The following is a 72,089-nucleotide window of genomic DNA, read 5'->3' as shown; positions in this document are numbered from 1 at the left end:
AGCCCATAGAGAGGAGTCACAAAAATCCCTGAAAGAAATCCAGGAAAACACAATCAAACAGTTGAAGGAATTAAAAATGGAAATAAAAACAATCAAGAAAGAACACATGGAAACAACCCCGGATATAGAAAACCAAAGGAAGAGACAAGCAGCCGTAGATACAAGCTTCACCAACAGAATACAAGAGATGGAAGAGAGAATCTCAGGAGCAGAAGATTCCATAGAAATCATTGACTCAACTGTCAAAGATAATGTAAAGCGGAAAAAGCTACTGGTCCAAAACATACAGGAAATCCAGGACTCAATGAGAAGATCAAACCTAAGAATAATAGGTATAGAAGAGAGTGAAGACTCCCAGCTCAAAGGACCAGTAAATATCTTCAACAAAATCATAGAAGAAAACTTCCCTAACCTAAAAAAAGAGATACCCATAGGCATACAAAAAGCCTACAGAACTCCAAATAGATTGGACCAGAAAAGAAACACCTCCCGTCACATAATAGTCAAAACACCAAACGCACAAAATAAAGAAAGGATATTAAAAGCAGTAAGGGAAAAAGGTCAAGTAACATATAAAGGCAGACCTATCAGAATTACACCAGACTTTTCGCCAGAAACTATGAAACCCAGAAGATCCTGGACACATATCATACAGACCCTAAGAGAACACAAAGGCCAGCCCAGGTTACTGTATCCTGCAAAACTCTCAATTAACATAGATGGAGAAACCAAGATATTCCATGACAAAACCAAATTTACACAATATCTTTCTACAAATCCAGCACTACAAAGGATAATAAATGGTAAAGCCCAACATAAGGAGGCAAGCTATACCCTAGAAGAAGCAAGAAACTAATCGTCTTGGCAACAAAACAAAGAGAAGAAAAGCACAAAAACATAACCTCACATCCACATATGAATGTAACAGGAAGCAATAATCACTATTCCTTAATATCTCTCAACATCAATGGCCTCAACTCCCCAATAAAAAGACATAGATTAACAAACTGGATACGCAACGAGGACCCTGCATTCTGCTGCCTAGAGGAAACACACCTCAGAGACAAAGACAGACACTACCTCAGAGTGAAAGGCTGGAAAACAATTTTCCCAGCAAATGGTCGGAAGAAGCAAGCTGGAGTAGCCATTCTAATATCAAATAAAATCAATTTTCAATTAAAATTCATCAAAAAAGATAAGGAAGGACACTTCATATTCATCAAAGGAAAATCACCAAGATGAACTCTCAATCATAAATATCTATGCCCCAAATGCAAGGGCACCTACATACATAAAAGAAACCTTACTGAAGCTCAAAACACACATTGCACTTCACACAATAATAGTAGGAGACCTCAACACTCCGCTCTCATCAATGGACAGGTCATGGAAACAGAAATTAAACAAAGATGTAGACAGACTAAGAGAAGTCATGAGCCAAATGGAGTTAACAGATATTTACAGAACATTCTATCCTAAAGCACAAGGATATACCTTCTTCTCAGCTCCTCATGGTACTTTCTCAAAATTGACAATATAATTGGTCAAAAAACGGGCCAGAACAGGTACAGATAGAAATAATCCCATGCGTGCTATCGGAGCACCACGGCCTAAAACTGGTCTTCAATATCAATAAGGGAAGAATGCCCACATATATATGGAAATTGAACAGTGCTCTACTCAATGATAACTTGGCCAAGGAAGAAATAAAGAAAAAAATTAAAGACTTCTTAGAATTTAATGAAAATGAAGGTACAACATACCCAAACTTATGGGACACAATGAAAGCTGTGCTAAGAGGAAAACTCATAGCGCTGAGTGCCTGCAGAAGGAAACAGGAAAGAGCATATGTCAGCAGCTTGACAGCACACCTAGGAGCTCTAGAACAAAAAGAAGCAAATACATCTAGGAGTAGTAGAAGGCAGGAAATAATCAAACTCAGAGCTGAAATCAACCAAGTAGAAACAAAAAGGACCATAGAAAGAATCAACAGAACCAAAAGTTGGGTCTTTGAGAAAATCAACAAGATAGATAAACCCTTAGCCAGACTAACGAGAGGACAGAGAGAGTGTATCCAAATTAACAAAATCAGAAACGATAAGGGAGACATAACTACAGAATCAGAGGAAATTAAAAAAATCATCAGATCTTACTATAAAAGCCTATATTCAACAAAACTTGAAAATCTGCAGGAAATGGACAATTTCCTAGACAGATACCAGGTACCGAAGTTAAATCAGGAACATATAAACCAGTTAAACAACCCCATAACTCCTAAGGAAATAGAAGCAGTCATTAAAGGTCTTCCAACAAAAAAAAAAGAGCCCAAGTCCAGATAGGTTTAGTGCAGAATTCTATCAGAAGTTCATAGAAGACCTCGTACCAATATTATCCCAACTATTCCATAAAATTGAAAAAGATGGAGCACTACCAAATTTCTTCTATGAAGCCACAATTACTCTATACCTAAACCACACAAAGACCCAACAAAGAAAGAGAACTTCAGACCAATTTCCCTTATGAATATCGATGCAAAAATACTCAATAAAATTCTGGCAAACCAAATCCAAGAGCACATCAAAACAATCATCCACCATGATCAAGTAGGCTTCATCCCAGGCATGCAGGAATGGTTTAATATACGTAAAACCATCAACGTGATCTATTATATAAACAAACTGAATGAACAAAACCACATGATTAGGTGCTGAGAAAGCATTTGACAAAATTCAACACCCCTTCATGATAAAAGTCCTGGAAAGAATAGGAATTCAAGGTCCATATCTGAACATAGTGAAAGCCATATACAGCAAACCAGTTGCTAACATTGAACTAAATGGAGAGAAACTTGAAGCAATCCCACTAAAATCAGGGACTATACAAGGCTGCCCACTCTCTCCCTACTTATTCAATATAGTTCTTGAAGTTCTAGCCAGAGCAATCAGACAACAAATGGAGGTCAAGGGGATACAGATTGGAAAAGAAGAAGTCAAAATATCACTATTTGCAGATGATATGATAGTATATTTAAGTGATCCCAAAAGTTCCACCAGAGAACTACTAAAGCTGATAAACAACTTCAGCAAATTGGCTGGGTATAAAATTAACTCAAATAAATCCGTAGCCTTCCTCTACACAAAAGAGAAACAAGCCGAGAAAGAAATTAGGGAAACGACACCCTTCATAATAGACCCAAATAATATAAAGTACCTCGGAGTGACTTTAACCAAGCAAGTAAAAGATTTGTACAAGAATAACTTCAAGACTCTGAAGAACGAAATTGAAGAAGACCTCAAAGATGGAAAGATCTCCCATGCTCATGGATTGGCAGGATTAATATAGTAAAAATGGCCATTTTACCAATAGCGATCTACAGATTCAATGCAATCCCCATCAAAATACCAATCCAATTCTTCATAGAGTTAGACAGAACAGTTTGCAAATTCATCTGGAATAACAAAAAACCCGGGATAGCTAAAACTATCCTCAACAATAAAAGGACTTCAGGGGGAATCACTATCCCTGAACTCAAGCAGTATTACAGAGCAATAGTGATAAAAACTGCATGGTATTGGTACAGAGACAGACAGATAGACCAATGGAACAGAATTGAAGACCCAGAAATGAACTCACACACCCATGGGCACTTGATTTTTGATAAAGGAGCCAAAACCATCAAATGGAAAAAAGATAGCATTTTCAGCAAATGGTGCTGGTTCAACTGGAGTTCAACATGTAGAAGAATGCAGATCGATCCAGGCTTATCACCCTGTACAAAGCTTAAGTCCAAGTGAAACAAGGACCTCCACATCAAACCAGATACACTCAAACTAATAGAAGAAAAACTAGGGAAGCATCTGGAACACATGGGTACTGGAAAAAATTTCCTGAACAAAACACCAATGGCTTATGCTCTAAGATCAAGAATCAACAAATGGGATCTCATAAAACCTCAAAGCTTCTGTAAGGCAAAGGACACTGTGGTTAGGACAAAACGGCAACCAACAGATTGGGAAAAGTTCTTTACCAATCCTGCAACAGATAGAGGCCTTATATCCAAAATATACAAAGAACTCAAGAAGTTAGACCGCAGGGAGACAAATAACCGTATTAAAAAATGGGGTTCAGAGCTAAACAAATAATTCACAGCTGAGGAATGCCAAATGGCTGAGAAACACCTAAAGAAATGTTCAACATCTTTAGTCATAACGGAAATGCAAATCAAAACAACCCTGAGATTTCACCTCACACCAGTGAGAATGGCTAAGATCAAAAACTCAGGTGACAGCAGATGCTGGCGAGGATGTGGAGAAAGAGGAACACTCCTCCATTGTTGGTGGGATTGCAGACTGGTACAACCATTCTGGAAATCTGTCTGGAGGTTACTCAGAAAATTGGACATTGAACTGCCTGAGGATCCAGCTATACCTCTCTTGGGCATATACCCAAAAGATGCCCCAACATATAAAAAAGACACGTGCTCCACTATGTTCATCGCAGCCTTATTTATAATAGCCAGAAGCTGGAAAGAACCCAGATGCCCTTCAACAGAGGAATGGATACAGAAAATGTGGTACATCTACACAATGGAATATTACTCAGCTATCAAAAACAACGAGTTTATGAAATTCGTAGGCAAATGGTTGGAACTGGAAAATATCATCCTGATTGAGGTAACCCAATCACAGAAAAACACACATCGTAATCGTGTTTGAATTACTCTAGATGCCTAGAACAAATGAAACTCAAGATGGATGATCAAAATGTGAATGCTTCACTCCTTCTTTAAAAGGGGGACAAGAATACCCTTGGCAGGGAATAGAGAGGCAAAGATTAAAACAGACACAGAAGGAACACCCATTCAGAGCCTGCCCCACATGTGGCCCATGCATATACAGCCATCCAATTAGACAAGATGGATGAAGCAAAGAAGTGCAGGCTGACAGGAGCCGGATGTAGATCTCTCCCGAGAGACACAGCCAGAATACAGCAAACACAGAGGCGTATGCCAGCAGCAAACCACTGAATTGAGAATAGGTCCCCCGTTGAAGGAATCAGATAAAGAACTGGAAGAGCTTGAAGGGGCTCGAGACCCCATATGTACAACAATGCCAAGCAACCAGAGCTTCCAGGGACTAAGCCACTACCTAAAGACTGTACATGGACTGACGCTGGACTCTGCCCTCATAGGCAGCAATGAATTTCCTAGTAAGAGCACCAGTGGAAGGGGAAGCCATGGGTCCTGCTAGGACTGAACCCACAGTGAACTAGATTGTTGGGGGGAGGGTGGCAAGGGGGGGAGGAAGGGGAGGGGAACACCCATAAAGTAGGGGAGGGGGGAGGGGGATGTTTGCCCGGAAACAGGGAAAGGGAATAACACTCGAAATGTATATACGAAATACTCAAGTTGATAAAAAAAAAAAGAAAGAAAAGGGAGACATACCTGCAGATTCAGAAGAAATTCAAACAATCATCAGATCCTACTTCAAAAGCCTATATTCAACAAAACTGAAAATCTGCAGGAAATGGAGAATTTCCTAGACAGATACCAGGTACCTAAGTCAAATCAGAAACAGATAAACCATTTAAACAACCTCATAACTCCTAACGAAATAGAAGCAGTCATTAAACGTCTCCCAACAAAAAAGAGCCCAGGTCCAGATGGGTTCAGTGCAGAATTCTATCAGACCTTCATCGAAGACCTCATATCAATACTGTCCAAACTATTCCACAAAATTGAAACAGATGGAGCACTACGGAATTCCTTCTATGAAGCCACAATTACTCTAGAAGAAAAATTGGGCAAGCATCTCGAACACATGGGCACTGGAGAAAATTTCCTGAATAAAACACCAATGGCTTGTGCTCTAAGATCAAGAATCAACAAATGGGATCTCATAAAACTGCAAAGCTTCTGTAAGGCAAAGGACACTTTTGTTAGGAAAAAACAGCAACCAACAGATTAGGAAAAGATCTTTACCAATCCTACAACTGATAGAGGGCTTATATACAATATATACAAAGAACTCATTAAGTTAAACCTCAGGAAGACAAATAGCCACTTTAAAAAATGGGGTTCAGAGCTAAAAAAAGAATTCATGGCTGAGGAATGCCGAATGGCTGAGAAACACCTAAAGAAATGTTCAACATCTTTAGTCATAAGGGAAATGCAAATCAAAACAACCCTGTGATTTCTCCTCACTTCAGTGAGAATGGCTAAGGTCAAAAACTCAGGTGACAGCAAATGCTGGCGAGGATGTGGAGAAAGAAGGACACTCCTCCATTGTTGTTGGGATTGCAGACTGGTACAACCATTCTGGAAATCAGTCTGGAGGTTACTCAGAAAATTGGACATTGAACTACTTGAAGACCCAGCCATACCTCTCTTGGGCATATACTGAAAGATGCCCCAACATATAACAAAGATATATGCTCCACTATGTTCATAGCAGCCTTATTTATAATAGCGAGAAGCTGGAAAGATCCCAGATGCCCTTCAACAGAGGAATGGATACAGAAAATGTGGTACATCTACACAACGGAATATTACTCAGCTATCAAAAATAATGACTTTATGAAATTCATAGGCAAATGGATGGAACTGGAAAACATCATCTGAATGAGGTAACCCAATCACAGAAAAACACACATGATATGCACTCATTGATAAGTGGCTATTAGCCGAAAAGCTTGAAATACCCTAGATGCACGGAACATATGAAACTCTATAAGGATTCGCAAAATGCCAATGCTTCACTCCTTCTTTAAAAAGGCAACCTGAATACCCTTGCGAGGGAATAGAGAGGCAAAGTTTAGAACATAGGCAGGGTGTTTGGGGATTTAGCTCAGTGGTAGAGCACTTGCCTAGTAAGTACAAGGCCCTGGGTTCTGTCCCCAGCTCCAAAAGAAAAAAAAAGAATGGAGGCAGAAGGACTACCCATTCAGAGCCTGCCCCACATGTGGCCCATACATATACAGCCACCAAACTAGATAAGATGGATGAAGCAAAGAAATGCAGGCTGACAGTAACCGGATGTAGATCTCTCTTGAGAGACACAGCCAGAATACAGCAAATACATAGGCAAATGTCAGCAGCAATCCACTGAACTGAGAACAGTACCTCCATTGAAGGAATCAGAGAAAGGACTAGAAGTGCTTGAAGGGGCTCGAGACCCCATTGAACAACAGTGCCAACCAACCAGAGCTTCCAGGGACTAAGCCACTACCCAAAGACTATACATGGACTGACCCTGGGCTCCAACCTCATAAGTTGCAGTGAGTAGCCAGTGGAAGGGGAAGCCCTTAGTACTGCCAAGACTGAATCCCCAGTTATCGTGATTGTTTGGGGGAGGGTGGTAATGAGGGGAGGATGGGGAGGGAAAGCCATATAAAAGGGAAGGGGGAGGTGTTAGGGGGATGTTGGCCCAGGAATTTGGGAAGGGTAATAACAATTGAAATGTAAATAAGAAATACTCAAGTTAATAAAGATAAAAAAAAGAATTTCAGGAAAAAAAACAAAACAAACAGGTTAAAAAATTGATCAAAACTATCCCGGATTAAGTATGGAAATCAAAAACAAATACAGAAATCACAAAGAAAGACAACCTTGGAGATAAAAACCTAGGAAAGAGATCAGGAGTCATAGATGCAAGCATCACCAACAGGATATAAGAGATAGAAGAGAGAATCCCAGGGACAGAAGATAACATAGAACATATTGGCAAAACAATCAAGGAAAATTTAGAACACAAAAATTTCCTAAGTCAAACCACCCCGAAAATCTAGGACACAATGAGAAGATCAAGTCTAAATAAAATAGGTATAAAAGAGAGCTAAGATTCCCAAATTCAAAGGTCAGTAAATATCTTCAACAAAGTTGTAGTAGAAAACTTTAATAACCTAAGGAAAGAGATGGCCACAAACATACATGAAGCCTACAGAAACACAAATAGATTGGACCAGAAAAGAAATTCCTCATGTCACATAATAGTCAAAACTCTAAATGTGCAAAACAAAGAATATTAAAAACAGTAAAAGAAAAAAGTAAAGAAACATATAAAGGAAGACGTATCATAATTACACCATATTTCTCACCAGAGACTATGAAAGCCAGAAGATCCATGGAAGATGTCATACAGACCCTAAGAGAACACAAATGACAGACCAGACTACTATAGCCAGTAAAAGTCTCCATTAATATAGATGGAGAAGCAAAGATATTCCATGAAAAAACCAAATTCACACAATATCTTTCTACAAATTCAGCCCTGGAAAAAATAATAGACAGAAGACTGAAACACAAGGAAGGGAAATACACCCTAGAATAAGTAAGAAAGTATTCTTCTTGCAAGAAACCCAGAAGAAGAGAGCCACACAAACACAAGTCAACCTCTACTAACAAAAATATCAGGAAACAACAATAACTATTCCTTAATATCTCTTAACATCAATGGACTCAATTCCCCAATAAAAGGACACTGATTAAGAGACTGGATGTGTAACAGGGACCCAGCATTTTGCTGCATACAGAAAACACATTTCAGTGAAAAAAAGTCACTACCTCAGAATTAAAGACTGGCAAACAATTTTCCAATCAAATGGTCACAAGAAACAAGCTTGAGTAGGCATTCTAATATGGAATATAGTCAACTTTCAAAAAAGTTATACAAAAGTATAAGGAAGAACACTTCATGTTCATCAAAGGAAAAATATACCTAGATGAACTCTCAATCCTAAATATCTATGCTCCAAATCCAAGGGCACGTACAATCAATTCATAAAAAAAAAATTACTAAACCTCAAATCACACATTGCACCTCCCACAATAATACTGGGAGATATCAACAGCCCTCCCTCAGGAATGGACAGATCATTCATAGAAACAGGAACCAAACAGAGAAATAGAAAAAGTAACAGAAGTTATGATCAAAGAGATTTAACTTATATTTATGGAACACTTCATCCAAAACCAAAACAGGAAACCTTCCTCTCAGCACCTGATGGTACTTTCTCCACAAATGAACATATAATTGTTCACAAAATAGGTCTTAACATATACAAGAAGATTGAGATAATCTCATGCATCCTATCAGATCACCACGGATTAAAGCCTGTCTTTAATAACAACAAAAACAACAGAAAGCCCACATATACATGAAAGGTGAACAATGCTCTACTCAATGATAACTTGGTCAAGGGAGAAATCAAGAAAGAAATTAAAGACTTTTTAGAATTTAATTATGCCCTTCTGGTTGCTGCCCTCACGGAGAGCTGAAAGCCAGCCTCAAGGAGTGACTTCAGGCCTGAGACCAGAGGTAAGACCAACTTTTCTGCTCCAAGTGACCTGCCTGGTGGACTCAGAACACACAAAGGCAGAATTCCTCTGGGACCGAGTACTTTTGGTTTCTAGCTGGTGCCCGAACCTCAAGGATTCTGGCCCACAGCTCCCTTCTCCCAAATCCCATGTGAGAGAGGTTTGATCACTGAGAAGTGTGGGCAATCCTGAGACTGCAGGACAGGAAAGACTGCCACTTCTGCCCACCTTTTCCCACATCCCTGGCCTAAGAGGAAACTGCAGAATGCCTCTGGACACAGGATTATACGAGCAGTCACGCTCCACGAACTCCGTGGTCCAGATGGAGCCTGGATCTGAGCTGAAGTGGTCAAACAGTTCCCTGCACCAAATCCCATAGGAGAGTTGTGGGGGAGAGATAGACCTTCAGAGGGGCAGACACTATTGGGAAACCAGAGGAGACTACTCTCTGTCCACATTCTTGACTCAAGAGGAAAATGCCTTTTGCCATATGTGTCCCCTGAGCACAGGGACACAGGAGAAGTAGGGGCAGGACCCTTCTGGTTTCTGCCCACAGGGAGAGCTGAGAGCCAGCAGGCAGGAAGAAGTACACAACTGGGAACAGAACACTCTGTTCCCATAACTGGCTAAAAGAGAAAAGGAAAACAAATCTACAATAGTCTTGACATAGAGGCCTATAGGACGGACACACCACTGTCAGAAACAGCAAGACAAGCTAATACCAGAGACAACCTGATGGCAAGAGGCAAGTGTAGGAACCCAAGCAATAGAAACCAAGACTACTTGTCATCTTCAGAGCCCATTTCTCTCACGAAAGCAAACACTGGATAACCAAACACACCAGAAAAGCAAGACTAGATCTAAAATCACATTTTATCAGGATGATAGAGGACTTTAAAAAGACCATAAATAACTCCTTTAAGGAAATACAGGAAAACACAAGTAAACATCTAGAAGCACTTAAAGAATTAACACAAAAAAACCTTAAAGAACTAATGGGAAAAACAACAAAACTGGAGTAGGAAATGAACAAAACCATCCACGCGTTAAAAATGGAAATAGAAACAATAAAGAAAGCACAAAGGGAGACAACCCTGGGGATAGAAAACCTAAGGAAGAGATCAGGAGTCATATATATGACTATAATCAACAGAATAAAAGAGATAGGAGAGAGAATGTCAGAAGCAGAAGATAACATAGAAAACATCAACACAACTGACAACATAATGTAAAACTGAAAAAGCTCCTAGCCCAAAACATACTGGAATTCCAGGACACAATGAGAAGTTCAAACCTAAGGATAATAGTTGCAGAAGAGAGTGAAGATTCCCAACTCAAAGGGCCAGTAAATATCTTCAAAAAAATTACAGAAGAAAACTTCCCTAATCTAAAAAAAAGGAGATGCCCATAAACACACAGGAAGCCTGCAGAACTCCAAATAGATTGGACCAGAAAAGAAACTCCTCCTGTCATATAATAGTCAAAACACCTAATCCACAAAATAAAGAAAGAATATTAAAAGCAGTAAGGGAAAAAGGTCAAGTAACATATAATAAAGCCAGACCTATCAGAATTACACCAGACTTCCCACTGGAGACTATGAAAGACAGAAGATCCTTTACAAATGTCATAAAGATCCTAAGAGAATACAAACGCCAGCACAGGTTATTGTATCCAGCAAAACTCTCAATTAACATAGATGGAGAAACCAAGATATTCCTTGACAAAACCAAATTTACAAATATCTTTCTACAAATCCAGTCCGACAAAGGATTATAAATGGCAAAGCCCAAACAAGGAGGTAAGCTGTACACTAGTAAAAGCAAGAGACTAATCCTTTGCATGAGAGAGAGAGAGAGAGAGAGAGAGAGAGAGAGAGAGAGAGAGAGAGAGAGAGAGGGAGAGAGAGAAAGAGAGAGAGACATGCAAGCATAATCTCATCTCAAAATATGAAAATAACAGGAAGTCACAACCACTATTCCTTAATATCTTTCAACATCAATTGATCATTTTCCCAATAAAAAGACACAGATTAACAAACTGGATACAAAATGAGGAACCAGCATTGTGCTGCCTACAAGACATATATTTCAGGGACAAAGACAGACACTACCTCAGAATAAAAACCTGGAAAACCACTTTCCAATCAAATGGTCTGAGGAAGCAAGCTGGAGTAGCCATTCTAATATTGAAAAAATCAACTTTCAACCAAAAGTCATCAAAAAAGATAAGGAAGGACACGTCATGTTCATCAAAAGAAAATCCACCAAGAAGAACTCTCAATTCTAAATGACAATGCTCCAAATACAAGGGGACCTACATACATAAAGGAAACCTTACTGAAGCTCAAAGCACATATTACACCTCATACAATAATAGTACGAGATTTCAACACCCCAGTCTCATCAATGGACAGATCATGGAAACAGAAATCAAAGAGAGACATAGACAGACACAAGGAACTTATGAACCAAATGGACTTAACAGATATTTATGGAACATTATATCCTAAAACAAAATAATATACCTTCTTCTCACAACCTCATGGTACTTTCTCCAAAATTGACCATATAATCAGTCACAAAACAGGCCTCAACAGACACAGAATGACCTAAATAATCACATGAGTTCTGTCAGACAACCACGGGCTAAAATTGGTCTTCAATAACAATAAGGATAGAATACCCACCTATACATGGAATTGAACAATGCTCTACTCAATGATAACCTGGTCAAGAAGAAATAAACAAAGAAATTAAATAGTTCTAAGAATTTAATGAAAATTAAGATATAACATTCCCAAACTTATGGGACAAAATGAAAGCTGTGCTAAGAGGAAAACTCATAGCTCTGAGTGCCTATAGAAAGAAACAGGAGAGAACATACATCAGCAGCTTGACAGTACACCTAATAGCTCTAGAAGAAAAATAAGCAAATACACCAAGGAGGAGTAGAAGGCAGGAAGTAATCAAACTCAGTGTTGAAATCAACTAAGTACAGAAAGAAAGGATTACACAAAGAATCAAAAGAAGCAAAAGCTGTTTCTTTGAGAAAACAAAAAGATAGATAAACCCTTAGTCAGACTAACCAGAGGGCACAGAAAGTGTGTACAAATTAATAAAATCAGAAATGAAAAGGGAGACATAACAAGAAAATCAGAGGAAATTCAAAAAATCATCAGATCCTACTACCAAAACCTATATACAACAAAACTTGAAAATCTCGAGGAAATCAATAATTTTCTAAACAAATACCAGGTACCAAAGTTAAGTCAGGAAGAGATAAGCCATTTAAACAACCCTATAACTACTAAAGAAATAGAAGCAGTCATTTAAATACTCCCAACCAAAGACTCCAGGAACAGATGGGATTAGTGCTGAATTCTATCAGACCTTCATAGAAGACCTCAAACAAATACTGTCCAAACTATTCCACAAAATTGAAAGACACAGAGCATTACAGAATTCCTTCTATCAAGCCACAATTACTCTTATACCTAAACACACAAAGACCCAACAAAGAAAGAGAACTTCAGACCAATTTCCCTTATGAATATTACACAAAAATACTAAATAAAATTCTTGCAAACTGAGTCTAAGAACATGTCAAAACAATGATCTATCATGATCAAGTAGGCTTCATCCAGAGATGGAGGGATGGTTTAAAATATGGAAAACCATCAACAAAACCCACTATATAAACAAACACAAAGAAAAAAACCCACATGATTATTTCATTAGATGCTGAGAAAACATTTGACAAAATTCAACACCCCTTCATGATCAAAGGCCTGGAAAGATGAGGAACTCAAGGCCCATACCTAAAGATATTGAAAGCCATATACAGCAAATCAATAGCTGACAGTAAACTAAATGGAGAGAAACTTGAAGCAATCACACTAAAATCAGGGTCTAGACAGGCTATCCACTCTCTCCCTACTTACACAATATATTTCTTGAAGTGCTAGCCAGAGCAATCAAACAGAAAGGGAGGTCAAAAGGACACCGAGTGTAAAGGAAGAAGTAAAAATATCACTATTTGCAGATGATATGACGGTATATTTAAGTGATCCCAAAAGTTCCACCAGAGATCTACTAAACATGATAAACACCTTAAGCAAAGTTGCTGGGTATAAAATTAACTCAAATAAATCTGTAGCCCTCCAATACACAAAAGAGACACAAGCCAAGAAAATAATTAGGAAAATGACTCTCCTCACAATAGTCCCAAATAAATTATAAGTTACCTCTGTGTGACTTTAATCAAGCAAGTAAAAGATCTATATGATTATAACTTCAAGTCTCTGAAGAAAGAAATTGAAGAAGATCTCAGAAGATGGAAAGATCCCCCATGCTCATGGATTGGCAGGATTAATATAGTAAAAATGGCCATCTTACAAAAAGCAATCTACAGACACAATGAAATCCCTATCAAAATTCCAATCCAATTCTTCATAGAGTTAGGCAGAACAAGTTGCAAATTCATCTGCAATGGAAAACAATCCCAGGATAGTTCAAATATCCTAAACAATAAAAGGACTTTGTCTTCTGTGGGAATCACCATCCCTGAACTCAAGCAGTATTACAGAGCAATAGTGATAAAAAAGTGTATGGTATTGGTACAGAGACAGGCAGATAGACACGTGGAACAGAATTAAAGACCCAGAAATGAACCCACACACATATGGTCACTTGATTTTTGACAAAGGATCCAAAACTGTCCATTGGAAAAAAGATTGCATGTTCAGCAAATGATTCTGGTTCAATTGTAGGTCAGCACGTAGAAGAATGCAAATTGATCCATTCTATTTTTTCCATTTTTATTAAATTGGGTATTTCTTATTTATATTCTTTTTTTCTCCATCTTTATTAACTTGGGTATTTCATGTTTACATGTTACATGTTTACATTTCAATTGTTACTACATTTCCCAGGTTCCAGGCCAACATACCGTAACCCCTTCTCCTCCCCTTTTATATGGGGATTCCCCCCCATCCTCAACCCATTACAACACTCCCCTCAACAATCACATTCACTGGGGGTTCAGTCTTGACAGGACCAAGGGATTCACCTTCCACAGGTCCTCTTACTAGGCTATTTATTGCTACCTATGCAGTTGGAGCCCAGGGTAAGTCCATGTATAGTCTTTGGGTAGTGGCTTAGTCCCTGCAAGTTTTTTTGTTTGGCATTGTTGTTCGTATGGGGTCTCAAGCCCCTTCAAGCTCTTTCAGTGCTTTTTCTGAGTCCTTCAACAGGGTCCAGTTCTCAGTTCAGTGGTTTGCTGCTGGCATTCGCCTATGTATTTGCTATATTCTGGCTGTGTTTCTCAGGAGAGATATACATCCAGTACCTGTCACCCTGCACTTCTTTGCTTCATCCATCTTATCAAGTTTGGTGGCTCGGTATGTATGGACCACATGTAGGGCAGGCTATGAATGGGTGTTCCTTAAACCTCTGTTCTAAACTTTGCTTCCTTATTCCAACCCAACAGTATTCTTGTTCCCCTTTTAAAGAAGGAGAGAAGCATTCACATTTTCGTCATCCTTATTGAGGTTCATGTGTTCTGTGCATCTAGGGTAATTCTAGTATTTGGGCTAATATCACTTGTCAGTGAGTGCATACCATGTGTGTTTTTCTGTGATTGGGTTACCTCAGTCAGGATGATAGTTTCAAGTCCCATCCATTTGCCTATGAATTTCACAAAGTCATTGTTTTTGACAGATGAGTAGTACTCCATTGTGCAGATGTACCACGTATTCTGTATCCATTCCTCTGTTGAAGGGCCTCTGGGATCTTTTAAGCTTCTGGTTATGATAAATAAGGCTGTTATGAGCATAGTCTTTGATGTACGATGGAGCACCTTTTGGGTATATGCCCAAGAGAGGTAGAGCTGGGTCTTCAGGTAGTGGAATATCTAATTTTTTGAGGAACCTCCAGACTGATTTCCAGAATGGTTGTACCAATCTGCAATCCCACGAACAATGGAGGAATGCTCTCCTTTCTCCACATCCTCGCCAGAATTTGCTGTCACCTGAGTTTTTGATCTTAGCCATTCTCACTGATGTGAGGTGAAATCTCAGGGTTGTTTTGATTTGCATTTCCCTTATGACTAAAGTGTTGAACATTTCTTTAGTTGTTTCTCAGCCATTCAGCATTCCTCAGCTGTGAATTCTTTTTTTTAGCTCTGAACCCCATTTTTAAAGGGGCTATTTGTCTCCCTGAGGTCTAGCTTCATGAGTTCTTTGTATATTTTATATATAATCCCTCTATCCGTTGTAGGATTGGTAAAAATCATTTCCTAATCTGTTGGTTGCCATTTTTTCCTAACAACAGTGTCCTTTGCCTTACAGAAGAGCTTTGCAGTTTTATGAGATCCCATTTGTCGATTCTAGACCTTAGAGCATCAGCCATTAGTGTTTTGTTCAGGAAATTTTCTCCAGTGCCCATGTGTTCGAGATGCTTCCCCACTTTTTTCTTCTATTAGTTTGAGTGTATCTGGATTGATGTGGAGGTCCTTGATCCACTTGGAATTAAGCTTTGCACAGGGTGATAAGCATGGATTGATCTGCATTCTTCTACATGCTGACCTCCAGTTGAAACAGCACCATTTGCTGAAAATGCTATATTTTTTCCATTGAATAGTTTTGGCTCCCTTGTCAAAAATCAAATGACCATAGGTGTGTGGGTTCATTTCTGGGTCTTCAATTCTATTCCACTGGTCTATGTGTCTGTCTCTGTACCAATACCATACAGTCTTTATTACTATTTCTCTGTAATACTGCTTGAGTTCAGGGATACTGATTCCCCAGGAAATCTTTTTATTGTTGAGGATAGTTTTAGCTATCCTGAGTTTTTTTGTTATTCCAGATGAATTTGGAAATTTTTCTGTCTAACTCTCTGAGGAATTGGATTGGAATTTTGATGGGGATTGTGTTAAATCTGTAAATCACTTTTGGTTAAATGGTCATTTTTACTATATTAATCCTTCCAATCCGTGAGCTTTGGAGATCTTTTCATCTTGTCAGACCTTCTTCAATTTCTTTCTTCAGAGGCTTGAAGTTTTTATCATACAAATATTTCCCTTGCTTGTTTAAAGTCACACTGAGGTATTTTATATTATTTGGGACTATTATGAAGGGTGTCATTTCCCTAATTTCTTTCTCGGCTTGTTTCTCTTTTGCGTAGAGGAAGGCTACTGATTTATTTGGGTTAATTTTATACCCAGATATTTTGCTGATGGTATTTATCAGGTTTAGTAGTTCTCTCGTAGAAGTTTTGGGATCTCTGAAGTATACAATCATATTGTCTGCAAATAGTGATATTTTGATTTTTTTCTTTTTTCAGTCTGTATCACGTTGATCTCCTTTTGTTGTCTGATTTCTCTGTCTAGGACATTGAGAACTATATTGAATGAGGAGGGAGAGAGTGGGCAGCATTGTCTAGTCCCTGATTTTAGTGGGATTGCTTCAAGTTTCTCTCCATTTAGTTTTATATTAGCTACTGGTTTTCTGTTTATGGCTTTTACTATTTTTAGGTATGGGCCTTTAATTCCTGTTCTTCCAGGACTCTTATCACGAAGGGGTCTTGTGTTTTATCAAATGCTTTCTCAGCATCTAATGAAATAACCATGTGGTTTTTATCTTTCATTCTGTTTATATAGTGGATTATGTTGATGGTTTTCCATAATTTAACCATGCCTGCATCCCTGGAATGAAGCCTACTTGATCAATATGGATGATTGCTTTGATGTGCTGTTTGATTCGATTTGCAAGAATTTTATTGAGTACCTTGCATCGATATTCATAAGGAAAATTTGTCTCAAGTTCTCTTTCTTCGTTGGGTCTTTGTGTGTTTAGGTAGAAGAGTAATTGTGGCTTCATAGAAGGAATTCGGTACCACTCAATCTGTTTCATTTCCATGGAATAGTTTGTATAGAATTGGTATGAGGTCTTTTATGAAGGTCTGATAGAATTCTGCACTAAACCCATCTGGACCTGGGCTCCTTTTGGTTGGGAGACCTTTAATGACTGCTTCTATTTTATTAGGAGAGTTATGGGGTTGTTTAAATGGTTTATTTGTTCCTGATTTAAATTCGGTACCTGGTGTCCGTCTAGGAAATTGTCCATTTCCTCCATATTTTCAAGTTTTGTTGAATATAGGCTTTTGTAGTAGGATCTGATGATTTTTTGAATTTCCCCTGGCTCTGTCGTTAGGTCTCCCTTTTCATTTCTGATTTTGTTAATTTGGACACACTCTCTGTGTCCTCTCATTAGTCTGACTAAGGGTTTATCTATCTTGTTGATTTTCTCAAAGAACCAACTTTTGTTTCTGTTGATTCTTTCTATGGTCCTTTTTGTTTCTACTTCGTTGATTTCAGCTCTAGGATCTATTATTTCCTGTCTGCTACTCTTCTTGGGTGTGTTTGCTTCTTTTTGTTCTAGAGCTTTTAGTTGTGCTGTCAAGCTCCTGATATATGCTGTCTCCTATTTCTGTCTCCAGGCACTCAGAGCTATGAGTTTTCCTCTAGCACAGCTTTCATTGTGTCCCATAAGTTTGTGTATGTTGTACTTTCCTTTACATTAAATTCTAAGAAGTGGTTAATGTCTTTCTTTATTACTCCCTTGACCAGGTTATCACTGATTAGAGCATTATTCAACTTCCATGCATATGTGGGCATTCTCTCCTTATTGTTGTTGAAGACCAGTTTTAGCCTGTGGTGGTCTAATAAGATGCATGGGATTATTTCTATCTTCCTGTATCTATTGAGGCCTGTTTTATGACTGATTATATGGTCAATTTTGGAGAAAGTAACATGAGGTATTGAAAAGAAGCTGTATCCTTTTGTTTTAGGATAGAATGTTCTATAAATATCAGTTAAATCCATTTGGTTCCTGACTTCTTTTAGTCTGTCTATGTCTCTGTTTATTTTCTGTTTACATGATCTGTCCATTGATGAAAGCAGGGTGTTGAAATCTCCTACTATTATAGTATGAGGTGCAATGTTTACTTTGAGCTTTAGTAAGGTTTCTTTTTTGTAAGTAGGTGCCCTTGAATGTGGAGCATATATATTTATGATTGAGAGTTTATCCTGGTGGATTTTTCCTTTGATGTATATGAAGTGTCCTTCTTTATCTTTTTTGGTGACTTTTGGTTGAAAATAGATTTTATTTGATATTTAAATTGCTTCTTCAGGCCATTTGCTTGGAAAGTTGTTTTCCAGCCTTTTACTCTGAGTTAGTATCTGTCTCTGAATTGAGTTTCCTGTAGGCAGCAAACTATTGGTTCCTCATTGTGTAACCAGTTTGTTAATTTGTGTCTTTTTACTGGAGAATTAAGTGCATTGATGTTGAAAGATATTACGGAATAGTGATTGTTGCTTCATGTTATATTGGTGTTTGAATGTGAGATTATGTTTGTGCTTGTCTTCTCTTTGTTTTTTGGCAAAATGATTAGTTTCTTGCTTTTTCTAGGGTGTAGCTTGCCTCCTTGGGTTGGGCTTTACCATTTATTATCCTTTGTAGGGCTGCATTTGTAGAAAGATACTGTGGAAATTTGGTTTTGTCATGGAATATCTTGGTTTCTCCATCTATGTTAGTTGAGAGTTTTGCTGGATACAGTAACCTGGGCTCACATTTGTGTTCTCTTAGAGGTCCAGTATCTTCTGGCTTTCATAGTCTCTGTTGAGAAGTCTGGTGTAATTTTGATAGGTCTGCCTTTATGTGTTACTTGACATTTTTCCCTTACTGCTTTTACTATTCTTTCTTTGTTTTGTGCATTTGGTGTTTTGACCATTATGTGACAGGAGGAGTTTCTTTCCTGGTCCAATCTATTCGGAGTCCTGTAGGCTTCTTGTATATTTATGGACATCTCTTTCTTTAGGTTTGGGAAGGTTTCTTCTATGATTTTGTTGAAGATATTTACTGGTTGTTTGAGTTGGGCGTCTTCACTCTCTTCTATACCTATTATCCTTAGGTTTGATCTTCTCATTGTGTCCTCGATTTCTTGTATGTTTTGGGCCAGTACCTTTTTCCATTTTACATTATCTTTGTCAGTTGTTTCGATGATTTCTGTGGAATCTTCTGCTCCTGAAATTCTCTCTTGTATCTCTTGCATTCTGTTGTTGATGTTTCTATCTACGGCCCTTTGTCTCTTCCTTTGGTTTTCTATATCCAGGGTGGTCTCCCTTTTTTCTTTCTTTATTGCTTCTTTTTCCATTTTAATACTTTCACTTGTTTTATTGTGTTTTCCTGTAATTCTTTCATGGATTTTTACATTGTATTTCTACAGGCTTCTGCCTGTTTATTTGAATTTTCCTGCATTTCTCTAAGGGTGTTCCTTATGTCCTGCTTGAAGTCCTTCATCATCATGATCAAATGAGATTTTAAATCTAGGTCTTGCTTTTCTGGTGTGTTTGGATATTCAATGTTAGCTTTGTTGTGAGAGTTGGGCTCTGATGATACTATGTAGTCTTTGTTTCTGTTGCTTGGGTTCCTGTGGTAGCCTCTCCCAATCACACTGTCTCTGATGTTACCTTGCTCTGCTCTTTCTGACAGTGGTTAGAACGTCCTATAGGCCTGTGTGTCAGGAATTCTGTAGACCTGTTTTCCTGTTCTCTTTCAGCCAGTTATGGGAACAGAGTGTTCTGCTTTCAGGCATGTAGCTGTTCCTGTTTACTGGTATTCAGGTGTTCCTGTTGGCGTGTGCTTTGAGTCCACCATGCAGGTCACTTGGAGAAGAAAAGTTGGTCTTACCTCTGGTCAGGTTTCAGCTCTCTGTGAGATCAGCAACCAAAATGGTGTGCCCTGCCTTCGCTCAGGACCCTGTACACAAAGGGCCCAGATGGCGTTAGGTGTTTTCCTCTGGAGTCAGAAATGTGGCCAGCGTGTAGTCTCTTCTGGCTTCCCAGGCATGTCTGCCCCTCTGAAGGTCTAGCTCTCCCTCCCATGGGATTTGGGTGCAGGGAGCTGTTTGACCAGGTCCCTTCAGATCTGGGCAGTGTCAGGACTGCAGCGTTGAATGCCCCTATCTTCCTGTTCCCAGAGGCCCTATATAGTTTCCTCTTGAGGCAGGGATGTGGGCAGGGGTGGGCAGTACTGGCAATCTCTCCTGACCTGCAGTCTCAGGAGTGCCCACCTGTCTGGGTGGTGAGCTCTCTCTCCCATGGGGTTTGGGTCCAGGTACTCTTATGTACATTTCAAATGTTATTCTCTTCCCGGTTTCCAGACCAACATCCCCATAAACCCTTACCTCACCATCTATGTGGGTGTTCACTTCCCCATCCTACCCCTATACCGCCCTCCCCCCAACAATCCTGTTAACTGGTGTTCCAATCTTGGCATGGCCAAGGGCTTCCCCTTCCATACTTGCCCCTACTGGTTTATTCATTGTTACCTATGAATTTGGAGCCGAGGGTCAGTCCATGTATAGTCTTTGGGTAATGGCTTAGTCCGTTGAAGCTCTGGTTCATTGGCAATGTTGTTCATATGGGGTCTCAAGCCCCTTCATCTTTTTCAGTCCTTTCTCTGATTTATTCAATGGGTGTCCCGTTCTCAGTTCAGTGGTTTGTTGCTGGCATTTGCCTATATATTTGCCATATCCTGCTGTGTCTCTCAGGAAAGATATGAGTCCAGATCCTGTCAGATTGAACCTCTTTGCTTCATCCATCTTATCTATTTTGGTTGCTATACATGGATGGGCCACATGTGGGGCAGGTTCTGAATGGGTGTTCCTTCATCTGTGTTCTAAACTTTGCCCCCCTAACCCTTCCTAAGGGTATTCTTGTTCCCCTTTTAAAGAAGGAGTGAAGCATCCGCATTTTCGTCATCCTTCTTGAGTTTCATGTGTTCTGTGCATCTTGTGTACTTCAAGCTTTTGTGCTAATATCCAGTTATCAAGGATTGCATACCATGTGTGTTTTTCTGTGTTTTGGTTACATCACTCAGAATAATATTTTCCAGTTCCATCCATTTGCCTATGAATTTCATGAAGTCATTTTTTCGATAGCTATGTAGTATTCCATTGTGCACATGTACAACATTTTCTCTATGCATTCCTCTGTTGAAGGGCATCTGGGTTCTTTACAGCTTCTGGCGATCATAAATAAGGCTTCTATCAACATTGTAGATGTATCTTTGTTGTATGTTGGAGCATTTTTTGGGTATATGCCCAAGAGAGATATAGCTGAGTCCTGGGGTAGTGCAATGTCCAATTATCTGAGGAACCTCCAGACTGATTTCCAGAATGGTTGTACCAATTTGCAATCCCACCAAAAATGGAGGAATATTCTTCTTTCTCCACATCCTCTTGAGCATCTGCTGTTTGCTGGAGATTTTGATCTCAGCCTTCTGACTAGTCTTAGGTGAAATCTAAAAGTTTTTTTGATTTACATTTCTCTTATGACTAAAGATGTTGAGTACTTCTTTAGGTGATTCTCGGCCATTTCATATTCCTCAGCTCTGAATTTTTGTTTAGCTCTGAACCACATTTTAATAGGGTTTTTTTGTCTTCCTGCAGTCTAACTCCATGAGTTCTTTTTATATTTTAGATATAAGCCCTTATCAGTTGTTGGATTAATAAATTTCTTTTCCCAATCTGTTGCTTACTGTTTTGTCCTTCAGACAGTGTCCTTTACCTTACAAAAGCTTTGTAGCTTTATCAGATCCCATTTGTCGATTCTTGATCTAGAGTATAAGCCATTGATGTTTTGTTCAGGAAATTTGCTCCAGTGCCCACGTGTTCAAGATTCTTCCCCACTCTTTCTTCCATTCCTTTATGTGTAACTGTTTTGATGGGGTGGTTCTTGATCCACTTGGACTTAAACTTTGTACAGGATGATAAGAATGGATCGATATTTAATCTTCTGCATCCTAAATTCTTGTTGAACCAGCACCATTTGCTGAAAATAGTCTTTTTTCCATTCAATGATTTTGGCTCCTTTGTCAAAAATCAAGTGACCATAGGTGTGCAGATTCATTTCTGGGTCTTTAATTCTATTCCACTTGTCTATCTGCCTGTCTCTGTACCATTACCAAACAGGTTTTATCACTATTGCTCTGTAATACTGCTTGAGTTCTGGCATGGTGATTCCCCTGGAAGTCTTTTATTGTTGAGGATAGCTTTAGCAATCCTGGGTTTTTGATAATCCAGAAGAATTTGCAAATTGTTCTGTTTAACTCTGTGAAGAATTGGGATGGAATTTTGATGCAGATTGCTTTGAATCTATAGATTGCTTTTGGGAAAATGGCCATTTTTACTATATTAATCTTGCCAATCCATGAGCATGGGAGATCTTTCCATCTTCTGAGATCTTCAAATTCTCTCTTCAGAGGCTTGAAGTTCTTATCATATAGATCTTTCACTTGCTTGTCTAAAGTCACACTAAGGAATTTTATAATATTTGAGACTATTATTAAGGGTGTCATTTCCCAGATCAATCCATGCTTATCACCCTGTACAAAGCTTAAGTCCAAGTGGATCAAGGACCTCCACATCAAACCAGATGCACTCAAACTAATAGATGAAAAATGGCCAAGCATCTCGAACACATGGGTACTGGAGAAAATTTCCTGAATAAATCACCATTGGCTTTTGCTCTACGATCAAGAATCGACAAATGGGATCTCATAAAACTTCAAAGCTTCTGTAAGGCAACGTACACTGTTGTTAGGACAAAACAGCAAACAACAGATTGGGAAAAGATCTTTACCAATCCTACAACTGATAAAGGACTTATATCTAAAATATACGAAGAACTCAAGAAGTTAGACTGCAGGGAGACAAATATCCCTATTAAAAAATTGGTTTCAGCGCTAAAGAAAGAATTCACAGCTGAGGAATGCCAAATGGCTGAGAAATACCTAAAGAAACTCAAGAAGGATGACAAAATTGTGGATGCTTCATTCCTTCTTTAAAAGGGGAAATAGAATACCCTTGGGAGGGAATAAGGTGGCAACGTTTTGAACAGTTCCTGAAGAGATGCCCATTCAGAGCCTGCCCCACATATGGACCATACATTTACATCCACCAAACTAGATAAGATGGATGAAGCAAAGAAATGTAGGCTGACAGGAAGTGGTTGTATATCTCGCCTGAGAGACACAGCCAGAATATGGCAAATACTTAGGTTAATGCCAGCAGCAAACCACTGAACTGAGAACTGGACCCCCATTGACAGAGTCAGAGAAAGAACTGAAAGAGCTGAAGGGGATTGAAGCCCAATATGAACAACAATGCCAATCAACCATAGCTTCCAGGGACTAAGCCACTACCCAAAGACTGTACATAGACTGATCCTGGGCTCCAAATTCATAGGTAGCAATGAACAACCTATTAGGGACACTCATGCAAGGGGAAGCCCTTGTTCCTGCCCAGACTGGACACCCAGTGAATTGGATGGTTGGGGAGAGGGCAGAATTAAGGGTGATTGTGGGAGGGGAACATCCAAAAAAAGGCGGGGGAGGTGGAGGGAATAGGTGGAAACCAGATAAGGGAATACCTTAAATTAAAAATAGCCAATTTAATAAAGATGGAAGAGAAAAAAGAATTTAATGACAATCAAACCTCAATTCACCCAAACTCATGAGATACAATGAAAGCAGTGCTAAATGGAAAGTTTATAGGTCTGAATGCCTTCAAAAATAAACTAGAGAGAGCACACAGTAACTGCTTCACAGCACACCTAAAGCTATAGAACAAAAAGAAGCAAATACACACAAGAGGAGTAGACCCCACGAAATAATCAAACTCAGGGCTGAAGTCAACCAAGTAGAAACAAAAAGGACTATAATACAATCAACAAAACCAGGACCCAGTTCTTCGAGAAAGTCAAGAAGATAGATAAACCCTTAGTCATACTAACAAGAGGGCACAGAGTTGTATGCAAATTAAGTAAATCAGAAGGGAAATGGGAAACATAACAACACAATTTGAAGAAATTAAAAAGTCATCAGATCCTACTAGAAAAGCCTATATTCTACAAAATTGGAAAATCTGGATGAAATGGGCAATTTTCTAGACAGATACCATGAACAAAAGTTAAATCAGGAACAAGTAAACCACCAAAACTGCCTAAAATCTCATAAAGAAACAGGAACAATCATTAAAAGTATCTTAACCCCAAATAGTCCAGGACCAGAAGGGTATAGTGCAGAATTCTATCAAAACTTCATAAAAGACCTTATACCAATACTCTCCAAAATATCTGACAAAATAGAAACAGAAGTACCACTACCTAATTCTTTCTATGAAGCCACAATTTTACTTATACCTAAATGACACAAAGACCCAATAATGAAAGAGAACTTTAGACCAATTTCCCTTATGAATATCAATGCAAAAGTACACAATAATATTCTTATAAACTGAACCCAAGCACATCAAAATGAACAATCACCTTTGTCATGGAGACTTCATATCAGGGATGTGGGGATGGTTTAATATTTGGAAATCCATCAATGTAATCAACTATACTAACAAACAGGAAAGGAAAAAACACATTATCCACTCATTTGAAGGTGAGAAAGCATTTGACAAAGCTCAACACCCCTTCATGTGAAAAGCCTTTGAAAGATCAGGAATTCAAGGACCATACCTAAAAATAGTAAAGCAATACACAGCAAACCCGTGGCCAACATCAAACTAAACAAAGAGAAACTTTAAGCAATCCCACCAAAATCAGGAACTAGAAAAGGCTCCCCACTCTCTCTCAACCTATTCAAAATAGCACATGCAGTACTAACACTTAGACAAAAGAAAAGGTCAAAAGTATAAAAATTAGAAAGGAAAATGTCAAAATATCCCTGTTTGCAGATGATATGATAATATACATAAGTGACCCCCAAAATTCCACCAGACAACTCCTACCGCTCATAAACAACTTTAACAATGTAGTTGGATATAAAATTAACTCGAACAAATCAGTATCCATCCTCTATTCAAAGGATAAAGAGGCTGAGAAAGCAATTTCGGAAACAATAGCCTTCCAAATAGTCTCAAATAATGTAAAATACTTTGGGGTGACCCTAAACATCAAGTGAAAGATCTGTATGACAAGAACTTCAAGTTTCTGAATAAAGAAATTGAAGAAGGTCTCAGAAGATGGAATGATATCCCAGGGTCACAGATTGGCAGGATTAATATAGGAAAAACTGGCATCTTGCTGAAAGCAATGTACAGATTCCATGCAATCCTCATCAAAATTCCAACTCAAATATTCACGGAGTTTGAAAGACCAATTTGCAAGTTCAGAATAGGAAAAAAACCCAGGATACTGAAATCTATTCTCAACAATAAAAGAACTTCTGGTGGAATCCCCAGCCCTGATCTCAAGCTCTATTATAGAGAAATCTTCATAAAAACTGCATGGTATTTGTACAGAGCAGGGTAGGTATAAAATTATGTACAATTGAATTCCCAGAAAGGAACCCACATACCCAGGGACACCTGATCTTTGACAAAGGAACTAAAACCATCCATTGTGGGTGAGAGACAGCATTTTCAACAAATTATTCTATTTCATCTGGAGGTGAGCATGTAGAAGAGTAAAATTTGACCCATTCTTATCTCCTTGTACAAATCCCATGTTCAAGTGTATCATAGACTTCCACATAAAGCCATATAAACACACACTCATTGACAGTAATAGAAAACAAATTGGAGAAGAGTCTTGAACACATGGGCACAGGGGGAATATTCTTGTACTGAATACCCATATCTAATGCTCTAAGATCAAGAAGGAAAAAACAGGACCTCATAAAATCGCAAAGCTTCTGTTAGGCAAAGGACACTGTCATTTGGACAAAATGGCAAGCAACAGATTGGTAAAATATCTTTGCTAATTCTACATCGGATAGAGGGCTAATATCCAAAATATACAAAGAACTCAATAAGTTATAATCCAGAAAGCCAAATAACCCTATTAAAAATAGGGTACAGAGCTAACAAAGAATAATGGCAGAGAAGCACATAAAGAAATGTTCAACATCCCAAGTCGTCAGGGAAATGCAAATCAAAACAACCACGAGATTCCACTTCACACCAGCAGAATGGCTAAGATCAAAAACTCAAGCAACAGCAGATGCTGGTGAGGATGTGGAGAAAGAGGAATACTCCTCCATTGTTGATGGGATTGCACACTGGTAAACAACTCTGGAAATCAGTCTGGAGGTTCCTCAGAAAATTGGACCTTACACTACCTGAGGACCCAACGATATCTCTTGGGCATATTCCCATAAGATGCTCCAACATACACCAAAGACCCATGCTCCACTATGTTCATAACAGCCTTATTTATAATAGTCAGAATCTGGAAAGAACCCAGATGCCATTCAACAGAGGAATGGATTCAGAAAATGTGCTATATCTACCCTATGGGGTACTATTCTGTGATCAAAAACAACGATTTCATGAAATTTGTAGGCAAATGGATTGAAGTAGAAAGTATCATCCAGAGTTGAGTAACCAATCACAGAAAGACACTGATGGTATGCACTTACTGATCACTGGATATTATCATATAAAGCTGGAATTAGGCAAGATACAATCCACAGACCACATGAAGGTGAAGAAGAAGGATGACCAAAATGCAGATGTTTCACTCCTTCCTTAAAGGGGCAACAAAAATATCCATAGGAGGGTATATGGAGGCAAATTGTAGAGCAGAGACCAAGTTTAGAGTATGGCCATTGAGATCCTGGCCTACATGTGGGCCACTAAAACTAGATAAGATTGATGAAGCTAAGAAACATATGCTGACAGGAACTGGATATATTTCTCTACTGAGCGACACAACCAGAGCATTTAAATACTGAGGAAAATGCTTGTAGCAAACCACTGAACTCAGAATGGGACCCCAGTGGAAGGAATTAGAGAAAGGATTGAAAGAGCAGACAGGGCTTGCAACCCCACAAGAACTACAATGACAAAGAACCAGATATTTCAGGGACTAAACCATTACCCAAAGACTAAACTTAGATTGATCCTTGGCTCCAACTGCACATGTATCAGAGGATAGCCTTGTTGGGCACCAGTGGAAGGAGAAGTCCTTGGTCCTTCCAAGGTCTCCCCAAAGCACCCAGTGTAGGGGAATGTCAGGCTAGCAACAGAGAACAGGAACGGACAGAGCATATAAACCTAAACCTCCCTTGAAAAAGACTGTTCTCCCTCAACTCTTCTCAGTCAATTCTCCCTCTTTTTTTCTCTGATGCCAACATGTATAGTATATCTCAATAAGGTTTCATACTGGAAAACACTTAGAAGAAACATGTATGTGTTCTTGAAGAGGTAAAACTTTTCAGTTCCAAAGGGTGTGTCATAAGATGTATGTAGGAAATGCATATGAAAGGGATCAATGTAGTGGTGGATCTTAGTCTTCTGAGTACTCCACCAGCTGCAGATCTACTCTTGGACTTGGACACAATGGCTAAGCCTGTCTTAGAATCAGTGTGCCCAATGTTCCATGTGTCAGATTAAAGAGTAGAATTCATGAATAGAACTTCCAAAGGAAAATTATGCTCAGAAAATTCCTGCATACACTCTTCCTTCGCCTTTTTTCCAGTATTCTGATATTCTAAATTCCTCATTCATAGTAACTTTTTCATTGAAGCTGGAAATCTGATTGAACTGTTAAGAACACTTGCTGCTTCGGTGGAGGACATGAATTTAATACTCGCAAATCTGTGTTCCACTAAAGGAGTTTAATTTCCTAATATTGTCTCAACAGACATTAAATGCACATATATGCACACACAGTCATGTAAATGAACATGATAAACACACATTCATTTGACATACTTACATTCTAGGTAAAATGATCATATACATAAAATAAGATAAGTAAGTAAACATTGGAAAGAAAGGAAGGTACACCTGTCTGCATTACTAATACTATACAACAGAGACATTTTCTATTCCAAAGGAAGGCTTGGCTCTTTGACACAGTAGACAGACCTCAGTGATCAAATGAAGACTGGGAACTGTGTGTTACCTTTCTCTACCCATGCTTCTATTTCTCCAAGTTTAAGAAAAGATTAATATGGTGGAGTGTACTTTCCTTATGCTCGTCATTCCTACATTTTTTACCCTAGTACTCCAAGATAAGAGAAGCAACTCAAGTTTGCCTCAAGTCTCCACCAGTGTTTTTCCACTGCCCAGGCAAGGGAGATCTTGCAATGTGTGTGTCAAAGGGGACAAGGTTTCATCTCAAATGTTCTCACTATATACAGGAATGTCCACCTCTTTTACTACAACTCACCTTTGATTCACCAAATTAAAATATCCAATCTAGGGGTTGGGGATTTAGCTCAGTGGTAGAGAGCATGCCAAGGACGCATGGGTTCAGTCCTCAACTCTGAAAAAAAAATCCAATCTATCCTCATGCACTTAGGCCACTGGATTTAACTGTGTTTTTAATTTTATACCTTTCTGACATTGGTGGACAACTAAATACCGTTGTCTAAAACACAGTGTCTCATAGTGGAGTTCAGATGCAAATTCCTAAGGATCAGTACCTAAGTGTGAGCTTGCTGGTGACTGAGGGGCATTTGACCCTAAATGGAATGAGCTGAAATTTCTCTGACTATTGCAGATAATACCATCTACCCACAGGAAGAATATATACCTCGAGGAACTTTAGTGCTTCCATTATCACCAACTGTTTGAATTTCTTCTCAGTCAGGCTTTCAACATCTTTTCTCACAGTGTATCACTTTAATGTAATGATGATGAATATTATGCTGCCGTCCATGGGTGGCAAATATTGGTCCATCTTACACTGTTTGAAAAATGTAACTGTAGAGATTGTAAAATCCCTGGACCTCTCTACTGGCAACTACGAGAGTAGAAGTTGAGGAGAACATTAAATTTTTAAAAAGCCAGTGTTAACTAAGGTGGGGAGAAAGCTTGTTAGTCACACGTAAAATCAAATATTGACCCTCTAGAAAATTCATAGTAGTATAACAATTTGTACCACAAGATCTTAGACAATGGAAAGAAAAGCAACAAACCAGTAAAGGTCAACAGGAATGGATTCCAGGAATGGTGTTTAGGAAAACATTGGGTAAAGCAGAAACAAACAAACAAACAAAAAAAAAAACCAACAATAACAACAACAGCAAATCAGGCATCCTCCTGCCTGGGGAAGCTGGAGCTCACTTACCAAAGCTGATGAGTCAGAGTTGCTGGATGAACACATGACTCTCCTAAGAAAACACTGTATTAAAAGTTAATATTGTGGTGACTCTGACAAGTCTAGAGATGGGGCAGAACCAATTCTCATTCTAGTATCCTAGACCCAGAATAACAAATTTGGTATGCATTCTTAAACAGAGCATCTTAGCTCCCAGTAGGTACAGGAGGACATGTGGAAGATTGTTTCAGAGCCTGCATACATAAGGCCTGCCTCATTGATAATGTTAATGTTGTAGCTGCCTCTCTCAATGAAAGAGAAAACTATGTTGTAACAAAGTGGGTCTTATAAACACAAATTTTAAAATGAAAGTAAAACTTGAAAAATCTCATAATGAAATAAAAAACAGTTGTATTGTGTCTCGGGCATATAAAAAATGAGGCAATGGGATCATAAGTGTTCTAATTTTATGAACTTGGCAAACCTCTTAAAGGTTTGGGAGAATTGACTCTGGGACTTTTCCCTTGGCCTTGCTTGGAAATCAACAGAATCAAAACGAGGATATCTTGCTGTTACCACTGGCAATATCTGCTGAATATAAGTAAAACAAAGTCAGCGTTTTAACTCCCAATCAAAAATCCAAATATTAGCTACTGTTTTGGCCTTTTCAGAAGAACCCATATGTTATCTATTGGATATTAGCAGTTGAACTCATAAAGGGATTATATGTCCACCAAGAGTTAATGGTTCAAATTCTACAGGTCAATTCTCTATTATGACATCAATAGAAAATAAGCTCAGTCAGTAGACTGGAGAAACAATTTCACAGCTGATTCCATTGCTTTATGTAAATCTCTCACTATGTTATACTCATGGACTGGTGTCTTTGCCTATATTAAAATTCAGATTAGATGATATTTTAATTGCTACAGGAAGATTGTACTCTGTTGATAAGGAGACATAAGTTCTGGAGTTAATTCAATACATGTTTGTATTTTCCTTCAAACACTGGGATAATAATTGGGCCAAGGAAATAAAGAGATTTATTCAGTCATCTGATATGGGTATGTCTTCTCAAATTTGGCAAAGAATGGAGACTCCTAGATGCCTTGAACTGGAGAAAAGAATTAACAGTTTTAAGTCCTTTATTTTGAATGTGCCACAAACTTCTGGGGATGTTATCTGATGCAACAATGGGGACTATGGTCAAAATAACTAAGAAGTGACGTTTTGATGGGGCTACTAATCCATGATAACATCCTCTCACATGATTCAAACTCGAGGAACACTGCAGATGAATTCCTGAACAGATTTAGTGTCCCTGGGTGTTTTTATTCCTCCCCACTTTATATTCACAACAGTAACCTTTCTATCTCCTCCTGATTAAATCCCAGTCAGCAATTTGATTATGACCTTTATATTCCCAGCCATCTGACCCTTCACACTGCATGACAAAGCACACATATGTCACTCTGGGTGAATATTCTTTCTTGCCAAAATTAGTTCTTTCTGAACTCAAATCAACAGCATGATTACACTTTCATTTACAATCAATCCATTATGGAAGAAATATATAAACAATTTAGATATTTGATATGTTTCTTCATTCGAATCAAATAGTGAAAATCCAGGCAATGCTAAGGTATGGGTCCAGAATTGCTACACACATGTTTTACAAATGGAATAATGGTCATCATAACCAAATTATATATGATATAGTATTTAGAATATAAACCTTAAGCAACTTTTAAATGAGATGCTTTAGACCAATGTACTAACCCAGTTTTTCCACTTTACACTTTAAAGCATTTGAAATTTCTTGAAGAAAAGCAGAAATTTGATGAACAGAAAAGAGGGGTATTCAAAATTACTTGATATTTCAATTCTTTCTGTATGAAATTTAAGTTACTTATATGTAATACTCCACTTTACCTCCAAACTATTGTGTGCATGACAATGCTCCTCTTCTTTCTAGGACACATAACTTAAATAGTATGGTATTAGAATAAGTTTCACTTAATCCAGTTATAGATAGAATCAGGGTAACTGTGATTATTTGCCCAAATAAAATCATATAGAACCTTTAGTGTGTTTAAACAATCATGGCTTCCTGAAGAGGAATTACTGAAATATAGCTCTGTTCAATAAGCTATTTTGAATAAAAGCAACTGCTTTGAACAATTTTACTTCTTGCTTGGGAGGCAACATAAATTCTTTTAAACAAGTTAAGAAAACACCTGTACACACAATTAAATATTCTTAACTATTAACATATTTCATTACTAATGTTTGACGTACATCAGGAAGGTAACCTGTTGAAATGTTTTTGCAAATACACTATATGTACAAATGAAAGTTTGTTAATGAAACCTGTTATTCGGTACAAGTAATATATGCTAATGAAAAGTAAAATTGCTTTTAGAAAAAACATATTCAGTGAAAAATTTCAATTTATATTGTGGAACTTCATTGTCATACCTCTGGGAATTGTTTCTGTCTTCAAAATGTCCTCATGGCTTGCCACTTCTAATTATGGTACTTCCAGTGGTATTGATGCTTGTACTGAATTCACAGATCATACACAGGATTACATTGTTTATACATAAAACCTGATCCAGCTATTTTTTTTAATAACAAATGCTCAGCCCAATAGAAAATTTACCTAGCCACAAACATCCTAGAACTTCATGGTCTTCAATTTGCTTTTGCAGTGACTCACCCTTTATACCATCAGAAATGTTCTACTACTGGAAATAGCTCCATATTCCAAATTGATAAAGTTATCCATAATCTTTTCACCCTGGTTCTGTGAGCAGTTCATTCCATGTTTTGCATCTCTGCCTCAATTACATGTGTAATCACTGGGATTTCCTGAGACCTTGGCAATTATCACTGCCCAGGTAAGATATTCTAGTCTATTCTCTATCTTTACTGACACCCGTCCTAAATTCTAGTGACTAGTACACCCTAAATAACAATCTTACTGGATTTCTGCCAACAAAATTATGCTTACATAAGAGACAAGCAAAAAATCATAGCTGCACAATATCTCAATTTTCTAAATTGCATTCTAAATATCTGTGTTTCAGAAACAAATTAACACTGATAAGTAAATTTAACAATAGTTTGCAATTTGTCAAGCAAAATTATACCCATAAGTTTTAGATATTTTTGTCATGATGACATGGAACACAGGTCAATATGAGGAACATGCTATTCACATCATATCACACATTCAGTCTTGCTTCGCCTCTAAAGAAATCCCTAAGTCAATCAAAAGTGACTTTCTGTCACTATGACATAGGATAGAGCTCAACATGTTGAACATTTAGTCACATCATATCACACATTCTGTCTTGCTTTGCCTCTATAAAAATTCCTAAGGTAATCAAAAGTGAAAATGGTGCTGCATACTAGTCTCATAACCTCCATCATAAAGTGCTTTCATGCTATATACTAAACCAGGCAGCACACATGCAAACATGATCCTAGTAAAGTAAATAACACTACTACATCTGAATCCACATTAGCAAGAAGTTAGAGACACTGTGATTGGCTTGTGTTTGGAAAACTGAATACAGTTTTTCCAAAAAGCCTACAACTAGAAATCCCTCTTAAGTAAAGTATTCCCACTCCCTAAGTGACCAGTTATTTGAATCTAAGAAGCTGTGGGATTTATTCCTATTAAATGCAGCACAGGACCTAATTCTATATTACAACGTTTTTTAGAACACAAACATTAAATCCTTACATGCTATTAACAAGAGCAAGAGGGGGATTAGAGAGCTTTAGAACATCAAAACTTTGAGTATATAGAGAAGTTTTAATTGTTATATAGGAATTTACTTTCTCTAATAGGGATTTGTTTTTCTAATGACTCAGAAGAACTGAGATCAATGTTAACTCCTACCTGAGGATGTCCTCTAACCTCTCCCAAGGAGACTCCACAATGTCTGGCTACAATGGGAAAAACCAGGGCTCCACTGAAACCTTTTGCATTCAAATGGCATGTATCTTTAATGAACTGCACTGAGGCAACTTAATGAGCCTTGGGTTCGGGGAGTAGTTCTTAATCTGAAAGCTGCTATCACTGGCTGTATGTTATCTGAAATGACATGCCCAATCATTGTGTCTTACCTGACAATTTTTCCAGGAAGGCAAAGAAAAGCTCCCTACATGTGGGCATTTCTCTGTCATTATCATAAATTTGCAGTTTTGCCAAGGGAAGTTCAGGAAGCTATGGCTTGGTTTTGTTTTGTGACTATTCTGCAGGAGGACTTTCTCCAGAGTATAGTGGTAACTGTCATGTGTTTGGTCCAACTACCATTTCTACTTTTCCAGCATCACCTCAACCATTTCCAAATAGTGTGATGCAGGAAATATGAAAAATAGAAGTCTTTAGCAAATCTACCAAAATTAATGCCCACATACTGTTAGAGATAAATCAGGAACCGAGTGAAGTGAGAGGAAAAAGTGTTAAAGATTTAAGACCAATCTATTTTTATATTGATTAAAAAAGACCCACATTGTTTGTAAAGAATTTTTTGGAAGAGGCAGCTTTAACATTTGAGACTTCTCACATAACATGCAAGATAATGTAGATTTTGTATACAAAGAACTCAATAAAAATTCTGTAACCTAATGGCTTACATTGATTGTGACATTTTTGGCCTGCAATGTTTTAGCTTTAATAATTATGTACCTACCAGCAATTGCAATATGTACAAAATTTTGTGGTACAGCTATTCAACCTGTATATGCACAACTTTTGTTTTCTAAGTTTCTGCAAAATAAGAACAGATAATTGTGGGATCCTGTGATTGAAGACTGTGAATTCTGAATGCAGCACAATTCAGAATTTTCTTGCCCAAGAGTGGATTTCCAGGAAACTTTCATAAAGTATAATAACTGAATATATGAGAAAGGGAAGGACTTGATGTGAATGCTCTCACATGTCCACATCATTTTTATGAGAAAGGCAAAGGCATGGGAGGAATATTCTTGGGTCTGTTTATATATCCCAAGGTGATATGACATAATAGAGGGTGTATCCGTCACTGTACTTGTATTTATTTAAAATTACTGTAAACATAAAACATGCTTGGAAAGAAAAGAAAAATAAAAACTTGTTGTTTGCACTACTATTCTGCTCAGTTTCTAGCACTCTCCTGAATATCCCATGCAGATTTTGGCATTTCTTTAAAATCTGCATTGACAGAGTGTCACTGACTGAGGTGATTTGAGATTAAAAATCTCAAACTAAAATAATGCTAGAAATAAAAAATCTACTACTTCAAATAAAAAATTCCAGAAGAGAGTCTCCTCAATATGGAATACAGTATGTTAGTGTACGAGATGAAATAGAAGAATTGTCTCTAAATTCAAAAGAAATACAATCAGAACACAAGGAGTTTAGGCACAACTCATAAAAACAAACAAATCCTCAAAACCCTTTGAATTCTGGTCATAGATGAAGGAAAAAATGACACCAAGGGCATAGAGAATATTTTGGATAAAATTATACCAGAATCTTTTATAACCTAATGAAGGAGATGCCCATCCCAGTACCATAGTACAGAATGTCAAAATAAGAAGACCAGACTAGGAACTCTCTTCAAAATATAGTAGATAAATCATTAAAATATTTTTTGAATCTTTTATTTTTTGAATATTCCTCTGCCTATCTTCTTTTGATACCTTCTGTGCAAGTTAAATATGTATGGTATTATTTATATAGTCATAGAATTTTTACTATGATACTTATATGATAGTGTGATTTTGTTTTTCCAATTTGATAGGAACTACACATTTTAAACATTATTTTCTAATTTTACTGAAGATTTACACATGTATTTTTTAGATAAGGGGTCATGTATCAAACGTTAGCCTTAAACTCACTACAGATGACTATGTACTCCAGACTACTCTCTCTCTAATTCTCAAGTGCTATGATATTGTACATTAAACACTGAGTCATATTTATGCAGTTATCAGAATATGTACACAGATTACTATGTGCCAAGGAATTAGTGTATTAGCAGAGTTATGTTCCCAGCCCCGAGATACCCTTATTAGTGCAATATTTTGCTATTTCTCTTGGCTAAGCTTGGTGCTTCTGCCTCGGACTCTTTGGAACTAATTGCTTGTGTGTGTCAGCATCAAGATATTTGTTATGTTAAAATACAACTTTACTCCTTTTAAACTTTGTATGATTATTAAGATGGTCAGTAGGAAGGTTTCATTCTAAGTCACTAGCCATGAGATGCCAGTAATTTGCTATACCAGTGTTTTCTGTTGTTTCATACCAACTTCCCAGAGCACAGGGGCCATTACATGCATGTGGTTGTTACTGTATAGTTTTTTTATGGCTAAGGATGTATGGTCTGGCTTAAAGATGCATTTATTCACCTTCTACCTGTCTTCAGTCTATGTTGGCAAGTTGTATTTTTCATGCAACCTTGGGTCGCAGAGAATCTCCTCTCACACTCCATTGGTTACTTGGTAGGAGCTGTTGGCCTGGTACTAACCTCAGCACCAAGAGGTCTCTATTTATCCCTTCTCACAACTGTTTTTTTAGAGTCAGTATTAAAGTTTTAATGTATAAGATCCCCATGTGTAAGCATGTGATTCTCAGCTGTTGTATACGTTGGGGAGGCTGTTGGCTTTGTTGCATGAATTAGCATTCGGAGGGTAGAGGCATCTTTACATATTATATGTTAGGTGTTCTTCCCTTGCCATACTGTACATTCTGAACAACTGAAATATGAACAAGCACTCTCATTCTCTGGTTGCCCCAAACTAGATTTATTGCCACCATATTGCATTTGCCACCAGGACAAACTGCATTCCTTGATCATGATCCAGAAATCCTCACTCCACTTAGATTTACCTGTTGCTGTGCAACAAAAACAAAAATATAACATACCCATCCTTTCCCTCCTATGAGGATTTCTGTGTCAAGAGAGAAAATGTCTTGTGAAGAAAGGCAATTAAATATCATTTCATTGATTTTAGAGTTTCTAATCATTATGATAGGTATGTATACATGTACATATACAATATATGAATATACATGCATTTATATGTGTGTGTATGAAGGAATACTTTACTGGCTGTAATTGTATTTACATAATTTATGAAAAGTGAATATTTTCTGGAAGACACCACAGGACAAGACTCCTGGAGAACACTCACCATTTTTCAGAGCTGAAAGGAGTATATATTCAAGAATCACAGCCCCAGGGACTTCATCACAGGATGCCTAATTGCTACTGATGGGTCATTTCATATTTTTCATTGCAATGTTCCAATATCTAGCCTAGTTGGACTGAGTGTGCGGAGACCCTCACCACCTTTGCCTGACGTGATTACTTTTTGAATGATAGCTTACTCTTTTAAGCATTTTTCGTGAATATCCAAATGAATACAAACATTCATATAATAATATTATTCAAATGAATTAATGATTTTATGAAATTCATGATATTATTTTAGTTTATTTTGGAAGATAGTGTAGTGGATAAAAAGTTTCAGAAAATGGTTTAAGGTGTTTAGAAAGTAGAATATAATAAGGTTAGAAGTAAAAGCAGAATGTGTCCCCTCCTTCTGGAATAATGAGGGCTAAAAGTAATAGGAATAATTCAGTGAGCATTCCTGCATCTCAAGCACATAATTGACTTAGAAGACAAAAATAGGACTGAGACAAGTTAATGATCAAGGAAAATTTCTCTCCGGATTGGGTCTGTGTTCCTGGAACTTGTGATGTAGGGATATTGCCATATGTTTCCTTGTGCACATTGAAAATGAATGTATAAATAAAGAATAAATAATTTTATTTTGTGTATAAGAATAGAGAACAGATGATAAACCAGTTTATCTTGGTACACTTTGAGAAATCGGTCATAGTATAGAGGATGATCTGTTTGTTATAAATGTAAATTATTCTCAGCTAAGCTTAGCACATTATTTACTATTATACACTGCTTTGTTTAAACATAGTTAATCAACGACAAATGCATTATTCCTTTGTGGTTATAACACATTTGTGGAAAGGTAGACAATAGATGTTAGGTGAAGCATTATTTTCCAAAGATGTATATATCAATAATTCTTTTGTAATTACCTACTGACAAAATGTGTGTACCTGCTTTATGTTGATGCAAAATCCTCATGTCCTCATTGGATCAGTGAACGTGTCTTTGGAGCTAGGATTAGCATTTTCAAACAAGCAGTATGATATGCCAACTACACATGAAATGAACACATGGCAATGGGTCATAAGTTCTGCAGATAACACATGGTGACGTGGGTCCTAGGAAATGTTAATTGCTTCATTTCCTGCAAGTTGCTCCTATTAGGTACCCTGTTGATGGAAGTTGGATGAAAATTACCTGAACCCACAGCACTCAGGTTTCTCAAGCACACTTATATTCATTGCAACAGGGTTCTCGGATATCAAGATACAATTCACTGACATCTCAAGATAAATGATGACAGGACTGATTGAAGACTGCTATAGGTAAGGAATTCTTACAGTGGAACTTTCCCAGGAAAGAATTTTGAGCTCATCACTTCCTTGTGTCTAGTCTGGTTTCATTGTATTTCTCCAGGTCATCCTAGTCTAAGGCCCATGCTTTTCTCTCCTGTGCCTTTTGTTAGAGATTCACTGTTTCCCTCTTCTCTTAGCAATGGCAGAGCCTGGCAACTGCACTACATTTACAGGGAGGGAATCCCTTCCTGGGTCAGCAAAACAAAGTCTAAAGTGTTGACACACCTTGAATAATTTTCAAGACTGATGGAGGGAATCATCATCATGAAAGGAAATAAAGTGACTGTCCTCTGACGTGCTAGGCAGGAACAGCACAGATTCTTCGAGTATTTGTGAACAGCATTATGTTTGTCTTCACATTCAAGAACATAGAATCCATCAAATTAAGTGCAACACAGAGGAGAATTTTTCTCCGATAATTTCTGTTTAAGCTATATTTTTACAAAGAAAAAATTCCTCTTTCCATTTGTCTAAATAAGGTACCTAGCTATGTATTACCATTGCCTATTTGCCTAGACTGTTTGATTCTCATTGCCCCCTACAAAATTTCTGCCAATTATCTTATGCCTTGAAACTGTTTACTCTCACTTTCCTACTGGATAGACATTTACGTGTTTGTATAAGACATATCACATAGCAGTGGGATCCAAGTTTTATCCATTTCTGTCAGCTCAGCATTTGAAAATGGGGAGAGAGGGCGATGCCATCAGTTCAGCAATCTTCAAGACCAGGCCTGTTTTTATCTATCATTATTCAGGTCACTAACAACATTGGGACATTGTTGCACTATAAACACACACTTGCAGAAGCGTCATCATTAGGTAATCAAGACTCACAGGTTTTGTTGACAAGGTCTTTAATGGACTGTAATAGTTTTGAAGAAACAGATTGATTTGTTGACCATGATTTATACAGGTCAATAGGCAGGACTTCTGTCTTGTGCATGTTGGTCCATGCCTCACATGTGTTTGAAGAACTTTAACATTTCTTCATAAACAAATTTCACTAGGTTTGTCCCATTGATTTGATCTTAAGGTTCGTTGGATATGAGTGGCACAGTTTTTCTGAATGAATAATATTTAGCATTTTATTAGATGAGAAGTGTTTTATGCTGACCCAGAAAGATTTTATAGCTCAAATACTAATTAAGGTTGTAAAATTTTCCTTTATTTATTGGACATTTATATTTACATTTCAAATGATATTTCCTTTCCCATTTTCCTGTCATAAACCACCTATCCCATCCCCTCCCCTTCTTCTGTTAGGATGATCCCTCTCCCCAGCCACCCCCTTCCCACCTCTGAACCCTGATATTCCCTTACACTGAAGGGGGGCGGTCCAGCCTTGGCTAAAGGGGGTTTTCCTCCCTTTGGTGCCCATCAAGGCCATCCTCTGCTACATATATACCTGGAGCCATTGGTCTGTCCATGTGTACTCTTTGGGTAGTGGTTTAGTCCCTGGGAGCTAAGGTTGGTTGGTATTGATGTTCTTATGGGCTTACAAGCTTCATTAGCTCCTTCAATCCTTTCTCTAATTTCTCCAATGGGGACCTCATTCTCATTTCAATGGATTGCTGATAGCTTTTGCCTCTGGATTTGTCTCTTTCTGCCTGACCCTTTCAGAAGGCAGCTATATCAGGCTCCTGTCAGCATGCACTTCTTGGCTTCATTACTAGTGTCTAGTTTTTGTGGTTGCATATATTTATATACATACATACATATATATGTAGGGAAGGCTCTGAACGATCATTCCTTCAGTTTGTGGAGAAAACTTTGTCTCTATATCGCTTCCTATGAATATTTTTGTTCTGCCATTTAAGGACAACTGAAGCATCTGTTTTTTTGACCATCATTCTTCTTAAGCTTCATGTGGTCTGTGGATTGTATCTTGGTAATTTTAGCTTTTGGGCTAATATCACCTTATCAGTGAATGCATACCATATCTGAGTTTTGTGCTGGGTTACCTCACTCAGGATGAATATTATTCTAGTTACATAAATTTCCCTGTGAATTTCATCATGTTATTGTTTTTGATAGTGAGATGTACTCCGTTGTGCAGATGTATACTTTCCTCTCTTGAAGGTCCAATGGGTTCTGTCCAGCTTCTAGCAATTATAAATAAGGATGCTATGAACATAGAGGAGGTTGTGTCTTTCGTGTATGTTGGACCATCAAATAAAGGGAAGACGTAACAAGAGAATCTGAGGAAATTCAAAAAATCTTTGGATCCTGCTACAAAAGCCTATATTCAACAAAACTGGAAATTCCGGAGGAAATGGATAATTTTCTAGACAGATAATCAGGGGCCAAAGTTAAATCTGGATAACATAAACCATCTAAACAGTCACATAACTCCTAAAGAAATAGAAGCACTTATTAAGTCTCCCAACCAAAAAGATTCTAAGAACAGTTGGGTATAGTTCAGAATTCTATCAGACCTTCATAGCAGATCTCATACCAATAGTGTCCAAACTATTCCACAAAATAGAAACAGATGGAGTCCTACTGAATTCCTTTATGAAGTCAAAATTATGCTTATACCTAAACCACACAATGATCCAACCAAGAAAGAGAACTTTAAACCAACTTCCCTCATGAATATCTACAAAACAACGCTCAAAAAAATTCTCACAAGTCGAATCCAGGAACACATCTAAATGGTCATTCATCATGATCAAGTAATATTCATCTCAGGGGTTCACGGATGTCTCAATATATAGAAATGCATCAATGTAATCCACTATGCAAATAAACTCAGTGGAAAAAAAACACTTGATCATGTTATTAGATACTTAGAAATCATTTGACAAAATCCAATACATCTTCATGGTAAAGTCTTGGAAAGTTGAGGAATTCAATGTCCATACCTAAACAAAATAAAAGCAATATACAGCAAACAAGTGGCCAACATCAAACTAAATGGAGAGTAACTTGAAGCAATCCAACTAAAATCAGGAACTAGAGAAGCCTGACCTATCTCTCCCTACTTACTCAATATAGTACTCGAATCCTAGCCAGAGCAATCAGCCAATGAAAGGAGGTGAAATTGATGCAAAGGGGAAAGGAAGAATCAAAATATCACCATTTTCAGATGATATGATGATATACTTAAGTGACCCCCAAAGTTCCACCAGATTTCTCTGTTTCCATTTTCTGTTCATTCCTGATAAATTTATTTCTAAGTCCTTTTAGGAAAATCCTGAAATAAACTTTATTTTGCTACTATTAGAAAGTTTTCTTTAGTCAATGGTGATCAATACATACAGATTAGTCCACAGACAGATGATTCTAGGAATGTTCTTGGAGTATCTGCTCTTGAGCAGACTCATAAATTATGACAGTGCAAGAGAGACCTCATGGCCAGGGGAAGAGGATTTAGGGTGATGGTATCCTTTTTGTTGCAGGCTTAGGAGTCAGTAAAACTGTAGTTAAAGGTTAGTGTCATGCAGGGATAACACTTCTGAAGAAATAAAACTCAGTAAGATATATTGGCTAAAGTGAACAATTCTTAATTTATAGCATAGATGATGAGATGTATAGTTAAAGAAGATTAGTTTTAATGTTTCATATTAATAAAAAGTCTATCTCAGATATTTTCTATTTTTCTGGAAAGCTTTCAAACAACAAATATACAGCTTAAATGCAGGTTATCATATATAAAATGTGTTTGCTTTGGAGGTGCCATTCTTTAGACTCTGAATTGGAGTCATAAGGCTAATAAGAAGAATCAGATCTGTTTTTACTTTATCATAGTGACTTAACTTGTAACCAGGGATATGTAATGTAAATCAAATATATATTCTCTCCCACTTGAATAATTACTAGCCTCTCATTGTTCTGTATAACCTGTATAAAGAAAGAAGCACCTGATTTGTAGACAGCCATCTTTAAGTTTTCCTGAACCATCATGATTAAATCACTACATCTTCTAGGCTACTAATCTCCTCTGCAGGCTACCCTGTCAGCAAAATTTTTCCAACTTACCCTTCTGTGCTGTGGTTGGTACACCGTTAAGGCCCCACAGGAAGACAAGTGGCAATTAATGGCACCTACATTTTATGAGTGGCAATACTGAAATCTGAAGAAGTAAGAGAGGCAGTGAGTTAGGATCTGCCCTCAGACCTGTGGTCTGTCATTTCTGCTTTGCAACATTGAAGCTCAGATGCCATTGACTCTGGATCCTGTGGTATTTCCACTGATACCACTGTTTACCACTGATACTGTTTGAAGATATCTACTAGTTTTGGTGTGCTGCCCTCCATTGGGAACATAGCATGAGCCATCTTAAGCTGTTGAAAAAAACATAAATTTAAAGGTTGAAAGAAGAATCAGCTTCCAATGTTACTTGACCTCCATTCTAGAAATTAAAAGGTAAAAAAGGGGAAGAGAGCAACAAAGGAAAAAATGTCAGGTTTGACTGGGTTAGGGAGCAAATTTCTCGTGCACATGCCAGAAGTGAAGTGTGATCCTCTAGAGTAGTAGATTTTACATTTACTAATTTGGCAAGCCTTTAATACAGTTCTGTAGGTTATGATTGATCCACAACAATAAAAGTATTTTGTTGCTACTGTATAACATTAATTTTGTGGACTGTAATGTAAATATTTTATATGCAGGGTATTTGATACGAAAACTTTTTGAAATGTCTCTGTTACCCTAAATGTAACCTAAAGCACACAAGTTGAGAACAAATGACTTAGAGAATATTGAAAAGTCAAATATTTTGTAGCACATGCTCTCAGAAATTGAAAATAAAGAAAGATACTCCCTGTCAGAAGCTAAGACTAATAAAGGATCAGTAGGCCATCTGCCCATGCATATTCACCTCTTACTCAATATACTTTGCCAACTGCCCTTGCTCAATCACAGGCCATATGTGGCAGAACACCAGTGCTGAACTCCAGCAGACACAGCCTGCCCAATCACCAGCCATGATGAGCTGAATAACATGGTCATTGACAGAGATACCCTCTGCTATAAATGTCCCACAAAGGTCTGAAGACTAATCTACAATTCAAGCTAAAACCCCTTGTATAAGCATCAGTTTTGCCTTTCTGAATAACAGTCCCCAACTTGAGTGAAGACTTCCTGCTGGACTAGAGGCCAAAAGGGACACAAGAACTCCGGTGCCAAACTGGATGTAGGCCCCCTTCAAAACCACAAGACACATAGGACAGATAGTAAGAGAGTGAGAAAAAAACAAAAATAAAAATGTAAACCCCCCATCCAACATACAAACACAGTCCGCATCTAAATGCCTCGATTTCTTTCCTCAGGGAATTATAGTTCTTGTCATATAGATATTTCACTAACTAAGTTTGATTGACACCAAGGTATTTTATATAATTTGTGGCTATTATGAAGGGTATTGTTTCCTTATTTCTTTCTCAGCCCTCTTATCATTTATACAAAAGAATGGTACTGATTCCTTGAGTTAATTTTATATTCAGCTGCTTTGTGTTAGTTGTTTACCACCTGAGAGAGATCTCTGGTAGAATTTTGGAGATAGTTTATATATATTTTAATATCATCTTTAAATAGTGGGTCCTTGACTTCTTCATTTCTAATTCATAGCACCTTGATCTTCTTTTGTCTTCTTGATCTAGCTAGAATTTTAACTACTATATTGAATAGATAGGGAGAGAGTAGGAAGACTTATCTTATCCCTAATTTTAGTGGGATTGCTTCAAATCTCTCTCCATTTAATTTGATGCTAGCTATTGACTTGTTCTATGTTGCTTTTATTATGTTTGGGTATGTGCCTTGAATTCCTTATCTCTTCAAGGCTTTTAACATAAAGTGGTGTCGTATTTCGTTAAAGGCTTTTTCAGCATCTAATTAGATGAACCTATGAAAATTTTAGTTGGTTTATATTTAGATTATATTAATAGATTTTTATATGTGGAACCACTCAGGAATTCCTGGTATATAATTTACTTTATCATGGTGAATGTTTTTTTCTATATATTGTTGGATTTGATTTGTGAGAATTTTATTGAATAATTTGCATCAATGTTAATGAATGAAACTGGTCTGAAGTACACTCTCTTTCCTGGGTCTTTTTTTGATTTAGGTATGACAGTAACTGTGACTTCAGAGTGAATTAGGTAGTGTTCCTTCTGCTTGTTTTCTTCTGGAATAGTTTGAGGAGAAGTGGTATTAGCACTTCTTTGAAGGTTTAGCAGAATTTAGCAAATTTTGCACTCAATCCATTTAGACTGAATTTTAGTTGGGAGGGATTTAGTGACTGCATCTATTTCCATAGAAGTGCTGGAACTGTTTAGATTGTTAACCTGGTCTTGATTTAACTTTGGTACTTGGCATCTATCTTGAAAATTGTCTGTATCATCTAGATTCTCAAGTTGAGTCAATTATAGGCTTTGTAGTATGATCTGATGATTTTTAAAATTTGCTCAGTTTCTGTTGTTTTGTCTTCCATTTCACTTCTGATTTTATTAATTTGTATACTGTCTGTATCCTTTTTAGTTAGTTTGGCTAAGTGTTTATCTTTTTGATTTTTCTCAAAGTACCAGCTTTTCCTTTTGTTGATTCTTTTTATTCTTCTCGTTTGTTCTAATGGGTTGATTTCACCTGTGAGTTTGGCACAAAAATTGTGATTCCTTTATGCAATGGAATACTATATAGCTACTAAAAAGAAAATCATCACACATTTTTTCAGGCAAACGGATGGTTCTAGGAAAATCATCCTATGTGAGATAACGCAGATGAAAAGCAACATGATGGGATATACGGGCTGATATGTGAATATAAGTCAAAAAGTACAGAAAATCATGGGAAAATGGGAATGAAAGGAAAGAGGAGAGAATCACAGGGTGCAAAGTGAATTGATGGCAATGTCTATCTAGAAATTATGGGAGCGTGGGAAACCTGTAGAAAGTCGCAGAGACCTGGAATGGAGAAGGTTCTGAGGACACAGTATGGGTGATCTTAAAGAAAATGTCCAAGCATGGGGAAAAGAAATCACCTCCAGTAGAATGGCAGTGTCCTGGGGGCAGGGATGGGGACAGTATTGCACTGTCAACATTATTGACCCAAAATTCTACCTGTCTAAAAAAAATGCAGGGACTAACATGGAGACTGAATGAATGTCAACCAGTGTCCATTACAATTTGAGATCTCATGGGCAAGCACCAAACTAGGACACAGTTACTGATGCTATGGTTTATTTGCAGACAGAATCCTAACATGGCTGTACACTGAGAGGCTCTACCAGCATGTGACTAAGACAGATACAGATACTCAAAGCCAAGCATTGGACTGAGGTCAGAGACACCAATGGAAGGCTTAAGGGAAGGAGTAAAGGCACAGAAGAGAATGGCAGCCTTATAGGAATACCAATAGTTTCAACAAATCCAGAACTCAGGAAGCAGCCAGAGACCAAGTCACCAAGCAAAGAACATACATGGGCTTGTTCAAGGTTCCTGGCACACATGTAGCAGAGAACTGCCTTGTCTCACCTTAATCAGAGGGGATGAAATATTTCTGTTGAGACTGGATACTGCAAAACAGGATGCTCCCGTGGACACTCTCAGAGGTAAAGGGGATGGTATATGTTGGAAAGACCTCTGCAAGGGTAGACTTAGAGAAATGCAACATTACAGATTCAAATAAATGAAATAATTGATTAATGATGAAAAATCTTTAACATATATATATACATATATATATATATGTATGTATAGGTGATAGGGAAAGGGGCATTTGAAATAGAAATACATAAACTGTCAAATAAAAAGAAAAAGAGTACACATGGAATGACCTATGTCATCAGTCATATATGAAGCAGAGGATATCTTAGTTGGGCATCAATGGGAGGAGATCCCTTGTTCCTGTGAAGTCTAGATGCCTCATTGTAGAGGAATGTCAGGGCAGGATACAGGAGGAAGGTGTAGGTCGGTGGGTTGGGAAAAGATCATAATCAACAACAGCCAGGGCTATATGCCAACAGCAATCCCTGATTATTCCGACTACAGCTGAAGCTTGTAAAAACTTCCTTGAAACCAACTTTATGACGATGAATGAGGTGCTAAAAAGGAAGTTAACAAATGTCAAAAATAAACCCAGGAGAGACAATCAATTATTGGTTGAGATAATTAAATCATTTAAATTAAGTCGAGAAAAAGAAAACAAATAAAAATGATAGAAACAAATAAAACAATTTAAGATGTAAAAATAGAAATGGATGCAATAATAAAAATACAAAGAAAGAGATTTCTGGAAGTGAAAATCTAGGTAAAAAAGCAAAAGTTAAAGAACCAAGAATTGTTTGCAGAATTCAAGAGATGGAATAAAGAGTCTCAGGCACTGACCTTAGTATAAAATATATGGGTATGTTAGAAAAGAAACTGTTAAATCTAAAAAAAATTCCTTATACAAATCATGCAGCAATTCTCATATTGTATGCTAAGACAAACTCAGGGCATCAGTAGTAAAAGGTAAAGAATCAGCTCAGAAAATATTTTGTACAAAATTATAGAAGAAATTTTCCAACCTAAAAAACAAGATGCCTATAAAGATCCAATATCTTGGAGAACACAAAATAAGTTCAATCAGAAAGTTATGACGGGCATTCCAGTTTCCTCCTGCATACAGAGCAGACAGGGTGCCACAGTTCTCTGTTCTCAAGTCCTGTGGAGGAAAGAGCAGGACTCTCTGAAGCACAGACAATCCTGAGAGCACAGATGAGACCACCAATTCTGCTCATATTCCTGGCACAAGAGCAACCAACCGGGAGCCCTCTGGACAGAGGAACCTAGGAGCAGTCAAAGACAGGATACTTCCAGTGTCTCCATGCACCCAGAACAGAAAGTTAGTCTCCAAGAGAATAGATTTACTTGAGATCACAAGTAACACCAAAACTTCTGCTCTTAGAGACCCACCTGAATCACTCAGAACATAGGAACCAAAGAGCAGTCTAGAACAGGATCCTTCAGGTTTCCACCTGTGCCCTTAGCTAACCATGTGACACAGCTCTCTGTACCCAGATACCCTAGGGAGAGAACAGGAATCTCAGAGGTGTGAACAATACTGAGAGCAGAGGGGAGACAACCATTACTGTTCACATTCCTTGCCCTAGAGCAAACTTCTTGGAGCCCTCTGGACAAAGAAAGCAAAGAACAGTTTGGGAAAGGATACTTCTGGTTTCTACCTGCACCCAGACTTGACACTGAGACACAGCTCTTTGTACCCTGAGCTGAAGTTGTTTACAACTCCATAGGAAGAGCAACAATATCAACAAATCAGACCACCCCAGAACTCCCATGGACTAAACTGCTGACTAAAGAGTACACATGGAGGAACTCATGGCTCTAGCCTCATATGTAGTAGATGATGGTATTGTATGACATCAATAGGAGGTGACGCCCTTTGTCCTATGAAGTCTTGATTCCCCAGTGTTGAGGCATGGCAGGGCTATGAGGTAGGATTGAATGGGTGAAAGGGAGAACATCCTCATAGAAGCAGGAGGTGATAGGGAAAGGGGCATTTGAAATAGAAATACATAAACTGTCAAATAAAAAGAAAAAGAGTACACATGGAATGACCTATGCCATCAGTCATATATGAAGCAGAGGATATCTTAGCTGGGCATCAATGGGAGGATATCCCTTGTTCCTGTGAAGTCTAGATGCCCCATTGTAGAGGAATGTCAGGGTGCGGTACAGGAGGGTGTAGGTTGGTGGGTTGGGTAGCATCCTCATAGAAGAATGGAGAGGAAGGATGAAATAGAGGTTTTCAGGAGGGTAAAGCAGGAAAGGGGATATCATTTGAAATGTTAATAAAGAAAATATTCAATAAAAAGAAAGAAAAAAATCACTTAAGGTAATAAAAATATAACAAATATTGATTCATACAGGAAGTAGAAATTACATGACAATCAACTAAAGACATTGATTTAACATTTTTCTATAATAATAACAAAATACAATAAAAATAATAAAAACAACTTCATGCATTTGATGTCGATTTAGAAAAATAATGATTTGCACACATTGCTAATGAGAATGTATGATGTTTCAATGGATATAATCCATAAAATCTATGCATAAGTATTTTTTTCATTTTTATTGGGTATTTTATATATTTACATTTGAAATGTCATCTCCTTTCCCATTTCCCCCTTCTGCCATCCCTCCTCCAGCTTCTATGAGGATGCTACCCCTCATACTTACCTACTCCTACCTTATTTCCCTACACTTGGGAAACCAGCCTTCTAGGATCAAGGGTTTATCCTCCTATTGATGCCAGACAGTGCCATCCTCTGTTACATATGTGACTGGTTGCAGGCTCTCTCTATGTATACTCTAGTTGTAGGCTTAGTCCCTGAGAGCTCATGAGGTTGGGGGGGGGTATAGTTGGCTGGTACTGTTGCTCTTGTTATGGGGTTGCAAACCCCTTCAGCTCCTTCATTCCTTTCTCTAATATCTTCATTGTGGTCCAGTGCTCAGTCAAATTGTTAGCTGCAAGCATCCTCATATGTATCAGTGAGGCTCAGGCAGAGCCTCTCAGAGACATCCATTTCAGGCTCCTGTAAATAAGCACTTCCTGGCATCAGCAATACTAACTAGGTTTGGTGGCTGCATATGGGCTGAATCCACAAGTGGGGAAGTCTCTGGATAGCCTTTCCTTCAGTCCCTGTTCCCTTTTTGTCCCTGTATTTCTTCCCATGATTAATGTGTTCCCCTTCAAAACAGGACTGAAGGATCCACATTTTGGTCGTCCTTCTTCTTGAGCTTCATATGGTCTGTGAACTGTATCTTGAGTACTCTGAGCTTTGCATATTTATTTATAAAACTATATAAGCTCCTAGCACTTTGTAAAGTTTTGTACATTCATGCTCAATATTGTTAGTAATGCTAATGTTACTGAATTATAAAAATGTTGGTAATCATATAAAATTATACATTATATGAAAGTTCTCACATATGTATATTATATCTGCTTCCCAGGAATGAAAGATCTTTATGTAAAAGTGTAAGGGAAAGAAAATTTTTGGGTGTTTTCTAAATGAGAATTGTGAATTTAGAGTCATCAATTTGGAAGGCTGTTGACCATAATTTCACTATTCACAGGAGCATGGACGACTCCTTTTGTAATTATTATTTGAACTTCTCATGTTTTTGCACCTTTCTTTGAAGCTATCTCAGTAAGTAGCTAACTGTTTAAATGCTTAAAAGAATAGTTAGAGCCTATCCAAGCAGCCAGCTGATTCTACAAATTGTTTAAATTATCAAAGTTGTGTTCCTGTTCTTTCTACATACTCAAATGTTTATTTTGTCTCAATTCTCTGATGAGGTTAAAGACCAAATAGAGACTGACAATAAAACTATAAAGGATTTAAAAATTAGAAAGATGTTCTACTTCTAAAAGGTTGTTTTAAGATGACAATATGTTTAAAATAAGAGATAATTTAGATAAAAATTACAAACTCATTAAGATTAAATAGATGGAAAATTAAGTACTTCATCTAAGTTATGACATACAGATAAGACTTTTAAATGTAATTCATACACAATAATTTTCATTATTATTTCAAAAACACATTCTAATATACGTTTTTGTTGCTATAAGAAAAGAAAACCTTCTAAATGCAAAAAAGGGAGAAATGTGATGAGTCTGATGTTGCCTGTACTCTAATGCTAATATTTATTCACCACTGCTGGCTCCACAGAGATGAAAGAGTCACATGTAGATACTATATAAACTTGTCCCCAAATTACTTCTGATTGGTAAATAAAAATGCCAACGTCCAGAAGAGACATAGACAGGGTTTAGTATTCCTGGGTTGGAGGTCAACAGAAAGGAACTCAAGAGATAAGAAGATAGAGGTGGAAGAGAAGCAAATGTGGGTTTGATATATCCTAAAAGCATAGTCCTGACACCTGTCCAATTAGAGTTCAGAGCAGTACAAATAAAAGAAAATAATAATAAATATAATTTGGCATTTTAATGAGAAGCATACATAATGATAGCATAGAGGATAAAAATCTACCTAGCTATTAAGTTATTTTGGGTTTATATAAATTTTATCGATGTCTTTTCTCTAAAATCTTTAAGATCATAGGTGGGGTAGAAACCCCAAGTCAAGATTAAAAATGTTTACAACATTAGCCTGTCATGACAACTCAGTGTTTGAGACTAGAGAGAAAGCGAAAAATGCCATTAGCTCAGCTATCTGCAAGGGTGGGGATGTTTTAATCTTTCAAAGGAAAGATTGATAGTATGTAAAGACTAGAGCATGGATTTTGTAATGAATACAAAGCATTGGGAAAGGATCATCAAGATCCAATCATCTTGTTGACAAGGATTTACATGCATTGCAGTACTTTTGTGGAGGTACTTTTGATTTATTAACATTGATTTGTTTGTTATACTTAACGAGGTCAGTTGGCTTCTGTCTTGAGCACGGTGATTTTTGCTTCTATTTTGTTTGATGATGGATATTTGTGTTTTCTAAAGCAAAAGTCTCTAATTTGTTTTCACAAATTAGTTTTAATTGGTGCGTCCATCAATGAAAAGAGCTCACTTTTAAGTGTTAATGTCAGTTTCCTGAGTGAATGTGTTTTACTACATCATTTCATATTGGTCTTCTGCTGATCCAGGAAGTTTTTTTTTTTATTAATACTTTCTTTTTTCACTTCTTTTGTAACTAGATTTTTTATTTACATTTCTATTTTTTCTTTTTTTTAATTATCTATTAGATCTAGTTCCTTACATACATTTCAAATGTTATTCCCCTTCCTGGTTTCCTGTCCATAAGTACCCATACCCTCCCCTCCCCCTCCCCCATACTGGTATTGTGATCATACAACCCCCTTAGTGGCCCCCAATATTGCCCCTGCACTTGGGGTCCAACCTTGGCAGGACCAAGTGCTTCCCCCTCCACTGGTGCCCCAACAAGTATATTCTCTGCTACATATACAGTTGGAGCCCTGTGTCAGTCCATGGATATATAGTCTTTTGGGAGTAGTTTAGTCCCTAGAAGCTCTGGTTGGTTGGCATTGTTGTTCTTATCGGGATGCAAGCTTCTTCAACTCTTTCAATACTTCCTCTAATTCCCGCCAAGGGGGTCCTGATCTCAGTTCAGTTTTCTGCTCCTAGCATCTACCTCTGTATTGGGCATGCTCTGGATGAGTCTCTCAGGAGAGTTCTATATCTGGTCCTTTACAGCATGCATTTTTTTAGCTTCATCAATCTTATCTAGTTTTTGTGTATATATATGTGTATATATATATATATATATATATATATATATATATATATATATGCCACATGTAGGGCAGGTTCTGAATGGCCATTCCTTGAGTCACTATTCTAAACTTTGATTCCATATTCCATCATATGGATATTTTTCCCCCCTTTTAAGAAGGGGTGGGAGCATCCGCATATTGGTCATTCTCTTTCTTGAGTTTTCTGTGATCTGTGGATTTCATATTGGGTAATTTGAGCTTTTGGGCTAATATTCACTTATTAATGAGTGCATACCAAGTATGTTCTTCTGTGAGTGAGTTTGTTCACTCAGGATGATATGTTCTAGTTCATTCCAGTTGCCTATGTACTTTATGAGGTCAATGTTTTTGACAGCTGAGTAGTTCTCCATTGTGTATAAATGTACCACATATTCTGTATCCATTCCTCTGTTGAAGGGCATCTGGGTTCTTTCCAAATTCTGGATATTTTGAATAAGGCTGCTATGAACATAGTGGAGCATGTGTCTTTGTTGTATGTTGGAGCAACTTTTCGGTATATGCCCAGGAGTGGTATAGCTGGGTCCTCAGGTAGTGCAATGTCTAAATTTCTGAGGAACCTCCAGACTGATATCCAGAGTGGTCATAACAGTTTGCAACCCCACCAAGAATGGAGGAGTGTTCCTGTTTCTCCACATCCTCGCCAGTATCTGCTCTCTCCTGAGTTTTTTATCTGAGCCATTGTGAATGGTATGAGGTGGAATCTCAGTGTTGTTTTCATTTGCATTTCCCTGATGACTAAGGATGTTGAACATTTCTTTGGGTGCTTTTTGGCCACTCCATATTCCTTAGCTGAGAAAGTTTTGTTTAGCTCTGTACCCAATTTTTTAATAGGTTTCTTTGTATATTTTGGATATTAGCCCTCTATGATATGTAGGGTTGGTAAAGATTTTTTTCCCAATCTGTTGGCTGCTGTTTTGTCATAATGACAATGTCTTTTGTCTTAGAGATGTTTTGCGGTTTTATGAAGTCCCATTTGTTGATTCTTGATCTTAGAGCATAAACCATTGATATTTTGTTCAGGAAATTTCCTCCAGTGCCCATGTGTTCGAGATGCTTCCCCATTTTTTCTTTTATTAGTTTGAGTGTACCTGGTTTGATGTGGAGGTCCTTGACCCACTTGCACTTCAGCTTTGTATATGGTGATAAGAATGGGTCTACTTGCATTTTTGTACATGCTGACATCCAGTTGAATCAGCACCATTTGTTGAAAATGCTATGTTTCTTCCATTGGATGGTTTTAGCTCCTTTGTCAAGATCAAAAAACCATAGTTTTGTTGGGTCATTTGTGGGCCTTTAATTCTGTTCCATTGATCTACCTGCCAATCTCTGTACCAATACTATACAGTTTTTATGACTCTTGCTCTGTAATACTGCTTAAAATCATGAATGATGATTCCCACACAAGTTATTTTATTGTTGAATACAGTTTTTGCTATCCTGGATTTTTTGTTATTCCAAATAAATTTGCATATTGCTTTTTCTATTTCTATAAAGAATTGCATAGGAATTTTGAAGGGGATTATATTGAATCTGTGGATTGCTTTTTACAAAATGGTCATCTTTACTATATTAATCCTTCCAATCCATGAGCATGGAAGATCTTTCCATCTTCTGAGATCTTCCTCAATTTCTTTCTTCAGAGACTTGAAATTCTTGTCATCCAGATCTTTCACTTGCTTGGTTAAAGTGACCCAAAGATATTTTACATTATTTGGGAGTATTGTGAAGTGTCATTTCCCTTATTTCTATCTCAGCCTATTTATCCTTTGAGTATAGGAAGGCTACTGATTTGATGGAATTAATTTTATACCCCGACACATTTCTGAAATTGTTTATCAGGTTGAATAATTCTCTGGTGGAGCTTTTGGGGGTTCCTTAAGTACACTATTGTATCATCTGCAAATAGTGATATTTTGATTTCTTCACTTCCAATTTTTATCCCTTGACCTCCTTTCACTGTCTGATTGCTATGGCTAGGACATCGAATACTATATTGAATATGTAGGGACAGAATGGGCAGCCTTGTCTAGTCCCTGATTTTAGTGGGATTGCATCAAGTTTCTCACCATTTAGTATGATGTTAGCTACTGGTTTGGTGCATATTGCTTTTACTACATTAAGACATTGGCCTTGAATTCCTGATCTTTCCAGAACTGTTATCTTGAACAGATAACAGAATTTTATTGAATATTTTTGTGTCAATATTCATAAGGGAAATTGATTTAAAGTTCTCTATCCTTGTTGGGTCTTTGGGTGGTTTAGGTATAAGAGTAATTGTGGCTTCATAGAAGGAATTTGTTAGTGTTCCGTCTGTTGTTATTTTGTAGAGTATTTTGGACAGTATTGGTATGAGGTCTTGTATGAAGGTCTGATAAAATTCTGCACTAAACACATCAGGTCCTGGATTCTTTTTGATTGGGAGTCTTTTAATAATTGCTTCTATTACTCTAGGATTTATGCTGTTGTTTACATGGTTTATTTCTTCCTGATTGAACTTTGGCACATGATATCTGTCTAGAAATTTGTTCATTTCCTCCAGGTTTTCCAGTTTTGTTGAATATAGGCTTTTATAATAGTATCTTATGAGTTTTTAATTTTTTTTCTGATTCTGTTGTTATGGCTCCCTTTTCATTTCTGAATTTGTTAATTTGGACACACTCTCTGTGACCTCTGGTTAGTCTGGCCAAGGCTTTATCTATCTTGTTGATTTTCTCAACGAACCAGTTCCTGGCTTTCTTGATTCTTTGTGTAGTCCTTTTTGTTTCTACTTGGATGATTCAACCCTGTGTTTGATTATTTCCTTCCTTTTCTTGTGTTTATTTATTTCTTTTTGTTTAGAGCTTTTAGGTGTTCTGCCAATCTGTTGACATATGCTCTCTCCTGTTTCTTTTTCTAGGCTCTCAGAGCTATGAGTTTTCCTCTTTGTACCACTTTCACTGTCTTCCATAAGTTTGGGAATATTGTTATCTTCATTTTCATTAAGTTCTCAGAAGTCTTTAATTTCTTTCTTTATTTCCTGCTTGACCAAGTTGTCATTGAGGAGATTATTGTTTAACCTCCATATATATGTGGGCTTCCTGTCATTTTTGTTTTTATGGAAGACCAATTTTGTGCATGATGATCTGGTAGGATGCATGTGAGAATTTCTATCTTCCCGTATTTGTTGAGGCCTGTTTTGTGACCAAATATATGGTCCATTTTGGAGAAGGTTCAATGAGGTGCTGAGAAGAAGGCATATCCTTTTGAGTTAGGATGGAATGTTCTATAAATATCTGTTAAATCCATTCGGTTCGTAACTTCTGTTAGTTTCTCTACATCTCTGTTTAATTTGTATTTCCATGACCTGTCCATTGATCAAAGAGGGATGTTGAAATCTCCTACTATTATCGTGTGAGGTGCAATGTGTACTTTGAATTTCAGTAAGGTTTCTTTTATTTATGTAGGTGCCCTTTCTTTTGGAGCATAGATATTTAGGGTTGAGAGTTCAGCTTGGTGGATTTTTCCTTTAATGGATATGAAGTGTCCTTCCTTACCTTTTTTAATGACTTTTGGTGGAAAATCAATTTTATTTGATATTAGAATGGCAAATCCAACTTGTTTCTTCAGACCATTTGCTTAGAAATTTGTTTTCCCACCATTTACTCTGATGTAGTGTCTGTCTTTGTCTCTGAGGTGTGTTTCTGCATGCAGCAAATTCTGGGTCTTCTTTAAGTATCCAGTCTGTTAGTCTACATCTTTTTATAGGGTATTGAGTTTGTTGATGTTGAGAGATATTGAGGAATAGTGATTGTTGCTTACTATTATTTTTGTTGTTAGAGGTGGAATTATGTTGTTTGTTTCTCTTTTGGTTTCATTGCAAGGAAATTATGTTCTTGCTTTCTGTATGGTGTAGTTTCTCTTCTTGTGTTGGAGTTTTCCATCTATTATCCTTTGTAGGCCTGGATTTGTTGAAAGACATTATGTAAATTTGGTTTTGTCATGGAATATTTTGGTATTTCCATCTATGTTAATTGAGAGATTTGCTGGATACAGTAACTTGGGCTGGCATTTGTGTTATCTTAGGGTCTGTATGACATCAGTTCAGGATCTTGTGGCTTTCCTAGTCTCTGGTGAGAAATCTGGTGTAATTCTTATAGGTCTTCGTTTATATGTCACGACCATTTTCTCTTACTGCTTTTAATATTCTTTATTTGTTTTGTGCATTTGATGTTTTAATTAATATATGATGGGAGGAATTTCTTGTCTGGTACAATCTTTTTGGAGTTCTGTATGCTTCTTGTATGTTTATGGGCATCTCTTTAGGTTAGGGAAGATTCCTTCTATAATTTTGTTGAATATATTTACTAGCCCTTTAAGTTGGGAGTCTTAATTTTCTTCTATACCCATTATCCTTTGGTTTGACCTTTTCATTTTGTCCTGGATTTCCTGTATGTTTTTGGCTAGGAGCTTTTTATGTTTTGCATCATCCTTGACAGTTGTGGTAATGTTTCCAATGGTATTTTCTGCTTCTGAAATTCTCTCTTCTATCTATTGTATTCTGTTATTGATGCTTGTATCTATAGCTCCTTGTTTCTTCCTTAAGTTTGTTATTTCCAGGGTTGTCTACCTTTGTACTTTTATTATTGTTTCTAGTTCCATATTCAATTCTTTCACCTGTTTGCCTGTATTTTCCCATTATTCTTTCAGGAATTTTTTCTGTTTCTTCTCTAAGTACTTGTCTACTTGTGTTTTCTTGCATTTCTTTAAGGGAATTCATTATGTGATTCTTAATGTTCTCCATCATTATCAAAAAATGTGATTTAAATCTAAATCTAGCTTTTCTGGTGTGTTTGATTATCCAGTATTTTCTTTGGTGGGAGAACTGAGCTCTCATGGCGCCAACTAGTCTTGGTTTCTGTTGCTCAGGTTCCTGTGATTTCTTCTATCCCTTGGGTTGTCTCTTGTGTTTGCTTCTCTTTCTGTTTCTGAGAGTGACTTGACCCTGGTGCAGGCCTCTTTGTCAGCACTTCTGTAGAATTATTTTCCTGTTTACTTTCAGCCTTTTCTGAGAACATGTGCTCTGATTTCAAATGTGTCTGTACTCCTGGAGTCTGTCTTCCAGCACTAGGAGTGGGCAGGAATCAAAGGGTCCTGCCCTTGATTACTCCTAGGTCTTTGTACCCAGCAGGCACAGTTGGAACTATGTGATTCTCTCTTGGGTCTGGACTGTGCGCAGAGTGTAGTCTCTTCTGACTTTTTGGAGTATCCACACTTCTGAGGGTCCAACTCTCTCTTCCACAGAATGGGGGTGCATGGAGCTGTTTTGCACAGAATGGAACCACGGGTACCTGTGGCTGTCTGTTCCTATATCCTTGTGTCCAGAGGCATTGTGCAGTTTCCCCTTGGACTGTGTTCAGAGGTGTGCAGTCTGTACTTTGGTCTCAGGATGTCTGCACTCCTGGGTGCTCAGCTCTCTTCCTCACAAGATTTGGGTCGCACGTTATCATAGATTCAAATTTCAAGTTGTGTTACTAAAATATTCCATCTATAAATGCCCAATGTGTTAAAACTAAGGGGTAATCTCTATTCTGAAATACCACAATAACCTCTGCAGAGTTTCTAATTGCGGGAAACTAATGATTTAATTGGCAACATGTGGTGTTCTCCTTTACTACTGTACATGAATGAACCATTCATTTCTCCCTATCAAAGCAGAAGAAATTTCTGGATTTGCAGACCTGGCATAATTCTGTGCTGTAACTCTTGTTTCTATGTGATGAATCTCCAGCACTCACCAGAAAATAACCAGGAATTTGGATCCAGAAACAGGATCTGGCATTGGAACACTCTAGAAGTTATGAAGGATATATTCTTTCCCTGTCTTTTGAAGAATTTCATGATCATGATTTAGTCTTCTGTGCATATAATGTCACAGGTCTCTATGCTGCTAAATAAAAGATGCAAGGAGTCCTCACAAAAGGCTTGGAAATACGATGAGACCAGGGAGGGAACTCACCTGGATTTTTTCTACATTTTTACTGAAGAGCAGGTGATCTTAGCATTCTTCATGGATGTTGAAGAATAAGGAACTTAACTTTTGTGGACCACATACTTCTGAGTGCAATAGCAATACACTGAATGGGATGATGTCTAACCTGCCACAACTCATCATTAAGTCTAAGGCCCTGTACTCTCATCAAAAAAAATGAGCCACAAGTTGATTTTCTTACGACATTGTGTGAATACTAACCACGAATTCATAGTAGTAGAAATGAGAATATCTGTAGAGGGTCCCCATAATGTTTTCATATGGACTTCAGAAAATGTTATATTTGACAAGTGTAGAAGGCCTAACACCAGTCCAGAGCTCCTATAAGGAATCAATAATTCCTGGGATTTTTACAAGGTGTTGTGGTCTAGAATGCCATCAACTTCTTCACAATTGCATAGCACCTGATATTTTCCTAATATTGTTGAACCAGGTATTTGCCCTTAGGAAGAAACGATGGTGCCATGCAGTCCCGGGTGTCCTATTTACAGAATGAACAGAATCATGTTGTCAGTGGCCTCCAGTTTGCTGATCTCTTTCACTTTTTGTGTGCAGTGAACATGGAGAACTTCCTCGGGTTTCTGGTATCAATTTCTTTGGGCCTCCCAGCATGTATTTAAGGTTTTTAAACCTTTTTTTTTTTATTAACTTGAGTATTTCTTATATACATTTCGAGTGTTATTCCCTTTCCCGGTTTCCGGGCAAACATCCCCCTCCCCCCTCCCCTTCCTTATGGGTGTTCCCCTCCCAACCCTCCCCCCATTGCCGCCCTCCCCCCATAGACTAGTTCACTGTGGGTTCAGTCTTAGCAGGACCCAGGGCTTCCCCTTCCACTGGTGCTCTTACTAGGATATTCATTGCTACCTATGGGGTCAGAGTCCAGGGTCAGTCCATGTATAGTCTTTAGGTAGTGGCTTAGTCCCTGGAAGCTCTGGTTGCTTGGCATTGTTGTACTTTTGGGGTCTTGAGCCCCTTCAAGCTCTTCTCAGAATTCCTTGGGTTAATTGACAATTGCCTTTGACTTGAATGACAGACATACTCCCAGTTTCTGTTTTCCTATTAGCTCCACTGGACTTGTCTTTTTGTGGTATTTCTCTGGAGCAAATAGATTATTTTTCAAATTCAAATCCTGAAAGTGGCTTTAATACTCCACAAATCTGAACATTGATGTTTCTTTGATTCATTAAAATAGACAATCCTAACCATCTTTCATAATATATTTGTGACTTAAATGATTATTCACTAATAACCATTTTATTTTGACAACAATCCATGAAAAGCAAGTTAAGGAAACATTGTTTTGTATCACAGTTCCATGGAACAATCTCTGACTTCAGAGTGGTAGGAGGAACTATGGAGCATTTGATAACTTTATTTAGAGCCAGGAAAAATGAATGAATACAAATGATCAACTGGGGTTTTCTTTTTATCAAATCTAGACCCCTATAGGTGCCGACATTCAGGGTATGTTTTCCCACATTAACTTACCATGTCTAGATTATTCCCCTCAGGCTCCTATGTTCAGTGATTCTACATTCTCTTAAGTCAAAATAAACAATTACTAACCATACAATAGACAATGTAATGTTTTAGAATAACATTTATATAATAGTACTAGCAATATGCCACCCCTGTTTAATTCTCTCCACATTTTATTATTATTGACTGAATTTCAGTTAAACCCAGTTCAGTAGTCATGTGTTGTTTATTAATAAATATCTTTCCATCTTTAACCAGGCTAAATTTAAAGCAATATATGATGTTTTATCAGTTCATAAATTATTACCTATATAGCAAATGCCAAATAAATAAAGCTTGTTGGATTAAATGTATTTGAAGTTTGTAACTCTCAGTTTTAAAATATTCGTTATTTTGAACTCTGCGTGTTTATGAATATGTGCATATAAGTACACGTACCCTACAGGCCAGAAGTTTCTCTTCTGCCCTTAAGCTGTAGTTTCAGTTGGTGCAAGCTTATTATTGTGGATGCTGAGACATAAACTTTGCCCTCATCTCATAAGAGTAGTATGTGCTGTTGAATATTTGATCTCTTGCAGGTCCATGACTTTGGTAGCTCTTAAGTACCGGGTGTACTTACAGGTTTATAAACTATATAATTAATTTTTGAAGATGAAATTTATAGCAGTTATAGGAATCTTTAACTAGTTTATATAATCACAAATAAACTTTGGTGAGTGGTGTCTGTCTAGAAAATTATCCATTTCATAAAGATTTTTTCAATTTTGTAGAATATAAGCTTTTGAAGTAAGACAAAATGAGTTTATTCAGTTTCTGTGGCTCTGTCTTCTTTTTCATTTCTGATTTTGGCTATTTGTACACTGTCTCTGGTTTTGTTAATATTTGTATTTTGTTGTTGTTGCTAACATTGATTTCAGCCATGATTTTGGTAATTTTCTGCTTTATACTCCTCCTTGGTTTTCTTGCTTCTTTCCATTCTAAAGCTTTCAGGTGTCCTTTTTTTTTTCTTTATTAACTTGACTATTTCTTATTTACATTTCGATTGTTATTCTGCTTCCCTGTTTCCCAGTCAACATTCACCTAGCCCCCCCCTCCATTTCTCGATGGTTGCTCCCTTCCTCATCATTCCCCCATTACCTTCCTCCCCCAACAATCACTTTCGGTGGGGGTTCAGTGTTGGGAGGACCAAGGGCTATCTCAATCAACTGGTGTTCTTACCAGGCTATTCATTGCTACTTATGCAGTTGGATTCCAGGGTCAGTTCATGTATAGTATTTGGGTAGTGGCTTAGTCCATGGAAGCTCTGGTTGGTTGGCATTGTTATTCATATGGGATCTCAAGCCCCTTCAAGCTCTTTCAGTCCTTTCTAAGATTCCTTCAATGGGGGTCTGGTTTTCAGTTCAGTTGTTTAGTGATGGCATTCACCTATGTATTTGCTGTATTCTGGCTGTGTCTCTCAGGAGAGATCTACATCCAGTTCTTGTCGGCCTGCACTTCTTTGCTTCATCAATCTTATCTAGCTTTGTGGATGTACATGTAAGGGCCACATGTGGGGCAGTCACTGAATTGTTGTTCCTTCTGCCTCTCATCTAAACTTTGACACCCTATACCCTACCAAGTATATTCTTGTTCTCCTTTTAAAGAAGGAGTGAAGCATTTACATTTTGGTCATTCTTCATGAGTTTAATGTGTTTTGTGCACCTAGGGTAATTCGAGCATTTGGCTAATAGCCACTCACCAATGAGTGCATACCATGTGTGTTTTTCTGTGATTGGGTTACCTCACTCAGGATGATATTTTCCAGTTACATCTATTTGCCAATGAATTTTATAAAGTCATTATTTTTGATAGCTGAGTAATATTCCATTGTGTAGATGTACCACATTTTCTGTATCCATTCCTCAGTTGAAGGGCATCTGGGTTCTTTCCAGCTTCTTGCTATTATAAATAAGGCTGCTATGAACATAGGGGAGAACGTGTCTTTGTTATATGTTGGGGCATCTTTTGGGTATATGCCCAAGAGAGGTATAGCTGGGTCCTCAGGTAGGTCAATATCCAACTTTTTTAGGAACCTCCAGACTGATTTCCAGAATGGTTGTATGAGTCTGCATTCCCACCTAAAATAGAGGACTGTTCCTCTTTCTCCACATCCTCACCAGCATTTGCTGTCACCTGAGTTTTTGACTTTAGCCATTCTCACTGGTGTGAGGTGAAATCTCAGGGTTGTTTTGATTTGCATTTCCCTTATGACTAAATATTTTGAATATTTTAGGTGTTTCTCAGCCATTTGGCATTCCTCAACTGTGAATTCTTTGTTTAGCTCTGAACCCCATTTTTAATAGGGTTATGTGTTGCCCTGCAGTCTAACTTCTTGAGTTCTTTGTATATTTTGGATATAAGCTATCTATCAGTTGTAGGATTGGTAAAGTTCTTTTCCCAATCTGTTGGTTGTCGTTTTGTCCTAACAAGAGTGTCCTTTGCCTTACAGAAACTTTGCAGTTTTACGAGATCCCATTTGTTGATTCTTGATCGTAGAGCATAAGCCATTGCTGTTTTCTTCAGGAAATTGTCTCCAGTGTCCATGTGTTCGAGATGCTTCCCCTCTTATTCTTCTATTAGTTTGAGTGTATCTGCTTTGATGTGGAGGTACTTATTGCACTTGAACTTAAGCTTTGTACAGGGTAATAAGCATGGATCCATCTGCATTCTTCTACATGCTGACTTACAGTTGAACCAGCACCATTTGCTGAAAAGGCTATCTTTTTTCCATTGAATGGTTTAGGCTTCTTTGTCAAAAATCAAGTGACCATAGGTGTTTGGTTTCATTTCTGGGTCTTCAGTTCTATTCCACTGGTCTACCTGCCTGTCTCTGTACCAATACCATGCAGTTTTTTTTCACTATTGCTCTGTAATACTGCTTGACTTTAGGGATAGTGATTCCCCTGGAAGTCCTTTTATTGTTGAGGATAGTTTTAGCTATCCTGGGTTTTTTGTTATTCCAGATGAATTTGCAAATTGTTCTGTCGAACTCTCTGAAGAATTGGATTAGAATTTTGTTGGGGATTGCACTGAATCTGTAGATTGCATTTAGTAAAATGGCCACTTTTACTATATTAATCCTGCCAATCCATGAGCATGCGAGATCTTTCCATCCTCTAAGGTCTTCTTCAATTTCTTTCTTCTGAGGGATAAAGTTCTTATCATACAGATCTTTCACTTGCTTGGTTAAAGTCACACCGACGTATTTTATATTATTTGGGACTATTAAGAAAGGTGTCATTTCCCTAATTTCTTTCTCAGCTGGTTTCACTCTTGTATGGAGGAAAGCTACTGATTTGTTTGAATTAATTTTATACCCAGCCACTTTGCTGAAGGTGTTTATCAGGTTTAGTAGTTTTCTGGTGGAATTTTTTGGATCACTTAAATATACTATCATATCATCTCCAAATAGTGATATTTTGACTTTTTTTCCAATCTGTATCCCTTTGACTTCCTTTTGTTGTCTGATGGCTCTGGCTAGAACTTCAAGATCTATATTGAATAAGTAGGGATAGAGTTGGCAGCCTTGTCTAGTCCCTGATTTTAGTGAGATTGCTTAAAGTTTCTCTCCATTAATTTTAATGTTACCTATTGGTTTGTTGTATATGGCTTTTACTATATGTCAGTATGGGCCTTGAATTCCTATTCTTTCCAGGACTTTTATAGTGAAGTGGTGTTGAATTTTGTCAAATGCTTTCTTAGCATCTAATGAAAAGATCATGTTGTTTTTTCTTTCAGTTTGTTTATATAGTCGATCTATACTAATAGCCCTGTCCAAAGGTTAAGTCCAAGTGAATCAAAGATCTCCACATCAAACCAGATACACTCAAACTGATAGAAGTAAAATTTGGCTAAGAATCTCAAACACATGGACACTGGAGAAAATTTCCTGAACAAAACCCCAATGGTTTATATTCTAAGATCAAAAATTGACCAAATGGATCTCATAATGCTACAAAGCTTCTGTAAGTCAAATGACACTGTCATTAGTACAAAATGGCAACCAACATATTCGGAAAAGGTCTTCACTAATCCTACAAATGATAGGGGGCAAATATCTAAAATATATAAAGAACTCATGAAGTTAAATTGCAGGGAGAAAAATAAATCTATTAAAATTGTGGTTCAGAAGTAAACAAAGAATTCACAGCTGAGGAATATCAAATGGCTGAGAAGCACCTAAAGAAATGTAAAAAAAAATATTAGTCCTTAGGGAAATGCAAATAAAAACAATGCTAAGATTCCCCTTCACACCAGTCAGAATGGCTAAGGTCAAAAACTCAGTCTACAGCTGACGCTGCTGAGAATTGGAGAAAGAAGAATGTGTCTCCATTGTTGGTGGGATTGCAGACTGGTACAACCATTCTGGAAATCAGTCTGGAGGTTCCTCAGGAAATTAGATATTGCACTACCTGAAGACCCAGCTATAACTCTCTTGGGCATATACCCAAAAGGTGCTCCAACATATATCAAAGACACATGCTCCACTGTGCTCATAGCAGCCTTATTTACAATAACCAGAAGCTTTAAAGATCCCAGATGCCCTTCAACAGAGGGATGGATACAGAATACGTGGTACATCTGCACAATGGAGTACTACTAATCTATCAAAAACAATAAATTTATGAAATTCATTGGCAAATGGATGGAACTGGAAAATATCATTCTGACTGAGGCAACCCAATCACAGAAAAACACACATGGTATGCACTCACTGACAAGTGGATATTAGCCCAAATGCTCGAATTACTCAAGATGCACAGACCACATGAAACTCAAGAAGGATGACAAAAATGCAGATGTTTCACTCCTTCTTTAAAGGGGAACAATAATCCACTTGGGAGGGAATAGGGAGGCAATGTTTTGAATTGAGGTTGAAGATATGCCCATTCAGTGCCTGGTCAACATGTGGCCCATACATATACATACACCAAACTAGATAAGATGGATGAAGCAAAGAAGTACAGGCTGACAGGAACTGGATGTATATCTTTCCTGAGAGACACAGCCAGAATATGGCAAAGAAATAGGTGAATGCCTGCCACAAACCACTGAACTGAGAATGGGACCTCCATTGATGGAGTCAAAGAAAGGACTTTAAAAGGTGAAGGGGCTTGAAACCCCAAATGAACAACAATGCCTACTAACCGCAACTTCCAGGGACTAAGCCACTACCCAATGACTATACCTAGACTGAACCTTGGCTCCAACCTCATAGGTAGCAATGAATAGCCTAGCAAGAGCACCAGTGGAGAGGGAAGCCCTTGGTCCTGCTAAGACTGAATCCCCAGTGAACGTGATTGTTGGGGAGAGGGTGGTAATGCGGGGAGGATGGGGAGGGGAACATCCACAGAGAAGGGGAGGGGAAGGGGTTAGGGGGATGTTGGCCTGGAAACCGGGAAAGGGAATAACAATCAAACTGTAAATAAAAAATACTCAAGTTAATAAAGAAAAAAACGCCTATATTCTTTGGAAAATCTGGATTAAATGGGCAATTTTCTAGATAGATACCATGAACAAAAATTAAATCAGGAACAAATAAACTATCTAGATTGCCCAAAATCTCATAAAGATATAGAAACAATTATTACAAGTATCCCAGCCCCAAAGAGTCCAGGACCAGAGGGTTTAGTGCAGAATTCTATCAAACCTTCATAAAACACCTTATACCAATACTCTCCAAAATATTTGACAAAACAAAAACATAATTACCACTACCCAATTCTTTCTATGAAGCCACAATTTTACTTATACCTAAACGACACAAAGACCCAACAATGAAAGAGAACTTTAGAACAATTTCCCTTATGAATATCGATGCAAAAATACTCAATAAAATTCTTATAAACTGAATCCAAGAGCATATCAAAATGAACACTCACCTTGGTCAGGTAGGCTTCATATCAGGGATGTAGGAATGGTTTAATATTTGGAAATCCATCAATGTATTCAACTATACAAACAAACAGGAAAGAAAAAACACATTGTCCACTCATTTGAAGGTGAGAAAGCATTTGACAAAGCTCTACGCCCCTTCATGTGAAAAGTCTTGGAAAGATCAGGAATTTAAGGACCATACCTACAAATAGTAAAGCAATACACAGCAAACCAGTAGCCAACATCAAACTAAACAAAGAGAAACTTTAAGCAATCTCACCAAAATCAGGAACTAAACATGGCTCCCCACTCTCTCCCAAACTGTTCAAAATAGTACTTGAAGTCCTAACATTTAGACAAAATAAGGAGATCAAAAGTATAAAAATTAAAAAGGAAAATGTCAAAATATCCCTGTTTGTAGGTGATATGATAATATACATAAGTAACCCCCAAAATTCCACCAGAGAACTCCTAGAGCTCATTAAAAAAAAAAAACTTCAGCAATGTGGCTGGATATAAAATTAACTCAAACAAATCAGTATCCATCCTTTACTCAAAGAATAAACAGGCCGAGAAAGCAGTTGGGGACAATACCCTTCCCAATAGTCTCAAATAATGTAACATATTTTGGGGTGACCTTAACCATCAAGTGAAAGACCTGTATGACAAGAACTTCAAGTCTCTGAAGAAAGAAATTGAAGAAGGTCTCAGGAGATGGAAAGACATCCCAGGGTCACGGATTGGCAGGATTATTTTAGGAAAAACTGCCATCTTGCTGAAAGCAATCTACAGATTCCATACAATCCTCATCAAAATTCCAACTCAAATATTCACTTAGTTAGAAAGACCAATTTGCAAGTTCAGAATAAGAAAAAAAAACCCAGGATAGTGAAATCTATTCTCAACAATAAAAGAACTTCAAATCTTCATAAAATGTGCATGGTATCAGTACAGAGGAGGGTGGGTATATAAAGTAAATACAATTGAAGTCCCAGAAAGGAACCCAAATACCTAGGGTCACTTGATCTTTGATAAAGGAGCTAAAACCATCCACTGTTGGAGAGAGACAGCATTTTCAAGAAATTATTCTAGTTCATCTGGAGGTCAGCATGTAGAAGAATAAAAATTGATCTATTTTATCCCCATGTACAAATCACACGTTCAAATGTGTCATAGACTTCCACATAAAGCCATATAAACACACACTCATTGACACTAATAGAAAACAAAGTGGAGAAGAGTCTTGAACACATGGGCACAGGGGGAATTTTCATATTCTGAATACCCATATTTTATGCTCTAAGAAAAAGAATGAAAAAGCAGGACCTTAAAAAATTACAAAGCTTCTGTAAGCCAAAGGACAATGTCATTAGTACAAAATGGCAAGCAACAGATTGGGAAAAGGTCTTTACCAATTCTACATCTGATGGAGGGTTAATATCCAAAATATACAAAGAATTCAAGAAGTTATAATCCAGAAAGCCAAATAACCCTATTAAAATTGGGATACAGAGCTAACAAAGAAATCTCAGCTGAGGAATATAGAATGGCTGAGAAGCACCTGAAAAAATGTTCAACATCCCAAGTCAACAGAAAAATGAAAATCAAAACAACGCTGAGATACAACCTCACACCAGCAGAATGGCTGAGATCAAAAACTCAGGCAACAGCAGATGCTGGCGAGGATGTGGAGAAAGAGGAAGACTCCTCCATTTTTGGTGTGATTGCAAACTGGTACAACAACTCTGGAAATCAGTCTGGAGTTTCCTCAGAAAATTGGACTTTACACTACCTGAGGACCCAGCCATACAACTCTTGGGCATATACCCAAAAGATGCTCCAACATAAAACAAAGACACATGCTCCTCTATGTTCATAGCAGCCTTATTTATAATAGCCAGAAGCTGGAAAGAATCCAGATGCCATTCAACAGAGGAATGGCTTCAGAAAATGTGCTGCATCTATCCTATGGAGAATATTCAGCGATCAAAAGCAATCATTTCATGAAATCCGTAGGCAAATGAATTGAACTTGAAATTATCATCCAGGTTCGGGTAACCCAATCACAGAAAGACACTCATGGCATGCACGTACTGATCAGTGGATATTATTCCAAAAGCTTGAATTAGCAAAGAACCAATCCACAGAACACTTGAAGGTCAAGAAGAAGGATGACCAAAATTCAGATGATTCACTCCTTCTTAAAAGGGGCAGCAAAAATATCCATAGTAGGGTTTATGGAGGCAATATTTAGAGCAGAGACCAAAGTTTAGAGAATGGCCATTCAGATCGTGGCTCACATGTGGCCCATATCTACAGCCACTAAAACTAGATAAGATTGATGAAGCTAAGAAATGCATGCTGACAGGAACTGGATAAAGACCTCTTCTGAGTGACAAAACCAGGGCATGTGAAATATAGAGGAAAACACCAGAAGCAATCCACTGAACTCAGAATTAGAGAAAGGATTGAAAGAGCAGAAGGGGCTTGCAACCCCATAAGAACTACAATGACAAAGAACCAGATATTTTGGGGACTAAACCATTACCCAAAGACTATATATACATAGATTGATCCTTGGCTTCAACTGCACATGTATCAGAGGATAGCCTTGTTGGTCACCAGTGGAAGAAGTCCTTGGTCCTTCCAAGGTCTCCCCAAAGCACCCAGTGTAGGGGGATGTCAGGATAACAACAGAGAACAGGAACGGACAGAGCATATAAACCCAACCCTCCCTTGAAAAAGACTGTTCTCCCTCAACTCTTCTCAGTCACTTCTCCCTCTTTTTTTCCCTGATGTCAACATGTATAGTGTATCTCAGTAAGTTTTCCAGTTTTCATACTGGAAAACACTTAGAAAAACATGTATGTGTTCTTGAAGAGGTAAAACTTTTCAGTGCCAAAGGGTGTGTGATAAGATGTATGTAGGAGATGCATATGAAAGGGATCAATGTAGTGGTGGATCTTAGTCTTCTGAGTACTCCACGAGCTGCAGATCATCTATTCTTAGGCTTGGACACAATGGCTAAGCCTGTCCTAGAACCAGTGTGCAGAATGTTCCAGGCATCAGATTAAGTGGTAGAATTTATGAATACAACTACCAAAGGACAATTATGCTCAGAAAATTCCTGCACACACTCTTCCTTTGCCTTTTTCCAGCATTCTGATAATCTCAATTCTTCATTTATAGTAACCTTTTCATTGAAGCTGGATATCTGGTTGAAATGTTAAGAACACTTGCTGCTTTGGTGGAGGACATGGGTTTAATACTCACAAACATATGTGTTCCAGTAAAGGAGTTTAATTTCCTAATATTGCCTCAACAGACATTAACTGCACATATATGCACACACAGTCATGTAAATGAACAGGATAAACACACACTCATCCCACATACTTACATTCTAGGCAAAATGATCATATACATAAAATAAAATAAGTAAGTAAATATTGAAAAGAAGGAAAGCTATACCTGTCTGCATTACTAATACCCATCCCTGAGACATTTCCCATCCCTGAGGAAGGCTTGAACCTTTCACACAGTAGGCAGAACTCAGTGATCAAATGAAGACTGGGACCTTTGTGTAACTGTTCTCCACCCATGCCTCTACTTCTCCAATTTTAAAAAAAGATAATTATGGTGGAGTACACTATCCTTATGCTCTTCATTCCTGCACGTTTTACCCTAGTACTCCTTACTTCCATTGCCCAGTCAAGTGAGATCTTGGAATGTGTCCTTTAAAGGGGACAAGATTTCATCTCAAATGTTCTCACTATATACATGAAGGTCCATCTCTTTTACTACAACTCACCTTTGCTTCGCCATATTAAAACATCTGATCTATTCTCCATGCACTTAGGGCACTGGATTTAACTGTGTATTTAATATTTTACTTTTCTGATATTGGTGGAAAACTAAATCCCTTTGTCTAAAACACAGTGTCTCATAATGGATTTCAGCTGCAATTTCCTAAGGATCAGTACCTAAATACGAGCACACTGGTGACTGAGGGGCATTTGACCGTAAAAGGAATGAGCTGAAATTTCTCTGATTATTACAGAAAATACCATCCAACCACAGGAAGAAGATTCACCCTGAGGAATTTAGGGCTTCCATTATCAACAACTGTTTGAATTTCTTGTCAGTCAGGCTATCAGCATTCTTTCTCACAGTGCATCACTTGAATTTAATGATGATGAACATTATGTTGCCTTCCATGGGTGACAAATATTGGTCCATCTTACACTGTTTGAAAAATGTCACTGTAGAGATTGTAAAATTCCTGGACCTCTCTACTGGCAATTATGAGAGTAGAAGTTGATCTATGCTCCAAATACAAGGTCACCTACATATGTAAAAAAACCTTACTAAAGCTCAAACACACATTGCACCTCACACAATAATAGTAGGAGATTTCAACACCCCTCTCTCATCAATGCACAGGTCATGGAAACAGAAATTAAACAGAGGAGTAGACAGACTAAGACAAGTGATGATCCAAATGGACTTAACAGATATTTATAGAACATTCTATTCTAAAGCAAAAGGATATACATTCTTGGCAACTCCTCCTGGTACTTTCTCCAAAATTGACCATATAATTGGTCAAAAACAGGCCTCAACAGGTAGAGAAAGATAGAAATAATCCCATGTGTCCTATCAGACCACCACGACCAAAGCTGGTCTTCAATAACAATAAGGGAAGAACGCCCACATATATGTGGAGGTTGAACAATGCTCTAATCAACGATAACCTGTTCAAGGAAGAAATAAAGAAAGAAATTAATGACTTCTTAGAATTTAATGAAAATGAAGGTACAACATACCCAAACTTATGGGACACAATGAAAACTGTGCTAAGAGGAAAACTCATAGCTCTGAGTGTGTGCAGAAAGAAACAGGAGAGAGCATATGTCACCAACTTGAGAGCACACCTAAAAGCTCTTTAAAAAAAAGAAGCAAATACACCCAGGAGGGGTAAAAGGCAGGAAATAATCAAACTCATGGCTGAAATCAACCAAGTAGAAGCAAAAAGTACCATAGAAAAAATCAACAGAACCAAAAGTTGTTTCTTGGTGAAAATCAACAAGATAGATAAACCCTTAGCCAGACTAAAGAGAGGACACAGAAAGTGTGTCCAAATTAACAAAATCAGAAATGAAAAGGGAGACATAAATACAGAATCAGACGAAATTAAAAGAAAATCATCATATCCTACTACAAATGCCTATATTCAACAAAACTTGAGAATCTCCAGGAAATGGACAATTTCCTAGACAGATACCAAGTACTGAAGTTAAATCAGGAACACATAAACCATTTAAACAACCCATAACTCCTAACGAAATAGAAGCAGTCATGAAAGGTCTCCCTACCAAAAAGAGCCCAGGTTCAGACGGTTTAGTGCAGAATTCTATCAGACCTTCATAGAAGACCTCATACCAATACTATCCAAACTATTCCACAAAATTGAAACACATGGAGCACTAGCGAACTCCTTCTATGAAGCCACAATTACTCTTATTCCTAAACCACACAAAGACCCAACAAAGAAAGAGAACTTCAGACCAATTACCCTTATGTATATCGATGCAAAAATACTCAATAAAATTCTGGAAAACGGAATCCAAGAGCACATCAAAACAATCAACCACCATGATCAAGTAGGCTTCATCCCAGACATGCAGGGATGGTTTAATGTACGGAAAACCATCAACATGATCCATTATATAAACAAACTGAAAGAACAAAACCACATGATCATTTCATTAGATGCTGAGAAAGCATTTGACAAAATTCAACACCGCTTCATGATAAAAGTCTTGGAAAGAATAGGAATTCAAGGCCCATATATAAACATAGTAAAAGCAAAATACAGCAGACCAGTTGCTAACATTAAACTAAATGGAGAGAAACTTGAAGCAATCCCACTAAAATCAGGGACCAGACAAGGCTGCTCAATCTCTCCCTACTTATTCAATATAATTCTTGAAGTTCTAGCCAGAGCAATCAGACAACAAAAGGAGATCAAGGGGATATAGATTGGAAAAGAAGAAGTCAAAATATCACTATTTACAGACGATATGATAGTATATTTAAGTGATCCCAAAAGTTCCACCAGAGAACTACTAAACCTGATAAACACCTTCAGCAAAGTGGCTGGGTATAAAATTACCTCAAATAAATCAGTAGCCTTCCTCTACACAAAAGAGAAACAAGCCGAGAAAGAATTTAGGGAAATGACAGCCTTGATAATAGTCCCAAATAATATATAGTACGTAGGAGTGACTTTAACCAAGCAAGTAAAAGATCTGTACAATAAGAACTTCAAGCCTCTGAAGAAGGAAATTGAAGAAGACCTCAGAAGATGGAAAGATCTCACATCATCATGGATTGGCAGGATTAATATAGCTAAAATGGCCATTTTACCAAATGCGATCTACAGATTCAATGCAATCCCCATCAAAATACCAATCCAAATCTTCAGAGAGTTAGGCAGAAGAATTTGCAAATTCATCTGGAATAACAAAAAACCCAGGATAGCTAAAACTATCCTCAACAATAAAAGGACTTCTGGGGAAATCACTATCCCTGAACTCAAGCAGTATTACAGAGCAATAGTGATAAAAACTGCATGGTATTGGTACAGAGACAGAGAGATAGACCAATGGAATAGAATTGAAGACCCAGAAATGAACCCACACACCTATGTTCCCTTGATTTTTGACAAAGGAGCCAAAACCAACCAATGGAGAAAAGAGCATTTTCAGCAAAAGGTGCTGGTTCAACTGGAGGTCAAGATGTAGAAGAATGCAGATTGAATCATGCTTATCACCCTGTACAAAGCTAAGTCCAAGTGGATCAAGTACCTCCACATCAAAGCAGATACACTCAAACTGATAGAAGAAAAAGTGAGGAAGCATCTCGAACACATGGGCATTGGAGAAAATTTCCTGAACAAAACACCAATGGCTTCTTGTGCTCTGAGATCAAGAATTGACAAATGGGATCTCAAAAAACTGCAAAGCTTCTGTAATGCAAAGGACACTGTAATAGAACTTCCAAAGAAAAATTATGCTCAGAAAATTCCTGCACACACTCTTCCTTCGCCTTTTTTCCAGTATTCTGATATTCTCAATTCCTCATTCATAGTAACCTTTTCATTGAAGCTGGAAATCTGGTTGAACTGTTAAGAACAGTTGCTGCTTCGGTGGAGGACATGAATTTAATACTCACAAATATCTGTGTTACAGTAAAGGAGTTTAATTTCCTAATATTGGCTCAACAGACATTAAATGCACATATATGCACACAAAGTCATGTAAATGAACATGATAAACACACACTCATTTCACATACTTACATACTAGGTAAAATGATCATATACATAAAATAAAATAAGTAAGTAAACATTGGA

The sequence above is a fragment of the Rattus norvegicus genome, chromosome 2, assembly GCF_021556685.1.
Source record: "Rattus norvegicus strain SHRSP/BbbUtx chromosome 2, alternate assembly SHRSP_T2T, whole genome shotgun sequence".
In the NCBI taxonomy this organism is placed as follows: domain Eukaryota; kingdom Metazoa; phylum Chordata; class Mammalia; order Rodentia; family Muridae; genus Rattus; species Rattus norvegicus.
This window is presented reverse-complemented; position numbering follows the sequence as displayed.